This window comes from Hordeum vulgare, chromosome 2H (genome assembly GCF_904849725.1).
Source record: "Hordeum vulgare subsp. vulgare chromosome 2H, MorexV3_pseudomolecules_assembly, whole genome shotgun sequence".
Classification (NCBI taxonomy): domain Eukaryota; kingdom Viridiplantae; phylum Streptophyta; class Magnoliopsida; order Poales; family Poaceae; genus Hordeum; species Hordeum vulgare.
The window spans coordinates 468,799,386-468,871,474 of record NC_058519.1 but is presented as its reverse complement, the minus strand read 5'-3'; positions in this window follow the sequence as shown (position 1 = coordinate 468,871,474).

The window sequence follows — 72,089 nt, the reverse complement described above, 5'->3', positions numbered from 1 at the left end:
CCGCTTGAAGTCCGGCTTCCCCCAGATGCCTCTGCAAGATTCCATCAAGCACTGGCAGAAGGGCTTCTTCTACGTGAAGAGCGCCGACCCGGCCCAGGACGCCCTCAACATGCCCCCGTTCGCCATCGCTCCTCCGACACGGCGAAACTGGGACGTGAAGACTCCCAAGCCGCATCCTGAGGTGGCGCTTATCTGCGCCCACCTCGACATCTTGGGGAAGAGTGGCCTCCTCGGCCGCGACCTTCTCACCACCATGGTGGTCTGCCGGATTCTGCCTCTGTAGAGGCGGCCGCATCTGGTCTGCCAGATGAGCGGTCGGCTTGATCATTGCCGGCTGTCCGCGAAGAGGTTCATCCCGGGCGCTGTAGCGCGAAGGGTGAACCTGATCTCCACCGCCCGCATGGATGAGGGCGGGGGAATGGACATGGGGGATGCCCCTGTTCAACCGGGCTCACCCGCCTCCGATGGTAGCCTTTCTCCGTTCCTCTCTGTTGTTTTGTCTTGGAGCCAGTGGTGCTGCTGAGCCTGGTTGAATTCCTTTTTTGTAGATGTTCAAGACCCTGCACGGGTCCCTTCGTCAGCCTGCTCCTGACGTGGAGGTGTCCGACGCCTCCGAGATGGAGGACGAGGGTGCGATGGAGCCCCGCTCAGACTCCTCCACCGGCTCGGAGGATCCCTTGGAGTCGGAAGGGACCGAGCCGTCTGGTGAGTACCCGCGGCACGCCATAGCAGACTGGACGGACGACGATGAGGAAGCCTCATTCTGTTCTGATGCAGCCTTCGAGGAAGACTCCGACGAGGTGGAGGAGGTCACCAGCTCACTACTGACGCGTGGCCGGCGCCAAGGTGGCGGAGCGATCGCTGCCGACGAGGCAGCCGGGAAGAAGGCAAGGGCCTCCAGCCGGGCAGCGGGCAGACGACGCCAAGAGGCGCCATGGCGGTGGCCAGAGGCAGGTCCCGGTAGTTGCAGGGTATGGTTTCCTCCTTTTTTTTGCTTCCTCACATTGAGATGAGCTTTGTTTCTGAGAAGCTTGGCTTGACAGGGAGGCAGAGGATGCAGATGAAGACACCGCCTCCGCAGCCGAGCGGGCCGGCTGGGCAACAGCTGATGTTGCCGAGAGGGAGCTCGAGATAGAGTCCAAGCGCCGATGGGACACGACTGCGGGGAAGGCCGCCGTGGGTCAGCCTCGCCCCAGCTGGGTCGAGAGCCGGCGGAGAAGCGTGCGAAGGCTAGACAGGACCCCTCCGCACATGCCCGTGTGGAGAAGCTAGCTAGTGAGGCCGCCTCCAGGCCGGACCCAAGGACGGAAGGGGCCCAGCCGCCTGAACCGGCAGCCCCGGAGTAGGTGGACCTGGAGACGATCCCGGTTTCTCCCAGGGCCGAAGCGGCTCCTGACGCGCCGGTGCTGGATCTGACCGCGCCGGACGCAACCCCTGATGCCCCAGGGGTGACCATGGATGCGCCGGACGTGGCTCATCTGCCTCCCGCGGGGGAGGTAGCGCCGGTTGGGACGACGCCCGAGCTGGCCGTCGAGCCGACCCCAGGAGCCGGCGCCATCGTCGTCCCCCAGCAGGGCCCCGTTGCGCCAAGGGCAGGGGGCCGGGCTGGGAGCCGGCCCATGAAGTCATGGCGGGCGGCGAACTTGGCCCGCCTGCGAATGCCCGCCGGCACCGTTCTTTCCGGCGTGCCGGAGCTGGTGACGTTGTTTTCCAGCGGCCGGTCGAAGGTGGAGCAGGCGGCCCGCATGGTATGCGGTGACATGGAGTGCCTGGAAGCCCGCACCCAGGTAGGCCTTGCCTTTTTTGGTTTTTCTTTGCACCTTTTTCTCTTCTCTTGACGTCAGTGGGGGCGCGACAGCGCACCCACTGGGTGTAGCCCTCGAGAATCGGGCGGGTTGATTGCCAACCGGTCCAAATCTCTTGGAGGCCTTTTTCCCTGCACAGTTTTCTTTAGTGGGGGCGCGCAAGCGCACCCACTGGGTGTAGCCCCCGAGAATCGGGCTGGTTAGGCTTTTAACCAGGTCGAATCTTAATCTTGTTCCCTTTCTCTCCCCCTTGGCAGGCACTTTATGATGCTCAGGTACAGGCGTACAACGAGCTTCGTGACCAACACCTGGGGGCTGATAGCCGGATCGCCGAGCTTGAAGCCCGACTGGGCGAGGTTGCTGCGGAGCGTGATGCCCTGCGCGACACCGGCGGCCGGCTCCAAGAACATCTGGAACTTCTTCACGCGGAGAAGAAGGAGCTCGAGGCGGCCGGCCGGGTCGAGTTGGAGCGGCTGTGAGCCACGCTGCACGAGAAGGAGGCCTCCTACTCTGCCGACGTGGACCGCCTCGCGTTGCTTCATCTTGAGGAGGTGAACCTCAAGGACGCCGCCTTGAGGGCGAAGGACGAAGCCCTTACCCAGAAGCAAGCGCAGGTGGCCAAGGCGCTGGAGTCCGCCGTGACCCTCCAGGAGGAAATCGCCCGCCTCACTCATGCGAGTGAGGTGCGGGAGCGCGAGGTCCTCGAGGTCTCTCATGAGATCGACGGCGCCTTCCAGCGTGGGTCTCTTTTCCTTGTTTTGTGTTTAGTCTTTTTGCCATCTCCTCCTCTTGCTGTGTTCTTACATCCTGGCTGCCTTTACCCCAGATATCTTCCCCGAGACCCAGGTCGCAGCCGACACCGCCGTTGAGGTGTGCCGTGAGGAGCGCCGCACGGACGGGCAGGAGGTGGATACTACCTCCGGCTGGAGCGTAGAGGAGATCGGAGTGGGCCTTCGGGCCCGCCTGCACGTCCTGGGCGAGTTTGTGACTCAGCTCCAGGTCGCAGGTTCGTCGTTGGTGGCGGCCCTGTGGCCGGAGGGCGTGGGTCCGACGACCATGAGCCGGCTTGCCCGCTGGATCGCAGCGGGTGGAGAGCGTCTGGACGCCTGGCATGCCTCCACAGCGCGGTCTGGGGCTTATATGGCCCTGCGCTTGGCCAAGTCATGGTATCGTAACGTGAACTTGGGCAAGTTGGTTGCCCAGCGCGACGGCTCAGAGGTGGAGCTGCAAGGCATGGAGGAGGAGCTCCGGGTGAGAGCCAGCACCGTCGCTGAGTACGCAGCCTAGGACAACTTCGTCTTGGAGCGGGGTGAAGATGGCGGCGTGATCGCTGAAGATCTGCATGGCCTTCAACCCTACGACGTCGATGGTAGCTCCGACGAGGCGGCCTGGGCTGCGGAATCTGTAGCTGCCTCCAGCGGTGGGGCGTATGCCGACTCCGGGATCAGCGGAGCCGGGGGCTGCAGCGGGGGAGACGACGCAACCACCTCGGGAGGAGTCGGAGGTGGCGATGCTACCACATCAGGAGCAGCAACTGAGACGACCACTGAGGCTAATGTCCCGTAACTAGTGTCCTTTTGTGTTTTTGGTTCTACCCATGGAGGGATGTAACGAACGTGGGCCGTGGGCCAATGCTTTTTATGAATGTATATATTCAACATTATATTCGTCACCAAGCGTATTGTCTTATGATCCCGTCTTTTGATTCCTGCTTGACTTCTCTTATCTGAAGCCATCAAGACATAAAGAACAGGACATAAGTCAATCAAAGGCCGGCTTGAATGGGCCAACTCGAGCCGGTCGTCCCAAGTATAGCCGGACTGTGCATGTATTCGACCTGACCTGGCGTCACTTCGCGAACCGAGCAACCGGAGCCAGCCCGCAGGCTCGAGCGAAGGATCAGGATTCAGCCGCCACACCATGTGCCCGACTACAAGGGTGTACCGTCCGAGCGGCTGGCGAGCCCCCGAGCTGGTTAAAAGCTAGCAAGGGGCCGCGCTGCGTAGCCTCCGAGCTTGATTAAGCCCGCAAGAGGTGGTACGCGGTGTAGCCCGTACACTGAGTGAAAACTCTTTAGCAAGAAGAGGCATGGAGCATGCTCTTTTCGTCGTAGTTGTTGTTCCCGGCAGTGAGAGGCCATCTTGAGTCTTGAATGAGATCGTATATACGATCGAGCCAGCCCGAGCCGGTCGTCCCAAGTATAGCCGGACTGTGCATGTATTCGACCTGACCTGGCGTCACTTCACGAACCGAGCGACCGGAGCCAGCCCGCAGGCTCGAGCGAAGGACCAGGAATCAGCCGGTACACTATGTGCCCGACTACAAGGGTGGACCGTTCAGGCGGCTGGCGAGCCCCCGAGCTTGTTTAAAGCTAGCAAGGGGCCGCGCTGTGTAGCCTCCGAGCTTGATTAAGCCGGCAAGAGGTGGTACGCTGTGTAGCCCGTACACTGAGTGAAAACTCTTGACAAAAAGAAACATGGAGCATGTTCTTTTTATTGCCTTTGTTGTTCCCTGAAGAGGGAGGAAGATACATGTGCATGCTCTTTCCTTTGCTTGTCTTCTGCCTTTTAGCAATAGAACGGGCGAAGCAACGCCGCGTTCCATGGGCACTCCGTTTCTTGGCCAGAGTCGTCCGTCTTGCGCTTCCTTGGCATCTGGGCGTCAATCAGGTAGTAAGCGTTGTTGTGCAGCGCCCTACTAATGATGAAGGGTCCCTCCCAGGGGGGTGAGAGCTTGTGCTGGCCGGCAGTGCACTGGATTCTTCTGAGGACCAAGTCTCCCTCTCTGAAAGAGAGACGCCTGATCCTTTTGCTGTGGTAGTATCTCATCTTCTATTGGTAGATGGCCGTCCGGCTCAAAGCCAAGTCCCTTGCTTCTTCGAGGAGATCCACACCGTCTTCTTTGGCCTCCTTCACCTCTGTTTCTGTGTATAGGGTGACCCGAGGCGAGTCGAACTCGACATCTGTGGGGATAATAGCCTCGGACCCATATACCAGAAAGAATGGAGTGAAGCCGGTCAACCGGTTGGGTGTGGTGCGGAGGCTCCATAGTACAGCTGGCAGTTCTTCAATCTAGCAGCCGGCTGACCTAACCAGTGGTGCCACCAGTCTTGGCTTGATGCCGGCTAGGATCAGGCCGTTGGCCCTCTCTTCTTGGCCGTTTGACTGAGGGTGTGCCACTGAGGCCAAGTCGAGCCGGATGCCTACCTTGGAATAGTAGAGCGCCAGGGCGCCGTTGGCGAAATTGGTGCCGTTGTCGGTGATGATGCTGTGGGGAACGCCATATCGAACAAAGATGTCTGTGATGAACCTGACAGCAGTGGGGCCGTCAAGTTTCTTGATAGGTGTGGCTTTGATCCACTTGGTGAACTTGTCGACGGCTACCAAAAGATGTGTCATCCCTCCGCGAGCCGTCTTGAAGGGCCCAACCATGTCCAATCCCCAGACGGCGAATGGCCATGATAAGGGAATGGTTTTCAGTGCTGAAGGCGGCATATGGCTTTGTGCACTGAAGCGTTGGCAGCCTTCACATTTGTGCACCAGACCCACAGCCTCCTCGAGGGCCGTGGGCCAGTAGAATCCATGGCGGGATGCTTTGGCCACCAGGGTTCTGGAGGCGGCATGATGCCCACACTCCCCCTGGTGGATGTCTCTGAGGATCTCCTGCCCTTTTTCTGATTCGACGCAGCGTTGGAACACGCCGGTCGTGCTGCGTCGTACCAGTTCGAGATTGATGCTGGCGTAGGCGGCGGACTTGCGCTGGGTCTGTCTTGCCTCCGCCTCGTTCTGAGGAAGTTTGCTGCGAAGAAGGAAGGCCAGAATGGCCTGAGCCCATGATGGAGCCGACACAAGGGTTGCCTCTGCTTCGTCTTGACTGTTGGGGGCTTCTGCAGCCCCCGAGCTTGATGGCGTCTCCGGTGCTATTGTTGGAGCCGGTTCACCGTCTATCTCCATGACGTCCACCCACTGGGAGGATTCGAGCCCGGACAGACCCAGAGTTGTCGTTGTAGCTGGTGCCGCTGTTGGAGTCGGTTGGACCAATGAAGCCGGATTAGGATCCGAAGCCGACGTAGTTGGTGGAGCCGACGGCGCTTGCACCATAGACTCAGTCGGTGCCGCATTTGGAGCCGGTGCCGTTAGTGCAGCTGGCGTGGGGCCCACGGCTGGCATAACTGGCGGAGCCTGCGGCGCTTGTATCGTAGAGTCGGCCGGTACGAAGATTGATACCGACTCAGGAGACGGCTTGATAGACAGTTTTTGGAGTTGCTCGAGGGAGACGCCGGCTGGAATGGCCTGTCTTGTGGAGCCAATCTTCACCAGCATATCAGCCGCCTCATTCTGCGCCCTCGGAACATGGTGGAACTCACAACCCTTGAAGGGGCCGCTGAGCTGCTGGATGAGGAAGCGGTAGCTCGCCATGTTGGCGTCCCTGGCGTCCCATTCGCCAGAGACCTGCTGCACCACCAAGTCTGAATCGCCGAAGCATATGAGCCGCCGGATGCTAATCTCCTTGGCAAGCCGGAGGCCATGAGCCAGTGCTTCGTACTCGGGGACATTGTTGGAGGCGGCGAAATGGATCTGAAGAGCGTACTTGAGCTGGTCTCCTTTTGGAGACGTCAAGATGATGCCGGCTCCTAGTCCTGTTCGCATCTTCGAGCCGTCGAAGTGCACCCGCCGATGCATGGAGTCTGGAGGCGGTGGCTCGAACTGGGTCTCGGCCCAGTCGACTAAGAAGTCGGCCACCACCTGTGATTTGATGGCGGTGCGAGGCTCGTACCGGATATCATGGTCCGCCATGGCGATGGACCATTTGGTGATTCTGCCCATGGCATCACGGTTGCCCATAATCTCTGAGAGCGGAGCAGTGCTCACCACAGTGATGGCATGCTCTTGGAAGTATTGTTTTAATTTCTTTGCAGCAAGGTAAACACCATAACACATTTTCTGATAATGAGGGTAGTTCTTCTTAGAGGCGGACAAGACCTCGCTAAGGTAGTAGACAGGGCGCTGCACTGGCAGGGCCTTGCCTTCCTCTTTACGCTGAACTACCAGCACTACGCTGACCACGCGAGTGGTCGCCGCGATGTATATGAGTATGGGTTCCCTTTCAGATGGGGCTGCCAAGATTGGCAGGCTCGAGATTACCCGCTTGAGGCCACGGAAGGCTTCGTCCGCCTGGTCGTTCCACTCGAACTTCGTCGTCTTCTTCATGAGCTGGTAGAGTGGAAGGGCCTTCTCACCAAGCCGGCTGACGAACCGGCTGAGGGATGCCAAGCAGCCGGCAAACTTCTGGACGTCGAGGATCCGAGCCGGCCGCACCATTCGCTCAATGGTGCTTATCTTCTCAGGGTTCGCTTCGATGCCGCAGGCGGATACGAAGAACCCCAAGAGCTTGCCGCCTGGGACCCCGAAGATGCACTTCTCAGGGTTGAGCCGGATCTTGTATTCGCGTAGATTGGAAAATGTCTCCCGCAGGTCGTCGAGGAGGCTGAAGTGGTGCTTCGTCTTGATGACGATGTCATCCACATAGATGTGGATGTTTCTGCCAATCTGTGGCAGTAGGCACTGCTGCATGCAGCGTTGGAATGTCGCACCTGCGTTCTTCAGACCGAACGTCATGGTGGTGTAGGAGTAGGCCCCGAAGGGTGTGATGAAGGAGGTCTTCAGGCGATCAGCTGGATCCAGCTTGATTTGATGGTAGCCTGAATAAGCATCCAGAAACGACAGCAGTTCGCAGCCTGCTGTGGAGTCGATCACTTGATCTATCCTAGGCAACGCGAAAGGGTCTTTCGGACAGGCCTTATTCAGGCTAGTGTAGTCGATGCACATTCGCCATGTGTTGTTCTTCTTCAGCACCAGGACTGGGTTCGCCAACCAGTCCGGGTGGAAAACCTCCATGATGAAGCCGGCTGCAAGGAGCCGGGTGATATCTTCTCCGATTGTGCGCCGCTTCCCCTCGGCGAAGCGGTGCAAAGGTTGTTTCACCGTCTTTGCATCCGGTCGGACATGAAGTTTGTGCTTGGCGTACTTCCTCGGAACACCCGGCATGTCCTTGGGGGACCATGCAAAGATGTCCCGATTCTCACGGAGGAAGTCGACGAGCTCGCCTTCCTATTTGGGGCTGAGGCCAGCCCCGATGGTGATGCACTGCTTTGGGTTGGCAGGGTTGAGTGGGACCTGCTTGGTCTCTTTAGCCGGCTTGAAAGAGCCCTCGCCGGCCAATTGGGACGGAGGAGAAGGAATCGCCGGCTGCTCGGTAGCCTGGGCCATGAGCCCGTCGATCTGCCGCTTCTCCTCGGCAATCACCAAGGCGTTGGCGAGGCGGCTACTATCTTGGGCGCACTCGAGCGAGTTCTTGTAGTCGCCAACAACAGTGATGATGCCCTTGGGACCCGACATCTTCATCTTCAGGTAGGCGTAGTGCGGGATAGCCATGAACTTGGCCAGAGCCGGCCTTCCCAGCAGCGCGTGATACGGGCTACTGAGGTCCACTACCTCGAACCATATGGACTCTCGGCAAAAGTGGGCCTTGTCACCGAAGAGGACGTCCAGCTGGATCTTGTCGATGGGTGAGCATGACTGACCAGGCACGATGCCATGGAAGACAGTGCTGGTTGGCAGGACGTCCGTTTCCGTGAGCCCGAGCTTGCGGAGAGTGTTGAGGTAGAGGATGTTGATGATGCTGCCGCCATCGACCAGCACCTGGGAGAATCGGCAGGTGAGCCTTTTGGAGGCGAAGGTGGGGTCGAGGATGAGTGCTATGATCTCGGGTTGGGCATCACCGCAGGATGGTCCACCCGGCTCCACGTGATTGGTTTGTCAAACCAATGCATGTACTGGGGAACCGGGGGGATAGTGGCGTTCACCTCGCGCCGTCTTTGGTGCAGGCTGTGTTTGTCGTCGCCCGCTGGCGAAGACGACGAACGCTCCGTCGTGATGAGGATAGTCGTCAGGGTGAGGACCGTCATCGTGAGGCGGTGGCGGCGGAAGCGGAGCGTGATTGGGAGCCGGTGCACGGGGCGCCACCTGCGCACCCGGAGGAGCCGACAGGCCCTCCCCTTGCGACAGCCGGCATGCGCCCCAGAATGTATCTTGCAGGGGGCGTCGAGCAGCTGCTCGAGAGGCTCCTTGGGCAGCCAGTTGGGGTTGCCTTGATTGCGACGCTTTCGTGGGGGGTCGGCTTGAGAAGCCGACGCCTCGCCCTCCACATTGGCCACTAGCTTGTTGTTGGAGCGGGGATCCATCTGATCCGCCTTGCACTTGTAGTTATTCTGGCCGCCTCGGTTGTCCCCAGCTGGCTTGGGAGTAGCCGGCGCAGGCACAACCTTGTCCAAGGCGGTCACCTTGATGCGCATTGCGGAGTCGGCCGTGGCATACTTGTCCGCCTTGTCCATGAGCACCACCAAAGAGGTGGGCTCGGCGCACATTAGCTTGTGCTTGAGGAGGGTGCCGTCTCGGCATCCCTCGATGAAGTACTGGATGGCTTGTACCTCATGCACCCCCTCACAGGAGTTGTAGAGCTCAGTCCATCGGGTAACGTAGTCGCGGAGGGGTTTGTCGGCCTTCTGGACGCACATGGCCAGCTCGCGGGGCCGACCAGGGCGCTTGTAGGTGCCGGTGAAGTTGCGGACGAACGCCTCCTCGAAGTCCACCCAGGAGTTGACACTGCCAGCCGGGAGGCTGTTAAGCCAAGTCCGGGCCGAGCCGGCCAGCATGAGTGGCACGTAGCGAACCGCTACGCGCTTGTTGCCCCTAGCGATGCCTACAGCCGTGGTGTAGTCGATCAGCCAGTCTTCTGGCTTGGCCGTGCCGTTGTATTTCGGCGTATCCCGAGGCAAGGTGAAACCTCGGGGGAACGGATCCCCTCGGATCCGGGGGCCGACGCATGCTGGACCGACGGGTCCATCTTCCTCAAGGAGGGCTGAATTGGCCAGGGCGATGATACGCCGGCGAGCGTCCCGCTCATCCTGGGTGGCGGGGGCGCCAGCCCCGGTGGCGAGAGGGGAGGCGCCTCGGGAGCCGGAGGCATGAGTTCTTCGCGGGGGAAGATCTCCGTACTCCGAATCGCCCTCGTTGCCTCCGCGACGTAAGCCCGAAGTGTGCTCGCTCTGGCGTTGCGAGCGCCGGTCTTGGCTTCCCTCGCCCCTCCAGCCGGAAGGGCGATGCGAGGAAGATCCTTCGGCGTGGTGCTGGCCGTTAGGGTTGCGACGAGCCCTCGAGTTCGGCCCCGGGGACTCTGATTGAGCCTGACCGGGGTCGAACCGAGCGTGCTGCTGGTTAGCAGCGTCAAGGAGATCCTTGACACGCTTCTCCTGGAAGGCGCACTCCTCGCCTTCCAGGCTTGCCATCTCCTCCATGGCCGCCTGTGCTGCCCGCATGTTGGCCGCAGGAGTCTCGTAGGTGCGCAGGTCCCCGCCTAGAACCTCGGCGACGAACCATCCGCGGCTGCGGACCGATCCAAGCCGGTTGGGGGCCTCGGAAATCGGAGTAAGACCGTATGCGGAGTTATACTCACGATGTGTAGCCTCCAACCGACGTTTCGCCGAGGCCACGGCGATGCCCTCCTCCAAGATACGCTTGCGAACCTCCTCCAGCGAGGCCCGAGCGTCTGCAGGGTCGGCGGAAGCGGTGACCGGTGTCTTCAGGCCGGCGATGGCGTCCCGAAGAGTGTCGGCGGCGGCCGCAGTGGGCTCGCTGGCGCCTGTGGAGGCCTTGCCGGGAGCCGTGCTGGTGCCGGCGCTGATAACCATCACCTCCACGGTGTTGGAGACGGCAGCAACGTGGTATGGGGTGAAGAACCCCACCGACGGCGGAGGGACGTCAAAGATGAGGACGTTACTCGGGTAAACGTCGTGGGTAGGCATCTCAGCGATAGAGAGCCTGCTGAAGCTGGCGCAGAGCGCCTCAACGTCGTAGTCCTCGCTGAAGTAGCGCGGGCCGTCGTTTAGACGAAGGTCGCTGAAGAGGACGCTGAGGTTCTCCATGGCGGCAACGACGATGCTAGGGAGCGCCTCGTCATCAGAATCTTCGTCCGAATCCGCATGGCGGACGGGGACGTCGATCATCATGGGCGTCGCCTCGTCAAAAGCGAGCTCCACGGGCATGCAAACTGATCCGGACGCGATGCATCTGGTGGTGTAGGTGCGGGGGCCCGCCCAGCGCGTGAAGCCAGCCGATGCCGCGATCGGCCCCACGGTGGGCGCCAAATGTCGGTGAATACTCACAACATATGCCATGGGTAGGCTAAAGTCGGTGAGAACCGAAGGGACAAAGGTGGGTGCTGGGAACGAGGTTGGTACATGCATGGGACGCACGATGTACCCAGGTCCAGGGCTCTCGGTAGAGATAATACCCATAATCCTGCTGGTGTGTTTGATGTATGGGAGCAGAGTACAATGTCGCTCCTGGAGCTGTGTTGGGAGGAGGAAGAGGGGAGTAGCCGACTCGTCTCTACCTCTCTCTCTGTGTGGGTTGGTGAGTGTGTAGTGTTGACTGACTGGTAAGTGATCGGCCCCTTTGCATGGGGGGCGGCCGGGGGGTTTTATAGACAAACCCGCCGGCCTACAATATGGATAAAGGGTACATGCGTGGGACCCGGCTGGCTGCTTCGCCGGCTGGCCACGGGCCCACAAGGGTCTTGTCTTGTCAATGAGGGGCCCGCCGGCTGCATGGTCTCGATTGCTGGTGGGACCTGCCGACTGGCCAATGGGGCTCCCGCGTAAGGTTGACGCTGAGCACGCGTTGTACGTCGAGCGTCGCCCCGCGAGATTCTTCATGGGCACGCAGTATGACCGCCTCCACTGTTCCCCACGCCGAGTGCAGTAATGGAGTGGGAGTGTGACGGTCCGACATCATGCTAGGTGATGGATCAGAGCCGGGGTAGGTCAGCGGCGTGGCCGCCGACGCTCGTACCTGCCGGGTACCCTGATCATGTACCTTTGCTGACGCGTAGGTACCTTTAATCGTGAGGTCCCTTCCTGACCTACGATCTGATGTGACTTGTGATCCTCGGCCGGCTAGCATGCTTGGTCTGCTGGCTTGAGGGTGGCCTCCTCCTCCTTAGTCCGGCTGGCGGGACCAGGCCGGGTCTGAATGGGAGGCCGCCTGGATTCTAGCCGGCAGGGGTTGCCTGTCTGGCCAGAAAGGTGGCCGCCTCGTCTTCCAGCCGGCAGGTGATGCCTAGCCGGCCAGAAGACTTGGGCCTTGAGAATCTCCGTGTCTTCATGTCCATTGGGCCGAAAATGAAGGAACAGGCTTGATGAGCCTACCCCGGGGTTATCCCCCCGACATATAAATAGAACAACCATTATTGTCTGACTTAAATGAGTAACCGTCTTGCAATAAACAAGATCCAAATATAATGTTCATGCTTAACGCATGCACTAAATAACAATTGTTTAAGTTCATAACTAATCCCGATGGTAACTGAAGTGAGACCGTGTCGACGGCGATTGCACCAACCTTCGAACCATTTCCCACGCGCATCGTCACTTCATCCTTCGCCAGCCTTCGTTTATTTCGCAGTTCCAGCTTCGAGTTGCAAATGTGAGAAACAAAACCGGTATGAAATACCCGGGCACTACTGATACGTCTCCGTCGTATCTACTTTTCCGAAATCTTTTGCCCTTGTTTTGGACTCTAATTTGCATGATTTGAATGGAACTAACCCGGACTAACACTGTTTTCAGCAGAATTGCCATGGTGTTGTTTTTGTGCACAAATAAAAGTTCTCGGAATGACCTAAAAATTTACGGAGATTTTTTCTGGAATTAATGAAGAATACCTGCGCAAAGATCCACCGGAGGGGGTGAGCCAGTGGGCCACAAGCCCAGACGGCGCGGCCACCCCCCAGGCTGCACCAACCAGGGTTGTGGGGCCCACGAGGCTGCACCGCCTTGATACGTCTCCAACGTATCTATAATTTTTGATGGTTCCATGTTATTATCTTGTCAACTTTGGATGTTTTATATGCATGAATATGCTATTTTATATCTTTTTTGGGACTAACCTATTAACTCAGTGCCAAGTGGCAATTTCTGTTTTTTCCGTGTTTTGACCCTTTTTCAGACGGAGTCCAAATGGAATGAAACTTTATGATGATTTCTTTTGGACCAAAAGAGACCCTCGAAGCTTTGGAAGAAGGCCAGAGGAGCCACGAGGGAGTCACAAGCCCATGGGGCGCGGCCTACCCCCCTGGTCGCACCTTGCGGGTTTGTGACCTCCTCGTGGGCCCAACTGACGCAATTCCACCGCCATAAATTCGTATAAATTCAGAAACTCCCAGAAAGAAACCTAGATCAGGAGTTCCGCCGCCGCAAGCATCTGTAGCCACCAAAAACCAATATGGAGCCCGTTCTGGCACCCTGCCGGAGGGGGAATCCATCTCCGGTGGCCATCTTCATCATCCCGGCGATCTCCATGACGAGGAGGGAGTAGTTCACCCGCGGGGCTGAGGGTATGTACGAGTAGCTATGTGTTTGATCTCTCTCTCTCTCGTGTTCTTGAGATGTCTTGATTTCGATGTACCATGGGCTTTGCTACTATAGTTGGATCTTATGATGTTCTTCCCCCTCTCCCTTCTTGTAATGAATTGAGTTTCCCCTTTGAAGTTATCTTATCGGATTGAGTCTTCGAGAACACTTGATGTATGTCTTGCACGTGTCTATCTGCTGTGATCAACTTGCGGGTTTGTGAAATTAGGGAACCTATGCATATGGGTTGGCACACGTGGATTCATGTGAGTACTCGATGTATGTTTTGGTGATCAACTTGCGGGCTCGTGACATTGGGAACCTATGCATAGGGGTTGGCACACGTTTTGACTCTCCGGTAGAAACTTTGGGGCACTCTTTGAAGTTCTATGTGTTGGTTGAATAGATGATTCTGAGATTGAGGTGTTATTCTAGTACGAACTCTTGAATAGATCGATCAGAAAGAATAACTTTATGGTGGTTTCGTACCCGACAATAATCTCTTCGTTTGTTCCCCGCTATTAGTGACTTTGGAGTGACTCTTTGTTGCATGTTGATGGCTAGTTATATGATCCAATTATGTTATCATTGTTGAGAGAACTTCACTAGTGAAAGTATGAACCCTAGGCCTTGTTTCCACGCATTGCAATACCGTTCGTGCTCACTTTTGTTACTAGTTACCTTGCTGTTTTTGTAATTTCAGATTACAAAAACCTATATATACCATCCATATTGCACTTGTTTCACCATCTCTTCGCCGAACTAGTGCACCTATACAACTTACCATTGTATTGGGTGTGTTTGGGACACAAGAGACTCTTTGTTATTTGGTTGCAGGGTTGCTTGAGAGAGACCATCTTCATCCTACGCCTCCTGCGGATTGATAAACCTTAGGTCACCCACTTGAGGGAAAATTGCTACTGTCCTAAAACCCTCTGCATTTGGAGGCCCAACAACGTCTACAAGGAGAAGGTTGCGTAGTAGACATCAAGCATTTTTCTGGCGCCGTTGCCGGGGAGGCTAGGTAAGCGGCACTAACATCCCGTCAACGAAGCATTTCTAGGAGGTTAGCACTTGAAGGTATATCTTTAGATCTTGCAATCAAATCTTTTTGTTTCTTGTTCTTTCGCTAGAAAACTACAAAAAAATGGAATTGAGGATGTCTCATATGCTCCATCTTTTCAATGTCTTTCGTGAGCATGATGGGAAGGAAAATTGTGCTCAAATGCTGAAAGAAGAATTACATAGAATGCTTGGCATAGAATATGTGAATGATGAGCATGATTGCAATGTTCTTAGCATGAATTCTTTGAATACCCATGATGCTAATGATATGCAAAGCCACAAGCTTGGGGATGCTATATCTTATAAAGATGATATTTTTAGTTCTTCCGCTTTGAATGATCAAAATCATTTTTATGAAAGCATGCCCCCTATCTATGATGATTATTCTGAGGATACTTATGCTTTGAAGAAGAGGGATGATAAAACTTGTCATACTTTCGAAAACCCCTTTGCTAAACCTTGCTTTTTCATTATGGACACAATTTGTAGTGCTCAAGTCTTTTACGATACTCCCACTACTATTCTTGAGAATAGATTTCCTTATGTGGAGAGTAGTAAAATTTCTATGCTTGTAGATCATGAAAAGAATGATTTAGGTGTTGGTTATATTGTTGAATTCATTCATGATGCTACTGAAAATTACTATGAGAGAGGATCATATGCTTCTACTTATTGCAATAGTATCAAGCTTCCTCTCCATGTGTTGAAATTTTTGAAGCTATGCTTGTTTTGCCTTCCTATGCTAGTTGACTCTTGCTCCAACAAGTTGTTTGTTCACAAAGTCCCTATGCATAGGAAGTGGGTTAGACTTAAATGTGCTATCCACATGCTCCATGATGCTCTCGTTGTGTTTTAATCCTTACCTTTTATGTGAGCATCATTGAAATCAATGCCTAGCTAAGGGCGTTAAACAATAGCGCTTGTTGGGAGGCAACCCAATGAATTTATTTTTGCTTTTTGCTTTCTGTTTTGCTTTTTTCCACACCATCATAATTCTGTTATGATTGTCGTTTTCGTGTTTTAATTAGCGTTTGTGCCAAGCAAAACCTTTATGACTAGTCTCGGTAATGGTTGTTTGATCCTGCTGGAAAAAGACAGAAACATTTCGCTCACGAGATGATTTTTCATTTTTATTCAGAAAGAGCTTTTGAGTTGATTCTTTTTGCTTCTGATTGATATGCTTTTTTCCCAGGCCGTCGTAAATTTTCAGATTTTTTGAGGTACCATAAGTATACGAAGTATACAGATTTCTACAGACTGGTCTGTTTTTGACAGATTCTGTTTTTGTTGAGTTGGTTGCTTGTTTTGATGAAACTATGGTTAGTATCAGGGGGTACTAGCCATGGAAAAGTGAGAATAAAGTAGCCCGTCATCAATATAGATGGAATTCAAGTTTTCTACAGTACCAAAATAAGTGGTAGTTTGTTTTCTTGTACTAATGTTATCACGAGTTTCTGTTTAAGTTTTGTGTTGTGAAGTTTTCAAGTTTTGGGTGATGTTCTCATGGACGATGAGATAAGGAGTGTAAAGAGCTCAAGCTTGGAGATTACCAAGGCATCCCAAGCCAAATTCAAGGACACCAAAAAGCCTAAGCTTGGGGATGCCCCGGGAAGGCATCCCCTCTTTCGTCTTCAATCCATCAGTAACATTACTTGGAGCTATATTTTTATTCACCACATGATATGTGTTTTGCTTGGAGCGTATTGTATCTTAGGAGTCTTTTCTTTTTTTTTGGTCACAATCATCCTTGCTTCACACCTTTTTGAGAGAGAGACATTCACTGATCGTGATTTTGCTAGAATGCTCATAGTGCTTCACCTATATCTTTTGAGCTTGATACTTTTGCTCTTGTGCTTCACTTATATCTTTAGAGCACGGCAGTGCGTGATTTGGTAGTTGGCTTATGCTATGAAAGTAGTCCCAAATGTGATAGGTACCCAAAGAGGATACAAAAACCTCCATCTTCATGTGCACTGAGTAGAAAGAGAAGTCGTGATTCCTCTCAATTAGTTTTGAGACATGGATTTGGTAATATTAAAAGCTATGTTAGTAGGGTGTTGTGAATCTAGAAATACTTGTGTTGAAGTTAGTGATTCCCGTATCATGCACGTATGGTGAACCACTATCTTAGGAAGTCGGAGCATAATTGATCTATTGATTGTCATCCTTTGTGTTGAGGTCGGGATCGCGCGATGGTTAACACCTACCAACCCTTCCCCTCGGAGTATGCGTTTAGCACTTTGTTTCGATTACTAATAAAAACTTTCGCAACAAGTATATGAGTTCTTCATGACTAATGTTGAGTCCATGGATTATGCGCACTTTCACCTTTCCACCATTGCTAGCATCTCTAGTACCGCACAATTTTCGCCGGTGCACAAACCACCATATGCCTTCCTCAAGACAGCCATCATACCTACCTATTATGGCATCTTCATAGCCATTCCGAGATATATTGCCATGCAACCTTCACTGTTCCGTCTCATGACTTGTGTCATCATTTTCATATTGCTTTGCATGATCGTAAGATAGCTAGCATGATGTTTTCATGGCTTGTCCGTTTTTTGTTGTCATTGCTACGCTAGATCATTGCACGGAGGCATTTCCTCTGGAGTCATCCTTGTTCTAAAGCTTTGAGCTGTGAGTAAATAAAAGTGTGATGATCATCATTATTAGAGCATTGTCCCATGTGAGGAAGTAAAAAAAAGAGGCCAAAGAGCCCAAATAAAAAAAAGAGAAAACAAAAAAAGAGAAAAAAAAGAGGCCCAAGAGCCCCAAAAAAATGAGAAAAAAGAGAGAAGGGACAATGCTACTATCTTTTTCCACACTTGTGCTTCATGATAGCACCATGTTCTTCATGATTGAGAGCTTCTTGCTTTGTCACTACCACATTCTAGCAGGAATCTTCATTATATAACTTGGCTTGTATATTCCAATGATGGGCTTCCTGAAAATTGCCCTAGGTCTTCGTGAGCAAGCAAGTTGGATGCACACCCACTAGTTCTACTTTTGAGCTTTCACATACTTATAGCTCTAGTGCATCTCTTGTATGGAAATCCCTACTCATTCACATTGATATCTATTAATGGGCATCTCCATAGCCTTTTGATACGCCGAGTCAATGTGACCATCTCCTCCTTTTTGTCTCACAACCACCACCACACTCTATTCCACCTATAGTGCTATATCCATGGCTCGCGCTCATGTATTGCGTGATAGTTATAAAAAGTTTGAGAAAGTAAGAGTGCAAAAACAATTACTTGGCCAATCCCAGGGTTGTGCATGATTTACATTAGTTGTGTGAGGATGATGGAGCATAGCCAGATTATATGATTTTGTAGGGATAACTTTCATTGGCCTTATTATTTTGAAAGTTCATGATTACCTTGCTAGTTTGCTTGAAGTATTATTGTTTTCATGTCAATAGCAAACTACTGTTTCGAATCTTACGGATCTGAACATTCATGTCACGTGAAAGAAGTTGCAAAGGATAACTATGCTTGTAACATCCCAAAATTATAAATTTTGGAATGTTAATATAATTATTAGATTGATTGTTTTTTTGTTTGCTGAGTGACTGAAACTTGTGTGAAATTTGAAACTTCTCAAAACTTTTGAATGAGAGGGAATAAAATGACTTTCCCCTTCTCCGGTGAATTCAATTTCAAGATTTTAAAAACAAAGAGAGAAGATGACATGACTTCTTCAACTACAAAGAATTTGAACGGAGATATTTGCATTGAATTCTTTTTGCATTTCCATTCGTTTTCTTCGCGCAAGAAAATGCCGGGAAATACATTCGGTCAAACAGAAAAGAGCGGAGGAACATGACCCTCAAATACCCGGGCATTTTGAATGTTATTTGAACCCTAAAACTGAGAGGGTCATTTGAAAATTATTTGCAAAAGAAAATAAACCTTTTAGGCAATTTGTGAAAATAATTTTTTCTGAAGTTTTTATTTTTGCCGTGGAAAAATGCCCATCATTTATATTATATTTTTCTGATAATTTTAGTATATAAAAACTCTTTATTCCGAATTGATTTGCTTTCCTTTTTAACGTTTTAGTTTCCTAGTTTTGAAAATAGGAAGGAAATCACTTTTATTAGGAATACCTCCTGGCCCATTAAAACCTTTCCCTATTTTGGCCCAACAGGAGATCATCTCCTACCTCCATCTCTTCTCCACGTGACAGAGAACTTACCTTCCATGGAGAGGAGAATCCCCACCTCCGGGATTCGCGAAGCACTTTCCCTCCCAGCACCTCCCGTCACCCCTATAAGAACCCCCACACCCTCCTCTATCCATTTTCCCCAAGAACCTTACCTCTCCTCGCCCCTAGCCGCAGCCCCCGCCTCGCCGGAGTTCATCTTGTACAGGAACTCGCCGGAGGTCGTGCTGCCTCCTCCCGTCGCCCCACGCCCCGCCGACACCACCAACCTTCGGCCGGAGCCCTCCTCCCCCACCTGGACCCCTCCGCTGCCTCGGCCGGCCACCGGAGCCACCTTCCCGTCGTCTTCTCCAACTCCGGCGACTAACTCCGGTGAGATTCACGAAATCCCGTATTGCAGTTTTTTCAGAAAATTGCAATCTTAGAAAATTCATATCTATTAGTCTATAACTCCGAATTAGGTGATTCTTTCTGCATTGGATCACAAATTTATGTAGTTTTTGTAGATATATAATTTTTCTATGTTTGGATTTATAAAAATTGAGTTAGATCAGATTTGAATTGAAGCTTATTTTGCTTATTCCGGGAGTTTAAAAATAGCTTTTAATTTGATTCTTTTTGCTGCTGCTTCCTATTGATCATATCTTTCAGTAGTTTCAGTTTCAGTTTTTTTTACATATTTTTACTTGGTGTTTTTACCAAAACAGATTCTGTTTTAGTTCTTTTAGGATTATGGCTATTTATTTTTTCTATAATTGTTTTTAAATTAATTTCTTTTATATTTCAGAAAGTTTATGTTTAGTTTCTGTTAGTTAAACAGTAGGTTCTCAACAAGTTTTTATTTTTATTTTATTTGTTATCATGACATCAATTCTAGTTCCCTGATAACTTGCAATTGGTTTCTCCACGGTTTCAAATCCCGTTTGGAAATACTTTTAAATAGTTTTGTGAAAAAAATACTTTATTTTATCTTAGTTAAACTTATATCTTAGTTCCTTGTTATTGTTTTCTGTTGGACAAAAACCATTTAGTGTTTGACGTAGTAGAAAACTCCCTAGTCTTATTTGAAGTTTCTTTGGGATTTCTATTCGCTCTCTCTTTTGTTTTGATTGCTAGAATGATTGCTAGTATGAGTGCTTATGTGAATGATATGTTTGTTATATAGATTTCATCGGAGAGTGACGAGTAGTCTATCAAGTTATTTTCTCGAGAAATTCTTCTTCGTCAACATCACCAGGCAAGTCACTTTGATCATACTATCACCTATGTTTTATGAATCGTAGTTCTACCATCCTATGCCCAATTGCATGCTGCCTAGGTACTTGGAAACTTTAGTATAAGTTGTAGTATCATGTGGTAGGAACACAACAACCCCGATACTTGGCCCCGGGACGACAATTTCTTAATGCTATGCTTGAGTAGACGGGTCATCGGTTGAGTGTATACCACGAGTGATGCGAGGTTGATATAATAATCAAGACCGGTTAAGACAAGATTTTCAAGACCTCGGACGCAATGCAACACTGGGTGAAGGACGGTTGACCGGCTCCCTGGAAAACCCAGTGGATGCCCGGGATGCTGGAGAGGCCATGTCATCCTGCGGAAAGCTTCACCCAGGCTCAAAGGGACGGACGGAGACTTCAAGACTCAAGGCTTACCTGCACAGCCACAAGTCATTATGGGCTCTGGCTTGGTTGGACAATGCGGTGACTCTGGACTGGCGGTGCTAGCAGATGTAGACGAACGGTAGGATTGGATGGGCACCGACAGGGATTCAGAGGGACCCGTTGAAAGACCATGTTTTGATCATCCGGTCTTCAAACACCCTGAAGTGCGAGGACAAACCCGGAGGTGATCAAATCTTGTGGGGAACGTGTGCAAAACTCTGCAGAGTACCCAACCTAATCGATTAGCCGTGTCCACGGTCATGGACAACTTGAGCCGAAGGCATTGAATTTCCCCTGAACTCTCGACACAACTTAATAATGATGTGGGTGTTAACAACTATTCGGGTACGAGAACTGGTTGGCGGAACCATCTCGTTAACAACAAACTATGTAGTAATATTTTGCTTTCGACCCCTTTGTTGTAGGATAAAACTAGCTTTATGCAAAACTTAGCTCCACCGGCCAAATATGCATGTAGAGATAGTTGATTATTACTTTACCCCCTCTCTTATGTGACTTGCCGGCATATTCAATATGCTGACCTACACGGCTGCAACGTCTTATGTTGCAGATATTTTTTCTTCGATGAGTAAGAGTACGATTCAGGGTTACGGTCTACACTCAACTTGCCGTTGGTGTTTATTGGGACTCCACTCCCTTGACCGCTTCCGCTGAGATATTTAAGGTATATATCTGTTTTACGCTATTTTACATGTGATTGCACTTTGATATATACATTGATGTACTGTGTGTGCCAGCATACTGATCTAGGGATGGCACAGAAACACAGAGGCTTGACTCCTCTTGAGTCGGGTCGCTACAATGCTAGGTAGCATTCCACATCAAAAATTCGGTCTTTATCACTTCCCTACTCGAGGACGAGCAGGAGTTAAGCTTGGGGATGCTTGATACGTCTCCAACGTATCTATAATTTTTGATGGTTCCATGCTATTATCTTGTCAACTTTGGATGTTTTATATGCATGAATATGCTATTTTATATCTTTTTTGGGACTAACCTATTAACTAAGTGCCAAGTGCCACTTTCTGTTTTTTCCGTGTTTTTGACCCTTTTTCAGACGGAGTCCAAATGGAATGAAACTTTACGATGATTTTTTTGGACCAAAAGAGACCCCCGAAGCTTTGGAAGAAGGCCAGAAAAGCCACGAGGGAGTCACAAGCCCATGGGGCGCGGCCTACCCCCTGGTCGCACCGTGCGCGCTTGTGACCTCCTCGTGGGCCCAACTGACGCAATTCCACCGCCATAAATTCCTATAAATTCAGAAACCCCCAGAAATAAACCTAGGTCAGGAGTTCCGCCGCCGCAAGCCTCCGTAGCCACCAAAAACCAATCTGGAGCCTGTTCCGGCACCCTGTCAGAGGGGGAATCCATCTCCGGTGGCCATCTTCATCATCCCGGCGATCTCCATGACGAGGAGGGAGTAGTTCACCCGCGGGGCTGAGGGTATGTACGAGTAGCTATGTGTTTGATCTCTCTCTCTCTCGTGTTCTTGAGATGTCTTGATTTCGATGTACCATGGGCTTTGCTACTATAGTTGGATCTTATGATGTTCTTCCCCCTCTCCCTTCTTGTAATGAATTGAGTTTCCCCTTTGAAGTTATCTTATCGGATTGAGTCTTCGAGAACACTTGATGTATGTCTTGCACGTGTCTATCTGCTGTGATCAACTTGCGGGTTTGTGAAATTAGGGAACCTATGCATATGGGTTGGCACACGTGGATTCATGTGAGTACTCGATGTATGTTTTGGTGATCAACTTGCGGGCTCGTGACATTGGGAACCTATGCATAGGGGTTGGCACACGTTTTGACTCTCCGGTAGAAACTTTGGGGCACTCTTTGAAGTTCTATGTGTTGGTTGAATAGATGATTCTGAGATTGAGGTGTTATTCTAGTACGAACTCTTGAATAGATCGATCAAAAATAATAACTTTATGGTGGTTTCGTACCCGACAATAATCTCTTCATTTGTTCTCCGCTACTAGTGACTTTGGAGTGACTCTTTGTTGCATGTTGAGGGCTAGTTATATGATCCAATTATGTTATCATTGTTGAGAGAACTTCACTAGTGAAAGTATGAACCCTAGGCCTTGTTTCCACGCATTGCAATACCGTTCGTTCTCACTTTTGTTACTAGTTACCTTGCTGTTTTTGTAATTTCATATTACAAAACCTATATATACCATCCATATTGCATTTGTTTCACCATCTCTTCGCCGAACTAGTGCACCTATACAACTTACCATTGTACTGGGTGTGTTGGGGACACAAGAGACTCTTTGTTATTTGGTTGTAGGGTTGCTTGAGAGAGACCATCTTCATCCTACGCCTCCTGCGGATTGATAAACCTTAGGTCACCCACTTGAGGGAAAATTGCTATTGTCCGACAACCCTCTGCACTTGGAGGCCCAACAACGTCTACAAGGAGAAGGTTGCGTAGTAGACATCACGCCTCCAAACTCAGCTCTATATATTCCATTTCACCCAGAAAAATCAGGGAGAAGGATTCATCGCGTTTTACGATACGGCAAGCTGTGTTTTAGATCCTATCTTGCAAGTTGTAGTCACCTACTATGTGTTATGACCCGGCAACCCCGGAGTGACAATAGCCAGAACCACTCCCGGAGATGACCATAGTATGAGGAGTTCATGTATTCACCAAGTGTTAATGCGTTGGTCCGGTTTTTATTAAAAGGAGAACCTTAATATCCCGTAGTTTCCATTAGGACCCTGCTGCCATGGGAGGGATGGACAATAGATGTCATGCAAGTTCTTTTCCCTAAGCACATATGACTACATACAGAATACATGTCTACATTAGATTGACGAACGGGAGCTAGTTACATATCTCTCTGTGTTATAGCTGTTACATGATGAATCACATCCGGCATAATCATCCATCACTGATCCAATGCCTACGAGTCTTTTACTACTGGTCCTTGCTACATTACTTTGCTGCTACTGCTGTCACTACTGCCGTTCCTTGCTACTGCTGTCACTACTGCTGTTACTTGCTACTTTGTTGTTACGTGTTGCAAGACTTTTCTGGCGCCATTGATACAACAAGTCAGGAATAGTCTGCCGTCAACAGACCTTTTTCTGGCACCATTGCTATCATACCACTTTGCTACTGATATTTGCTTGCAGACACGAATCTTTCAGGTGTGGTTGAATTGACAACTCAGCTGCTAATACTTGAGAATATTCTTTCGCTTCCCCTTGAGTCGAATCAATAAATTTGGGTTGAATACTCTACCCTTGAAAACTTTTGCGATCCCCTACACTTGTAGGTTATCAACTACTACGAGAGTTGGTTAAGTACACATCAATAACATGTATATCACATATACCTTGTTTGGCGTTGGCCGCCTTCTTATCAGCCAAATATTTGGGGGTAGTTGCGCTTCCAGTGACCAGTCCCCTTGCAATAATAGCACTTAGTTTCCGGCTTAGGTCCAGCCTTGGGTTTCTTTGTCGGAGGGGCAGCAGTTTTTCCGCTCTTCTTGGAGTTACCCTTCTTGCCTTTGCCACTTTTCTTGAAACTAGTGGTCTTATTGACCATCAACACTTGATGTTCTTTCTGGATTTCTGACTCAGCGACTTTCAGGATCGCAAATAACTCATCGAGTGACTTATTCATCCCTTGCATATTATAGTTCAACACAAAGCTTTGGTAGCTCAGTGGAAATGATTGAAGAATTCTGTCAGTGATAATCTCTTGCGGGAGATCAATCCCCAAGTCAGATAGTCGGTTTGAGTACCCAAACATTTTGAGCACATGTTCACTGACATACGAATTCTCCTCCATTTTGCAAGCATAGAATTTATCGAAGGTCTCATACCTCTCGATCCGGGCATTCTTCTCAAAGATAAACTTCAACTCCTGGAACATCTCATATGCTCCATGACGTTCAAAGTGTCATTGAAGTCCCGGTTCTAAGCCATATAAGACTGCACATTGAACTACTGAGTAGTCCTCCTTATGCGCTTGCAAAGCGTTCAAAACATCATGTTCCGCCGTAGTGGGTGGTTCATCTCCTAGTGCCACATCAAGGACATAATTCTTTTACCCAGCTTGTAGGATAAGCCTCAAATTATGAGCCCAGTCTACAAAGTTGCTACCATCATCTTTTAGCTTAGCTTTCTCTAGGAACGTATTGAAATTCAGGGTTGCTACTGCACGAGCCATTGATCTACAACATAAAAATATTGCAAATTTTACTTAGACTATGTTCAAGGCAATTAGAGTTCAGATAATCATATCACTAATAAACCCCCACTCAAATAGACATCCCTCTAGTTATTTGAGTGTGGCATGATCCAAATTCACTAACTCAAGTCCGATCATCACGTGAATTGAGTGTAGTTTCAGTGGTAAACATTTCTATGTTAATCATATCAACCATACAATTCATGCTCGACCTTTTGGTCTCTTGTGTTCCGAGGCCATGTGTGTGCATGCTAGCCTCGTCAAGTTTAACCCGAGTGTTCCGCGTGTGCAACTGTTTTGCACCCGTTGTATGTGAACGTTGAGTCTATCACACCCGATCATCACGTGGTGTCTCGAAACAATGAATTGTCGCAACGGTGCATAGTCGGGAAGAACACAATTTTATCTTGAAATTTTAGTGAGGGATCACCCTATAATGCTACCGTCGTTCTAAGCAAGATAAGGTGCATAAAAGGATTAACATCACATGCAGTTCATGAGTCACATGATATGTCCATGATCTTGTGCTTCTTGATCTCCATCACCAAAGCACCGACATGATCTACATCGTCACCGACGCCACACCATGATCTCCATCATCGTGCCGCCATCGAGGTTGTCGTGCTGTCTATGATATTACTACGAAAGCTACAACCTAGCAATATAGTAAACACATCTGCAAGGACAAATGTTAGTTTAAAGACAACCCTATGGCTCCTGACGGTTGCCGTAGAATCGACGTGCAAGTCGATATTTAACTATTACAACATGATCATCTCATACATCCAATATATCACATCATGTCTTTGGCCATATCACATCACATGCATACCCTGCAAAAACAAGTTAGACATCCTCTAATTTGTTGTTGTATGTTTTACGTGGCTGCTATGGGTATCTAGTATGATCGCATCTTACTTACGCAAAGCCACAACAGTGATATGCAAATTGCTATTTAACCTTTCTCTGAGGACCGCCTCGGTCAAATCCGATTCAACTTGAGTTGAAGAAACAGACACCCGCCAATCATCTTTATGCAACAAGTTGCATGTCAGTGGATGAAACCGGTCTCTCGTAAGCGTACGAGTAAGGTTGGTCCGACCCGCTTCAATCCAACAATATCGCCGAATCGAGAATAGACCAAGGAGGGCAGCAAATCGAACATCAACGCCCACAAAAACTTTTGTGTTCTAGTCGAGATTACATCTACGCATGAACCTAGCTCATGATGCCACTGTCGGGGAACGTTGCATGGGAAACAAAAAATTTCCTACGCACACGAAGACCTATCATGGTGATGTTCATCTACGAGAGGAAGATCGAATCCACATACCCTTGTAGATCGCTAAGCGGGAAGCATTAAGAAACACGATTGATGTAGTGGAATTGCTTCGTCATTCAAATCACCATCGTCCCACGATCCGTCCCGATCTAGCACCGAACGGACGACACCTTCATGGTCAGCACACGTACAACTCGATCACGATCTCCGCCTTCTTGATCCAGCAAGAGAGACGGGGAAGTAGATGAGTTCTCCGACAGCGAGACGGTGCGCCGGTGATGGTGATGATCTTATTCATGCAGGGCTTCGCCCGAGCTCCGTAGAAATCCGATCTAGAGGAAGAACTACGAAGTAGAGGTTTAGGTTTGCACGTGGCAAAGTTGTTCTCAAAAAGCCCTAAACCTCTAGTATATATAGGAGGAGCCAAGGGGTAGGGCTTGCCTCCTACTCCAAGTAGGAGGGAGCCGGCCGAGAGAGGGAGGAGGGACTCCTACTCCAATTCGGTTTGGAAGGAGGAGTCCCTTCCTTCCTTCCCACCTCCTCTTTTTTTATTTCTCCTTTGATTTTTCCTCTTGGCCGAGATAGTCCTATTGGGATGGCCTCACCAGCCCACCAAGGGTTGGTGCGTCACCCATGGGCCTCTTAGGTTCTCTCCCGGGTGGGTGGCCCCTCCCGGTAAAAGCCCGGAACCCATTCGTAACTCCCGGTACACTGCGGGTAATGCCCAAAATCTTTCCGGAAGCCAAATGAAACAATACTATATACCTATCTTCGTTTCAGGACCATTCCGGAAACCCTCGTGACATCCGTGATCTCATTCAGGAGACCAAACAAAACTTCGGTCACCAGCACCTATAACTCAAGTATACTGAAACGTCACCGAACCTTAAGTGTGCAGACCCTGCGGGTTCGAGAACTATGCAGACATGACCTGAGACACCGCCCGGTCAATATCCAATAGCGGGACATGGATGTCCATATTGGATCCTACATATTCTATGAAGATCTTATCGGTACAACCTCTGTGCCAAGGACTCATATAATCTCGTATACCATTCCCTTTGTCCTTCGGTATGTTACTTGCCCGAGATTTGATTGTCGGTATCCCTATACCTATTTCAATCTCGTTACCGGCAAGTCTCTTTAATCGTTCCGTAATACAAGATCCCGTGACTAACACTTTAGCCACATTGCTTGCAAGGCTTATATGTGATGTTGTATTACCGAGTGGGCCCCGAGATACCTCTCCATCACACGGAGTGACAAATTCCAGTCTTGATCCATGCTACTCAACGGACACCTTCGGAGATACCTGTAGAGCACCTTTATAGTCACCCAGTAACGTTGGGACGTTTGATACACACAAGGTATTCCTCCGGTGTCAGTGAGTTACATGATCTCATGGTCATAGGAATGAATACTTGACACGTAGAAAATAATAGCAACAAAATGACACGATCACATGCTATGTTTATAGTTTGGGACTTGTCCATCACATCATTCTCCCAATGATGTGATCCAGTCGTCAAGTGACAACACTTGTATATGGTCAGAAAACCTTAACCATCCTTGATCCACTGGCTAGTCAACTAGAGGCTTACTAGGGACATAGTTTTGTCTATATATCCACACATGCATTTATGTTTCCGTTCAATACAATTATAGCATGGATAATAAACAATTATCTTGAAACACGAAATATAATAACAACTATTTTATTATTGCCTCTAGGGCATATTTCCAACACGCAGGACCCTGTGCTAAGACGTGTATGAGAAACCCATCCGCACTGCCCTCTTCGGCGGGATTAGCACGAACCTGCTCTTTGAACCAACACAAGAAAGTGGCGTTGTGCTCTATAGTAACGTCGTCGTCCGTCTTTCGCATCCCCTGATCACGGTACTTCTTTGCGATGATTTCTTTGTGAAGTGTCACATAATCATCTACCACATCTAGGTGTTGTAGCACTACTAAGTTAGCCCTGTCAAAGTCGTCCCATCGATCTGAGTAGTCACATGCAATTCCCTACTGCTGTTGTTGTGACCTTCTCCTCCGAGCCTCCCCTGGATGATGCTCCCCTCGGGACGATACATGTTACGGGCGGATCCTTTGATGACCCCATTCATCCTCTCGAACGACATCATGTTGTGAAGGAATGTCGGCCCGAGGTCGATGATGTCGTCCACGATGTGGACACACAAATGCACCATGACGTCAAAGGAATTTCATTTTTTAATCTTATTTCACATAACTTCTAATATGCAAAAAATAACATATAAAAATAGAAAAAGTCAAAATAGATGCGCACATAGAGGAAATTCAACCTAAGTTCAAAGTGTTAGTTGTACATCATCCGCACAACTAGCACTTTGAATCTTAGGTCGAATTTTCTCTATAAATGCACTTGGAGTTGGCAGCCGTGGAGGAGTTTATAAACCACTACCAGCGCGCTTCGTTTGGCGAGGTGGGACTAAACTTGTCAATGTGCCAGCCACATGTAGCAGTAGCACTTATTATAAAGCAGCGTTACTGTTAAGTGGGTGCAATAGCCGTAGCGCTGGTTCCAGGAAAGCGCTATTGTTATGCTGCTTGGCAGTAGCGCTTTTTATGAGCGCACTACTACTACTACTGTTGGTGTCCTCGTTGGGCCTCCTTTATCAGTAGTGCTTGAAATATATCCAGCGCTACTACTATGGACCCTAGTAGTAGCGTTTTGTATATCCAACGCTACTGCTAAGTAGCAGTAGCGCTCGCTTTTTTCCAGCGCTACTACTAGGCTCCTACCTATAAGGTTTTTCCTACTAGTGAATCCAGGAGCAAGATGTGTGGCTGGGCTGAGAGATTGTTGGCTTGTGCAGGGAGACAAACACTGATTAAATCAGTTATTCAGGTAACCCCAACTTTCAGCATGACTTGTTTTAAGCTAACAAAGAAAGTTTTAAAGAGCCTTACTACAAGTAGGGCGAAGTTTTGGTGGAGCGGTTCCCTTGATCGTCGAGCTATGTATTGGATATCATGGGACAAGCTTGCATCGTCTAAGGCTAGTGGTGGCATGGGGTTTCATGACCTCGAACTCTTTAACCTGCCGCTACTAGGAGAACACAGATGGAGATTTATCACTAATCCGGATTCCTTGTGTGCTAGGGTTATGAAGGGCCATTGTTTCCTTTAGTGCGATTTCATGGCTGCTACTGTCTCGAAGTCCGCTCTGCGATCTGGCGAGCTATCTTCGCAGGTAGGAAGGTGCTCAAGGAAGGCTTGATCAAGCGAGTAGGAGATGGGGGTTCTATCTTCATCTGGGAGGATCGTTGGATCCCTGGACTGACCAACTTGTCGCCCTCGATCATACCGGGTGGGACTACTCTCGGTACAGTCGATCAGCTCATTGAATCTGACAATTGGACTTGGAGGCAAGTAGTTGTTGGACATTTCTTCATTTTACCTAAAACTGAAGCTATTCTGAATATCCCACTGCGTGCTGGTGGTGAGGATGGTTTCCTTGCGTGGGCTTTTGAAAGGAGTGGCTCCTATTCTGTCAAATCTGGGTACCGTGCTCTCGTGACTCGGAAAGAGGTTTTTGCTCTAGAGGTATGGACGGTCACCAACACCTCAATAACTGACGAACAAATGTGGAAGAAGCTCTGGAAGCTTAAGGTTTTACCAAAGGTGCGTGTCTTCTCGTGGAGAGTTGTTCGTGGTGTTCTGATACGTCCATTTTGCATCATGTTTTCATGTTGATATTTATCGCTTCTTTGGCTGTTATTTCACTTCACGGTACTATTCTTATGCCTTTTCTCTATTATTTTGCAAGGTTTACATGAAGAGGGAGAATACCGGCAACTGGAACTCTGGCCTGAAAGTGGAGCAAAGTTGAGATACCTATTCTGCGCAACTCCGAACGCCGTGAAAATCAATGGGGTTTTTCCCAATTTATCAAAAATACTGGGCCGAAGAAGTGCGAGAGGGGCACCAGGGGGTGCCCACAAGCCTGCACGGCGCGGCCACCCCCTCAGGCCGCACCATGGGGGCTTGTGGGCAGCCCACTGGCCCACTTGTTCCCCACTTTTGCTATATGGAGGGTTTCGTCCAGAAAAAATTAGTGAGGAGCTTCTTCGTGGTTTCGCCGCCGCCACGAGGCGGAACTTGAGCAGAACCAATCTAGAGCTCCGGCAGGACGATCCTGCCGGGGAAACTTCCCTCCCGGAGGGGGAAATCATCGCCATCGTCATCACCAACACTCGTCTTATCAGAGGGGACTCATCACCATCAACATCTTCATCAGCACCATCTCATCTCCAAACCCTAGTTCATCACTTGTAACCAATTTCCGTCTCGCGACTCCGATTGGTACTTGTAAGGTTGCTAGTAGTGTTGATTACTCTTTGTAGTTGATGCTAGTTGGATTATTTGGTGGAAGAGTTTATGTTTAGATCCTTGATGCTACTCATTACCTCTCTGATCATGAATATGATTATGCTTTGTGAGTAGTTACTTTTGTTCCCGAGGACATGGGATAAGTCATGATAATAATAGTCATGTGAATTTGGTATTCGTTCGGTATTTTGATATGTTGTATGTTGTTTTTCCTCTAGTGGTGTTATGTGAACATCGACTACATAACACTTCACTATTATTTGGGCCTAGAGGAAGGCATTGGGAAGTAGTAAGTAGATGATGGGTTGCTAGAGTGATAGAAGCTTAAACCCTAGTTTATGCGTTGCTTCGTAAGGGGCTGATTTGGATCCACTAGTTTAATGCTATGGTTAGACTTTGTCTTAATTCTTCTTTCGTAGTCGCGGATGCTTGCGAGAGGGGTTAATCATAAGTGGGATGCTTGTCCAAGTAAGGGCAGTACCCAAGCGCCGGTCCACCCACATATCAAACTATCAAAGTAACGAACGTGAATCATATGAACATGATGAAACTAGCATGACAGAAATTCCCGTGTGTCTTCGGGAGCGTTTTTCCTCCTATAAGACTTTGTCCAGGCTTGTCCCTTGCTACAAAAGGGATTGGGCCACTTTGCTGCACCGTTGCTACTTTTGTTACTTGTTGCTTGCTACGAATCATCTCACCACACAATCACTTGTTACCGACAATTTCAGTGCTTGCAGATATTTCCTTGGTGAAAATCACTTGTCAGATCCTTCTGCTCCTCGTTGGGTTCGACACTCTTACTTATCGAAAGGACTACGATTGATCCCCTATACTTGTGGGTCATCATGTTCTTCCAGATGAATGCACCCTTAGACACCGGCATATAAAAGTCATTAGAAGATGCAATGTTTGCTTGGCGATGGATGAGGACCTGATGAATGCCCTAGTGCATTGGTGTCATGCCACTTTGTTCTAGGAACAGGCACATGCCCTATTCGGTATTCGAAGGCCCCGCCTCCACCAAGATACATGGTCTCGAGATATATTATGTGATGGACAGTTTTCTGATGTTCAGAGGGCTCAGATAATCTCGGTCATGTGGTATATATGGCACTCGAGAAACAGGTTGACGCATGATGATGAGCAGCTCAACTTGTTATCTTCTATCAAGCGGATATGGGAGGATCTGGCATTGTTGGACATTCCACATTCTCATGCTTCCATTCTACCAGGACATGGATGGAATCCACCCGCTGAAGGGGTGATTAAAATCAATACAAACGCGGTTGTAAGTATGGACTCTGGCAAAGTTGGGGCGGGCCGTGTTGCGTGGTCTTGCAATGCTTTGCTAGGAGCTTGGAGTAAACCCCTTTCATTGGTGAGACAATGGTGCTGCGAGATGGTGTGATCTTTGCAAAACTCCGTGGATTCTCACATGTGATCATGGAAACCGATTGCTTGGAGATTGTAAATCTCTTGAAAACTCGTCACTATAGCTTATCTATGGTGGCACCTTTACTATTAGAGTCAAGAGAGCTAGCTTCCTCGTTTTCTTCTTTTCATATTCAACATGTAAAACGGTCATCCAATGTACCGGCCCATCTTTGTGCAAAGTTTCCTTGCACACTGACGGTTACCGAAAGTTGGACTGACACGAGACCTTCTTTCCTGCTCACTAGCCTATTGGTTGATGCTGCGAGGAGTTCTTTTGTTGAATAAAGCTCTTTGATTGGAACGCAAAAAAGCCGGTTTTTATTTCTTTGTTTCTTTGATTTTTTGTTCCTTCTTCAGTTTTTATTTTGTTTTCTTTTTCTTTTTCATTTCTTTTTTCTTCTTTTACTTTCATTCTTTTTCCTTTCTTCTCAGATTTGTTTCATTCATTTTCATTTTGTTTTTTCTCTATTTTTCTATTTAGTTTATTTTCTCCATTTTTTCCTTTTGTGTTTTCTTATGTTTGTTTTCGTTTTCACTCTACATTTTTGTGCATGTCGAAAACAATTTTTGTAACAAGTGAGCAACATTTTTATACACGTTCAATATTTTATAAACACTTTTTCAACATTTTAATAGTTATTTAAAAAAATCAAATACTTGTTTAACATTTTTAATATTTACTAAACATTTTCAAATACTTTTTCAACATTTTTCATATACTCGCTCAATATTTTTTAATACATATTTCAACATTTTTCAAATACTTTTTCAACGTTTTTTAATATTTATTCAACATATTCAAATATTTGTTTCACATTTTTAAAATTCTTGTTGAACATATTTTATTACTTGTTTAACATTTTTCATATACTCGTTCAACATTTTTAGTATCTATTCAACATTTTTCAAATACTTGTTCAACATTTTTAGTACCTATTCAACATTCTCAAATACTTATTCAATATCTTTTAAATTCTTGTTCAACTTTTTTTTAAAACTTATTTCAGCATCTTTTCATATGTAACCTCGAGTTGTAGGTGGTTCCAAGGGTTGGGTTGTTCACCCATTAATACGGTACGTGGGCTAAACCTTATTTGGCCACTACAGGAGCAACTGTTTTGGGCCTTTCCTTGCGCACCTTACGGTGAAAGGCGAAGAAGGCCCCTTTCCGGGGGGTGGGGCCGAGCCATCAGTGAAATAGCACTCTAGAAGAGCAACTCGAAATACCTTGCTTATGTATCATTGGAAAGTGCCTTTTTCTATCAGATAGGAGGGCTCTTGTATAAAATAGACTTTTTTGAAGAATGTTTTTTGTAACATATACATATATATGAAGGATATTTTAAAGTACAAAGAAAATTACAAAAATAATAAAAAATGAGAATAGAAAATAGAAAATAAAACAGGTGTTTGCTCCCGCATGGCTGGGCCGGCCCATCTGGGGCTCGCCTTACGTGAGCGCATCCCCATGTCTCGCTTAAATCCACACATAGGGGCGCCCAAAATTTCTTGCGAAACCGGTGTGATGTGAGCGAATGAGGCCGTTACACGATCTAGCGCATCATGGCACATTGGCATGCCCTGCCCACCGAATCGAACGCTGGGACGAGAGGGTCCTCACGACGCCGAGCAATCATTCTCCTTGAACGCGCTAGATCGTCGGGACGTTGATCAATGATGTGAGGTCTTGTGACACGCTCATGCTACGTCGTTTTGTTTCTCGCCGCATGGTTACTGGACTCTTTTCATGGTATGGCCCTTCCTTGTGGCCTATTTTGCTGGTTTGTCGTGAACATGTTTTATTTTTACCTAAACATATTGTTACGAATCTGCAACACGGCCCCATAAAGAACCGAAATCTATGCGGACCCCTCTAAACCACCTGCATTCGTACGGAGTTGTTTGGACATATTTTGTCATCCAACGTGATAATTGGTCCACGGACCGGTCAAGACTTCCATTTTTCGACAAATTGGAGGCTGATCTGAGGGTTGTGCAGGCGTTTGGGCTGCTGCCACGCACGCGTCCGTCATCTCAATCCCACCCATATCCCTCATGTATGTGGAATCACGTGTGTTGTCATGGCCTCCCTCGTCTGGTTGTCCAGCGGGGTCGTGCTAACGCCGAAGAGCTATTGTTTGGAGGGGCACACCGTGTTATTACCAATACCGGCTCTAAGGTGATAGCTTGTGGGGAGGACTCCTCGTTAGTTGTTGGGGCCAGGGTTGCTTTGTTATCTCTAGTTGCAGTTGTGGAGATGACGCCAGCCTCGTCGTCTTTTGTCTCTGAGATGGAGATGATGCTTGTATCCTTTTGTGAGAAGAAGGACAAGACTAGCGGAGTTGAGACTATGCTATGTGATGTATCCATCCAGGATGCAATCCTTTGGTATGTGGTCGATGAAGCAGTTGCCGCATAGCATAGCGACCGATGTCATGTTAGGGTCGTCGGGTGGTAGTTTGTTGGGTTGGCGTATGATACGTCTCAAACGTATCTATAATTTTTGATGGTTTCATGCTGTTATCTTGTCTTCTTTGGATGTTTTATGTACCTTTTATATCTTTTTTGGGACTAACTTATTAATTCAGTGCCAAGTGCCAATTCCTGTTTTTTGTGTGTTTTTGACTCTTTTCAGATCTGATTTTGGAACGGAGTCCAAACGGAAGAAAAACCCCGAAATGATTTTTTCCCGAACGGAAGAAGACCAGGGGCTTTTGGGCCAAGCCAGGTGGGCTCCAGGGAGCCCACAAGCCCCCACTCCGCCACCAGGGGAGGCGGCGGTGGGCAGGCTTGTGGCCTCCCTGGCCGCCCCCTGACCTAGGTCTTTGGCCTATAAATTCCCAAATATTCCGCAAAAAATCAGGGGAGCCTCGAAAATACTTTTCCGCCGCCGCAAGCTTCCGTTTCCGCGAGATCTCATCTCGAGACCCTTCCCGGTGCCCTGCCGAAGGGGACTTTGGAGTTGCAGGGCTTCTTCATCATCATCATCACCCCTCCAATGACTCGTGAGTAGTTCACTTCAGACCTACGGGTCCGTAGTTAGTAACTAGATGGCTTCTTCTCTCTCTTGGATCTTCAATACAAAGTTCTCCATGATCTTCATGGAGATCTATCCGATGTAATCTTCTTTGGCGGTGTGTTTGTCGAGATCCGGTGAATTGTGGATTTGTGATCAGATTATCTATGATATATATTTGAGTCTTTGCTGATTTCTTATATGCATGATTTGATATCCTTGTAAGTCTCTCCGAGTCTTGGGTTTTGTTTGGCCAACTAGATCTATGATTCTTGCAATGGGAGAAGTGCTTGGTTTTGGGTTCTACCATGTGGTGACCTTTCCCAGTGACAGTAGGGGCAGCAAGGCACAGATCAAGTAGTTGCCATCAATGGTAAAAAGATGGGGTTTTTATCATTGATTTGAGATTATCCCTCTACATCATGTCATCTTGCTTAAGGTGTTACTCTGTTCTTATGGAATTAATACACTAGATGCATGCTGGATAGCGGTCGACGTGTGGAGTAATAGTAGTAGATGCATAAAGTATCGGTCTACTTGTTTTGGACGTGATGCCTATTGATATAATCATTGCATAGATATCGTCACGACTTTGCGCGGTTCTATCAATTGCTCGACAGTAATTTGTTCACCCACCGTCTACTTGCTTTCATGAGAGAAGCCACTAGTAAACACTACGACCCCCGGGTCTATTCACATCCATCGTTTACACCTCCGCTTTTACTTTGCTTTGTTACTTTGTTGCTTTCAGTTCTCACTTGGCAAACAATCTATAAGGGATTGACAACCCCTTCATAGCGTTGGGACCAAGCTTTTGTGTTTGTGAAGGATCTTGAGATACTCCTCCACTGGATTGATACCTTGGTTCTCCAACTAAGGGAAATACTTACCACCGCTACGCTACATCACCCTTTCCGCTTCGAGGGAACAGCAATGCAAGGCTCCAAGGCCACGGGGGAAATCCTTTGCATACTTGCCCAGGAAGTCCCTTAAGGCGTAGCCGCAGCAAGAAGGATCAAGCCAAGTATTCTCCCGTCGACGTGCCTATTTCTGGCGCCATTGGAAGGTATTTTGTTGCAGTAGCAGAAGTATTTTTGGCGCCGTTGCCGGGGAGGAGAAATCAAGATCTATCCAAGTAGGTCTCACAAACTCATCTCTTGCATTTACTTTTGTTGCGAGTTGCCTCTCGTTTTCCTCTCCCCCACTTCACATTTGCCGTTTCCATTTGCCTTTCTCCTTCGCCGTTTTCTTTTGCCTTTGTCGTTTCCCTTTGCCGGTTTTCTAGCTTGCTTGTGTGCTTGTTCGTTTGTTGAAGTCATCATGGCTGAAAACACCAAACTTTGCGACTTCTCGAGCACTAATAATAATGATTTTATTAGTACTCCGATTGCTCCCGCCACTAGTGCGGAATCGTATGAAATCAACGCAGCTTTGCTGAATCTTGTTATGAAAGAGCAATTCTCTGGCCTTCCTAGTGAAGATGCCGCATCCCATCTCAATTCCTTCATTGAGCTTTGTGATATGGAAAAGAAAAGAGATGTGGATAATGACGTAATTAAATTGAAACCTTTTCCTTTCTCGTTGCGAGATCTCGCAAAAACTTGGTTTTCTTCTTTTCCTAAAAATAGTATCGATTCTTGGGATAAGTGCAAAGATGCTTACATATCCAAGTATTTTCCGCCGGCTAAGAACATCTCCTTACGTAACGATATCATGAATTTCAAGCAACTTGATCATGAACACGTTGCACAATCTTGGGAGAGGATGAAGCTTATGATTAGAAATTGTCCCGCTCATGGCTTGAGTTTGTGGATGATTATACAAATCTTTTACGCTGGCTTGAATTTCGCTTCTCGCAATATCTTGGACTCCGCCTCAGGTGGAACGTTCATGGAAATCATGTTAGGAGACGCTACAAAACTCCTAGACAATATCATGACCAACTACTCTTAGTGGCACACTGAAAGGTCGCCTGCTAGCAAAAAGGTGCACGCTATAGAAGAAATTAACTTGCTTAGTGCTAAGATGGACGAGTTGATGAATTTGGTTGCTAGTAGAAATGCTACCGTAGATCCTAATGACATGCCACTATCTTCTTTGATTGAGAGTAGCAACGCTAGTTTGGACGTGAATTTTGTTGGTAGGAACAATTTTGGCAACAATAATGCTTTTAGAGGAAACTATGTTCCTAGGCCTTTTCCTAGTAACTCCTCTAACAATTATGGAAATTCCTATGGCAACACTTATGGAAATCACACCAAATTTCCCTCTGATCTAGAGAGTAATATCAAAGAGTTCATCAACTCTCAAAAGATTTTCAATGCGTCCATAGAGGAAAAACTACTCAAAATAGACGATTTGGCTAAGAGCGTTGATAGGATGTCTTGTGATATTGATGCTTTGAAAGTTAGATGCGCTCCTCCCAAGGTCAACTTGGATGAAACTTTAAATGCTATGCGTGTCTCCATGAATGAGAGCAAAGAAAGAACCACCCAAATTTGCGCTAGACATGAATGGTTTAAAAGGGTGCGTTCTAGTGATGCAAATCACGAAGATCTTAAAGTGCTTGGTGTTTCTCCTCTTGAATCTTTGTTTTCACGTGTCGAACCTTTTGATGGAGGGGCTGGATATGAATCCACTTTGGTTGAAAAACGCCCCAATGATTCGGAGTCCACCAATCTTGATGATAAAGGTGTGGAGAGTGGAGTAGAAGAAGTAATTTTTTTGGGTAGTAATGAAACTCCCACTTTGGATTTCAAGGAATTCAATTATGATAATTGCTCCTTGTTTGAATGAATTTCTTTGATGCAATCCATTGCAAACTCTCCACACGCTTATAGCCAAAGCAAAGCCTTTACCGCGCATATCGTAGATGCTATGATGAAATCTCTTGAAGAGAAGCTCGAACTAGAAGTCTCTATACCTAGAAAACTTCATGATGAGTGGGAACCTACTATAAAAATCAAGATAAAAAACTATGAGTGCAATGCTTTTTGTGATTTGGGTGCTAGTGTTTCCGCGATTCCAAAGTCTTTATGTGATATTCTTGGTTTTCATGAGATTGAAGAGTGTTCTCTTAATTTGCATCTTGCGGATTCTACCGTCAAGAAACCCATGGGAAGGATCGATGATGTTCTTATTGTTGCAAATAAGAACTATGTACCCGTGGATTTCATTGTACTTGACATAGATTGCAATCCTTCATGTCCCATTATTCTTGGTAGACCTTTACTAAGGACTATTGGTGCTATCATCGATATGAAGGAAGGGAATATTAGATTTCAATTTCCTTTAAAGAAGGGCATGGAGCACTTTCCTAGAAAGAAAATAAGATTGCCTTATGAATCTATGACGAGGGCTACTTATGGTTTGAGCACCAAAGATGACTATACGTGAGTCCATCGCCTTTCGCCTAGCTAAGGGCGTTAAACAAAAGCGCTTGTTGGGAGGCAACCCAACATATCTATCCTTTTTCTTTTTGTTTTGTGTTTTCCACACTTTCATAATTCTATTATGATTGTGTTTTTTGTGTTTCTTTTTGCATTTGTGCCAAGCAAAACCGTTATGATTAGTCGTGGGGATGATCGTTTGGTCATGCTTGAAAAGACACAAACTTTCTGCTCACGAAAAGAATTTTCATTTTTTTCTGTAAGAACTTTTGAGTTGATTCTTTTTGCTGCTGATTTCTACGCAAATTATTCAGACTGTCTTAAGTTTTCAGAATTTGTGAAGTACCAGAGGTATACAAAATATACAGATTGCTACAGACTAGTCTGTTGTTAACAGATTCTGTTTTTGTTGTGTTGGTTGCTTATTTTGATGAAACTATGGAGAGTATCGGGGGGTGGGGGGGGGTATTAGCCATGGAAGATTGAAAATACAGTAACCCAACATCAGCACAAGTAGAATTTAAGTTTCGTGTTGTGAAGTTTTCAAGTTTTGGGTGAAGTTCTTATGGACAAAGAGATAAAGAGTGGCAAGAGCTCAAGCTTGGGGATGCCCAAGGCACCCCAAGAGATTCAAGGATGCCGTAAAAGCCTAAGCTTGGGGATGCCCCGGGAAGGCATCCCCTCTCTCGTCTTCAATCCATCGGTAACGTTACTTGGGGCTATATTTTTATTCACCACATGTTATGTGTTTTTTCTTGGAGCATCTTGTATCGTAGGAGTCTTTTATTTTTGTTGTGTCGCAATCATCCTTGCTGCACACCTAGAGAGAGAGACATGCACACACCGTGATTTTGTCGAGCTTCGCTTATATCTTTTGGTAGACAATTCAGCTCACATGTGCGTCACTTATATCTTTTTGAGCTAGATACTTTTGCTCTATGTGCTTCACTTATATCTTTTAGAGCACAACGGTGCGTGGCTTGGTAGTTGATCTATGCTTTGAAATTAGTCTCAAAAGGCGTAGTTATCCAAAGGGATACGAAAACTTCCACCTTCATGTGCCTTGAATAGTTAGAGAAGTTTGATTCCTCTCAATTAGTTATGAGATATGGTTGTGGTAATATTGAAGTTATGCTAGTAAGGTGTTGTGGATCTAGAAATACTTGTGTTGAAGTTAGTGATTCCCGTAGCATGCACGTATGGTGAACCGCTATGTGATGAAATCTGAGCATGATTAGTCTATTGATTGTCATCCTTTGCGTGGCGGTCGGGATCGCGCGATGGTTTATACCTACCAACCCTTCCCCTAGGAGTATGCGTTGAATTCTTTGTTTTGATTACTAATAAAACTTTTGCAACAAGTATATGAGTTCTTCATGACTAATGTTGAGTCCATGGTTTAGATGCACTTTCACCTTTCGCCATCACTATCTTCTTAGTGCCGTGCAACTTTCGCCAGTGCACAAAACCCACCATTAGCCTCCCTCAAAATAGCCACCATACCTACCTACTATGGCTTTTTCAAAGCCATTCTGAGATATATTGCCATGCAACTACCACCATGACACGTGCCACCACAACTATATTGCCATTGCATGATCATAAGATAGCTAGCATGATGTTTCCATTAATGTCCATGCCATGCTAGATCATTGTCACGATACACTACCGAAGGCATTCCATATAGAGTCATCGTTGCTCTAAGTTTTGAGTTGAAAGTGTGATGATCATCATTAATGGAGCATTGTCCCATGTGAGGAAAAAAAGAGACCAAAGATGCCCACAAAAAAAAGAGGCCGAAGAGCCCACCAAAAAAATGAGAGAAAAAGAGAGAAGGGACAATGCTACCACTTTTCCACACGTGTGCATATTAAGCACCATGATCTTCATGATTGAGAGTCTCTCGTTTTGTCACCACCATATATCTAGTGGGAAATTTTCATTATATAACTTGGCTTGTATATTCCAATGATAGGCTTCCTCAAGATGGATGCACACCCACTAGTTTTCTTTAAGAGATTTCACCTACTCTTAGCTCTAGTGCATAATTTGTATGGCAATCCCTACTCATTCACATTGATATCTATTGATGAGCATCTCCACAGCTCATTGATATGCCTAGTTAATGTGACTATCTTCTCCTTTTTTTGTCTTGCAACCTCCACCACACTCCACACCATCTATAGTGCTATAACCATGGCTCACGCTCATGTATTGCGTGAGAGTTGAAAAGGTTTGAGAAAGTAAAGGTGTGAAACAATTACTTGGCCAATACAGGGGTTGTGCATGATTTAAATTCGTTGTGCAATGATGATAGCGCGTAGCCAGACTATATGCTTTTGTAGGGATAACTTTCTTTTGGCCTTGTTATTTTGAGAGTTCATGATTACCTTGCTATTTTGCTTGAATTATTATTGTTTCCACGTCAATAGCAAACTATTGTTTTGAATCTAATGGATCTGAACATTCACGTCACATAAGAGGAGTTACAAAGGACATCTATGCTAGGTAGCATGAAAGCATCAAAAATTCATTCTTTATCACTTCCCTACTCGAGGACGAGCAGGAGTTAAGCTTGGGGATGCTTGATACGTCTGAAACGTATCTATAATTTTTGATGGTTTCATGATGTTATCTTGTCATCTTTGGAAGTTTTATGTACCTTTTATATGTTTTTTGGGACTAACTTATTAATTCAGTGCCAAGTGCCAATTCCTGTTTCTTCTGTGTTTTTGGCTCTTTTCAGATCTGATTTTGGAACGGAGTCCAAACGGAATAAAATCCCCGAAATGATTTTTTCCTGAACGGAAGAAGATCAGGGGGCCTGTGGGCAAAGCCAGGAGGGCTACAGGGAGCCCACAAACCCCCACTCCGCCACCAGGGGGAGGCGGCGGTGGGCAGGCTTGTGGCCTCTGTGGCGCCCCCTGACCTAGATCTTGCGCCTATATATTCCCTAAAAATCAGAAAAAAAATCAGGGGATCCATGAAAATACTTTTCCACCGCCGCAAGCTTCCGTTTCCGCGAGATCTCATCTGGAGACCATTCCCGGTGCCCTGCCGGAGGGGACTTTGGAGTTGGAGGGCTTCTTCATCATCATCATCGCCCCTCCAATGACTTGTGAGTAGTTCACTTCATACCTACGGGTCCGTAGTTAGTAGCTAGATGGCTTCTTCTCTCTCTTGGATCTTCAATACAAAGTTCTCCATGATCTTCATGGAGATCTATCCGATGTAATCTTCTTTGGCGGTGTGTTTGTCGAGATCCGATGAATTGTGGATTTGTGATCAGATTATCTATGATATATATTTGAGCCTTTGCTGATTTCTTATATGCATGATTTGATATGCTTGTAAGTCTCTCCGAGTCTTGGGTTTTGTTTGGACAACTAGATCTATGATTCTTGCAATGGGAGAAGTGCTTGGTTTTGGGTTCTACCATGTGGTGACCTTTCCCAGTGACAGTAGGGGCAGCAAGGCACACATTGAGTAGTTGCCATCAAGGGTAACAAGGTGGGATCTGTCGTTGATATGAGATTGTCCATCTACATCATGTCATCTTGCTTAAGGCGTTACTCTGTTCTTTTGGACTTAATACACTAGATGCATGCTGGATAGCGGTTGACGTGTGGAGTAATAGTAGTAGATGCAGAAAGTATCGGTCTACTTTTTTTGGACGTGATGCCTATAGGTATAATCATTGCCATAGATGACGTCACGACTTTGCGCGGTTCTATCAATTGCTCGACAGTAATTTTTTCACCCACCTCTACTTGCTTTTATGAGAGAAGCCACTAGTAAACACTACGGCCCCCGGGTCTATTCACATATATCGTTTACACCTCCGCTTTTACTTTGCTTTGTTACTTTGTTCCTTTCAGTTCTCACTTTGCGAACAATCTATAAGGGATTGACAACCCCTTCATAGCGTTGGGAGCAGGTTCTTTGTGTTTGTGTAGGCACTTGTGATACTCCTTCACTGGATCGATACCTTGGTTCTCAAAACTGAGGGAAATACTTACCACCGCTGCGCTACATCACCCTTTCCGCTTCGACGGAACACCAACGCAAGGCTCTAAGGCCACGGGGAAATCCTTTGCATATTTTCCTAGGAAGTCCCTAAAGGCGTAGCCGTAGCAGAAGGATTCCTGGCGCCGTTGCTGAGGAGAATCAAGACAAGAACAGTCTTCCGTCAGCACGTGTTTCTGGCGCCGTTGGAAGGTCTTTCTTTGCAGTAGCATTAACCAGCTAGTATGTCGTGTAGAATCACATGCTTCACCTCTTGCCATGTTTAAACAACATTTAATATTGTCGTGTACCTAAACGGGAGTGAACTAAATAATCAGTATGTGGAGTTTCGTCAATATGCAACTCGTTGCATATTGAGCTTCACTTAACGTGTAGGTTTGATTGTTGTGAATTGCCATGCCATGCCTTCCATAATTAATCCGATCATGCATCATTTGTGTTGTGCATCATATCGTGCATGTGCCATGGTGAATGTTGTGTGTTGATTCTTGTTTCCGGTTTGCTTCTTCTCGATAGAGTTCCGATCTGCTTCGGAATGTGAGGATCCGTTCGACTATGTTGGTTCGTCTGCTTCACGGGTTCGTTCTTCTTCCAAGCGAGATCTCAGCTAAGATAACCATTTCCCTAGATACCATTACAATCAATGTCATGCTAGTTGTCTCATTTCTTTCGTTATGTCTCGCTTCCTACCACCTGTGAAATGTCACCCTCTCAACATTGCCATGAAAATATTTAACCTTTCTACAACCTAGCAAACCACTGTTTGGCTATGGTACTGCTTGCTCAGCCTTTTGATAGTGTTGCTAGTTGCAGCTGCAGTTTCTTCCATGTGATAACATGAGTTCCTTGTTATATCATCATATTAATGTTATTTAATTTAATGCACCTATATACTTGGTAAAAGATGGAAGGATTGGCCTTTCTAGCCTTGTGTTTTGTTCCATCTTTGCCCCCCTTTGTGGGGACCCCGACTAGCAAGTCGAGTTCGCCGTGCCCAGTGACCCCAAGGATCAATGTTCACTGAACAAAGATACTGAATAATAGAGTCTTGCATCCAAGTACCGAATCTATTACATCGAACGACCCGAAGGTCGGGTTCAAGAGCAAGGCCTAAAGCCAATTTAAACAGATACATCGAGTAGCGGAAACTCGTAAGGGCTAAGCGGTGCCCATGCCATCAAGCCTACACCGACAGGCATTCTGACTTGGAAGCATCCTAGATCGCAGGTTCGTCTCTGACGGCGTACTCATCGCCAAACTCCGGTCCTTCCATGTCTGGTCAATAACATAACAAGTGGCAAGCCAATGAGTACTTTGAATGTACTCGCAAACAGCCCATGATATGAATATATGTGGTAAGGAATAACAGTAACATGTATCTTTAATGGAATGCAATGTGGTGGCATGATCAGGTATATGCAACAAGTTAAAGAATTACTTTTGAAGAACAGGTTACAGATATTGACATATCTGTCAAGGGTTGAACACACCGGGTTCACCCTGTATGCCAAGTCATCGGACTTGTCATATCCTCAAGGTATTAATGAGGGCTAAACCATCCGGGTTTACCCTATATGTCAAGTCACCGAACTTGATCATACTATTGTGATTATCATAACAACACCTTTTAACACCACCCACACACACTTGGTTTATGCGGAAACACAGGACGTAGTTTAAGAAGCACCACCCAACTGTCCTTGACCGTGGACACGGCTATTCGAGTAGTTTACACTCTGCAGAGGTAGTACGCTGGACCCACGAGAAACGGGAAACTTCCGTGTCATCCACGACTCGCGGTATATCACATATACCCGAGGTAAGTACCCGATCATCATCTTTCCCCTGACGATACTAGACAAAGAGGTCCACTCGATTGGTACCCAACCCACATGTTGTACGTCTTACGAGCACCGACTCTGGACTGTATCAACCATGCAGGGACCAACGGTGTGCGTGGAACTCATAATAATGGCATAGTCGTCCTACCTGGCACGACCCCATCACGAGAGTGACACCGATCACTCCCGCCACTAGTAATGTGGCTCTTTGCTAGTACCCACCAGAGTAATCAACAAAGCCCTGTCCCATAAAGGGGTATCGTGGTCGTACTGGTAAGGTTGGGACGGTCGACACATCATAAATCTAATCGATTTCCGAAACCATACTCACACCAAAATCACCGGTGCATCACTTCACCAAAAGTGATCACCAACTCATCATCACCCTCGGGCATTAGTGGCACCGACAGGGTTTTCATAAACTCTTTATTTAACTCAACATTATGCTTGAGATAATATGCCTTAACATTACTTGTCAACATGGTAATATCATGACCCTCACGGGGTAGGGTCAAGCTCAATGCAGTGATTCTACTTTACTAGTTAACATGACAGTAGCATGATCCTCGTAGATGGTAGGATCAGCTCATCATGTTTGTGCTCCGAGGAGCCATGTGAATGTCACTACTATCAATGCAAGTGCTTCGAAGAAGCCTTCGGTACCATCACATCAATGATGAACCGGCATCGTGATCACATGCAATGGAAAATACTTGCTATTCTAGCATGCATCATTTTATATACTTAAGTCATGGCAAAAGGGCTGCTTGCCTTGGTCAGCTAGGTATCCGGGGTCTTCGAGGTCTTCCGCTCCGGATCCTCCGTCACTCGGTAACTCTACCGTCGAGAAAGGAATAAATAAATACTAGCTCTCACTAAAACAGATCACAAAGTGCTTTTAAAAATGTTGCAAGGCTTGAATAAATTCAGTTTATTATTTTGGAAAATGTTTCCTATAGTTTTATTAGCTAAGCATATTTATTTAAAAGCAAACAGAAGCAAACAAGTGCTTTTTAATATCATTTTATTATATCAAAATAGTTTCTGTTTTTGATGAATGTCAACTAATACAGAATCAAATACTACTCATTTTTAGAAAATTACTAGTGGAAGAATCATATTTTTCTACTGGCTAAATCTTTTTATAAAAATCATTTAGTTTGCTGGATTAAAAATAAAAGGAAAAGGCCAGGGGTTGGACCCAGTCGGCCCAGCCAGCAGGCCTGGCCACCAGGCGCGCGCGGGCCAGGTTCAAACCTGACCTGCGGGCCCCTGGGGTCAGCGTCAGCGGCTGCGCGTGCTGGCTGCCCCAGGACACCGACAGGTGGGCTCCACCTGTCGGGTCCTCCTCCTACCTCCAGCCAGAGAGGTGGAGATGGACGCCGGCGAGGCTGCCGTTGTCCTCAGGCCAATCTAGGAACGGGAACGGGTCCCTCGTGCCTCCGCCTACCTGCTCGTGGTCGGGACGTCACCGGAGGTGGTCTGGGTCACCGGCGACGAGGTGCTTGTGGCGGAAGGGTTTCAGGTTGGTGTTGAACTAGGGGCTAGGGGTATGGATTCGCTCGGGAAAGTTAGGGGAAATGTTCCTGGTGTCAAGGGGAGTGTAATGGGAGGTCGGGCAACGCAGGAGCCGACGTGTTGCCGGAGATCGACCGGAGCTCCGAGGCAGAGGGGCCTCAGTCGATCTCGAGCACCGGGGCCCTGCGAGCTCAATTGGGCGGCTAGGGAGTGACTACTGGTTGTGCTGAAGTTGCTTGGAGGGTGCTGGAGTGCCGAGGGACCTATTTATAGGCCAACGGCGGTGACCCGACTCGGGCACGACGGTGACTCACCGTGGCGCGCGTGCGAGCACAGTGAGGTGCTGGCCGCGAAACCACGGGTTCGGGACGTGGTTTAGGACCTCCTGGTGCAACGACCACAGAGGGAAAGCGAGTGGGGTCGAGCCGCAGCGACCGTGCATGCTCGGCCGCGTCGGGCGCGCACGGGCACGCGTCGCCTGAGCTCTTGCGCGAGGGGGAGAGGGTCCCTGGGGTAGCTTTGCACTGAATGGTTGTCGGGGGAGTGTTTGGACATAACTGGGGAGGTTGGCACCGGCCGGAACGTCGGCCCCTTGCTGGTGTCTCTTTGCAGCGCGCCTTGAGCGTAGTTTTGGCATGCCACGGCATGCTAGCTCGCTCTGGGGCACTTGGGACGTGTCCTCTATGTCCTGAGTGTTGCTGGGAGTGAGCCTAGCCATTGATGTTTAGTGGGAGCTCGAGCTGGTCAACGGAGCAAGGAACACTAGTGTTGCCAGTACTGCCCTGTAGCTCAAATTGGAGTTCTTGTCAGTTGTGCTTGGAGTTGGGGAGGGGCTGATTGACTGGGTGCTCAGGGTGTTCTGGTGCTCTAATCCACCAAGTTTGGGGCTTTGACATTGGGTAAAACAGTGGCTAGGATGGTTTTTACCTTCCTGTCAGTAGGTGTTGGACAGTGACCTGGGGTGCTTCCACTCCACCACTGTAAATGAAACTTAACAAGTTTGGTCTTGGGGTAAAAACACGTGGTTCCACCAAATCCGAGCTCCATTGAACAAGTTTGGCTTTGTAAACTTGAAAATGTCTCAAAATGACCAGTACTGTCCTTTACAAAGGAAGTGTGGCCAAACAGAGTCTCACAAATCTCATCTTTGGTGTGGAGTCCTCATTTGGGGTGTTAAACACCTGTGCAAATTTTAACTCCATTGGAGAAACTTTGCAATGTAGAGTTGCTCCAACTCTACTCTGGACAGAGAGGGTTTTGGGCTCTTTAGGTGCACTTCCCCACCTTGGATCAAGGTGAGATTTTAGGTGAGCACCTAATATGGTTTGGGAGGGCTCCTCTAATTTTATGGGATTTTATTGAGATAATTTCCTTTGGAAATATCTCAAAAAGCTAAAACACGCAGAAATGGTTTTTAGGGTTTTACTCAAATAATGTTAATATAAAGTAGGGTTGAAAATCTTATATATGGAAAATATATGTCCTTCTGAGCTTTCATGAATTTACTCAGAATTTTCTAAGGCAGGAAAGCAATTTTCCTTATGGGAATATCACTACTGGCCTTAGAAACAGACATAGATATAAAATAGGAAAATAATATTTTAAATCACCAATTTATGTTTTTAATGAATGAAAATAATATTTGGATCAGATCACCAACTTTGGTTGGAAGTGCCACTTGGCATCATGAGCTAGTAGTGTATCCCAACATGATGAAGGTGATCTTGATATAAAGGAGAAATGGTTTTTGAAGAGAGCAAAATAATAATTTTTCATAGGTTTGAGTCATCAAACAAACAAGCACACACTCAAACAAGGGTTCATATTGCACTCACAACATTATTTGAAAAAGTTTTAACAAGCTCTGATTTTTGCAACATAGAATACTTGGGGTGAAAAACAGGGTGTGACAGACCTATCCCTCTTACAAGAACCTCGTCCCCGAGATTCCTAAGCTAAGCGTTAAACAACTCGGGATATTCTGATCGGAGATAGTCTTCATGTTCCCACGTGGCTTCTGCTTCGGTATGGTTGCTCCACTGAACCTTGAAAAACTTGATGGAGCGGCTTCTGGTGCAACGCTCGGCTTCATCCAAAATGCGGATCGGTCTCTCGCGGTAGGTAAGATCCGGTTGAAGGTCAATAGCTTGATGATCAATATCCTTGTACAGATCGGGACGGTTCGGCACTTGCAAACACTTCTGGAGGTGTGACACGTGGAACACGTTGTGCACACCCGAAAGCTCAGGAGGTAGCTCCAACTGATAAGCTACTTCCCCGCGCCTTGCCGTGATCTTGAAGGGTCCAATGAACCTTGGAGCTAGCTTCCCTTTGACGTGGAAACACTTGGTCCCCTTGCGAGGCGTGACTCGCAAGTACACCTGGTCTCCGGGAACAAACTCCACGTTTCTGCGGCGAGGGTCCGCATAGCTCTTCTGCCTTGACTTAGCTGCCTCCAAGTTCTCTCTGATAAGCTGAACCTTGTCCCCTGCTTCCTGTAGTGCCTCTGGTCCGAAAACTAGTCCTTCACCGGTTTCGGACCAATTGAGCGGGGTGCGGCACTTCCGCCCATATAATGCCTCGAATGGGGCCATCTGAAGACTGGACTGGTAGTTGTTGTTGTAAGAGAACTCAGCAAAGGGTAGGCAGTCTTCCCACTTGGAACCATGGGCCAAAACACAAGCGCGGAGCATGTCCTCAAGTATCTGGTTTACCCTCTCGGTCTATCCACCCGTTTGCGGGTGGAAAGCCGTACTGACGGAGAGTTTGGTTCCGAGAGCTTCTTGGAACTTCTTCCAGAATCTTGAGGTGAATTGCCTGCCGCGGTCGGACACGATCTCTTTGGGAACTCCATGGAGACTCACCACTCGATGAATGTACAGACTAGCCAGCTGGCTGCCATCGTAAGTGGTGTTAACGGGGATGAAATGAGCCACCTTGGTCAAATGATCAATTATGACCCAAATGGAGTTATGGACCTTATTTGACCGGGGCAACCCGGTTATGAAGTCCATGCCGACTTTATCCCATTTCCATTCCGGCACTTGAAGAGGTTGTAGTAATCCAGCGGGTCGCTGGTGTTCAGCCTTGACTCACTGACATACATCGTATTTAGCGACATAGGAGCCAATTTCCCTCTTCATGCCATGCCACCAGAATCGTTCTCGGATGTCTTGGTACATCTTGGTACCACCTGGATGGATAGAGTACGGTGTGTCATGTGCCTCTTGCAGGATCGAGTCCTTAAGTTCGGCCTTGTTGGGTACGCATAAGCGTTTCCCGTACCACAGTACTGCTTGCTCATCAATCGAGAATCCCGGGGCTTTGCCTTCTCGCACCTTCCTCTTGAGGCCTTCGATACTCTTGTGCCCCTTCTGGGCTTTGTTGATGTCGTCTGCCAGAGTAGGCTTGACATCGAGGTTGGCTAGGTACCCTGGTTCGACTATCTCAAGTCCTAAGCCCTCCATCTCTTCACACAAGACGGGTAACCTTTCCTTGAGCGTGACGTTCAAGGAGCCTGCCTTCCGGCTCAAGGCATCGGCTACCACGTTCGCCTTGCCGGGATGGTACTGAATGCTGAGGTCGTAATCCTTGATTAACTCAAGCCATCTTCGCTGTCTCATATTCAACTCCCTTTGAGTGAAGATATATTTCAGACTTTTTTGGTCTGTATATATCTCACACCGCTTTCCCAGAAGGTAATGTCGCCACGTCTTCAGAGCATGCACTACAGCTGTTAGCTCAAGATCATGGGTGGCGTAGTTCTCCTCATGCGGTCGCAGTTGCCGTGACAAGTACGCCACGACCCTGCCATCTTGCATCAGGACTCCACCGAGCCCGGTTCCAGAGGCATCACAATATATCACGAATTCCTTGTTGATGTCTGGGGTAGCCAATACCGGGGCGGTAGTTAGCCTCTTCTTCAACTCCTGGAAGCTTGCTTCACACGCCGGTGTCCATTCAAACTTCCGGCCTTTCTTCAAGAGCTGAGTCATAGGTCGAGCGATGCTGGAGAATCTTTCGACAAACTTGCGGTAGTATCCCGCGAGCCCGAGGAAACTCCTGACATCCTTCACGTCCTTTGGTGATTCCGAGTTGGTCACTGTAGTAATCTTGGACTGATCTACGGCCAAACCGCGTGCTGTCAGGGTATGACCCAGAAATCCAACTTCGTTCAGCCAGAACTGACACTTGCTGAATTTGGCATAAAGTTGGTGCTCTCGAAGCTTTCCCAGAACTAGCCTCAGGTGTTGCTCATGCTCTTCTTCGGACTTGGAGAAGATTAGTATGTCATCGATGAACACGACGACAAATTTGTCCAAATATTCCATGAAGACCTTGTTCATGAGGTACATGAAGTAGGCTAGGGCATTTGTCAAACCGAAGGGCATGACAGTGCATTCATATAGACCGTACCGGGTCACGAATGCAGTCTTGGGTATATCTTCAGGTCGGATCTTCAACTGGTAGTATCCCGATCGAAGATCGATCTTGGAAAATACCCTGGCCCCGTTTAACTGGTCAAACAGGTCTTCGATCTTGGGGAGCGGGGTACTTGTTCTTAATTGTGACTTCATTAAGGGAACGGTAGTCGACGTAGAGTCGAATGGTACCATCCTTCTTTGAAACAAATAGGACAGGTGATCCCCAAGGTGACGCACTCGGACGGATGAACCCTTTCCTGAGTTGCTCATCCAGCTGCTTCTTCAGCTCTGCCAACTCTTCGGAACCCATCATGTAAGGCTTTTTATAAATAGGCCTCGATCCGGGCATGAGCTCAATGATGAACTCGATGTCTTGGTCAGGAGGCATTCCGGGTAGCTCGTCAGGAAAGACGTCCGGGTATTCACAGACTATAGGCACTCGATCAAGCTCTACCTCAGATCGACTGTTGACTCGAGGTGCGTGAGCCAATACTGGCTCGGAGACGAACTTGACCTTGACCCCTTGGTTGCTTATCATGGTGATGGCCCTGTTGGCACAGTCCAAAAGACTCTGGTGCTTGGCCAACCAATGCATGCCGAGGATTACTTCTACACCTTTTGATTTAAGCACAATGAGGTCTGCCAAGAAACTCGTCCCATTGATAACTATCTCGACCCTTCTACACCCTAGGTTGGTCCTCAATACTGCTCCTGGGGTTTGGATTGCCATCTGCCTACGGAGTAAAGTGGGTTTTAAACCGCACTTTTCCGCAAACCTTGAGTAACAAAAGAATGCGAAGCACCACAATCAAACAACACTATTGCTGGAGTTGAGTTGACGAGGAACGTACCCAGAATGCAGTCCGGGTCTTCCTATGCTTCTTCTGCAGTGATGTGATTGATCTGGCCCCTACCATTGAACTGTTGGTTGCGGGGGGCCTGGTTCCTTCCTGGTGCACCTTGACCGGGGTTGGGTGCATTGGGACGCGGTGCATCGGGCTTCTTGTTGGGGCACTGCCTGGAATAGTGCCTAGTCTGACCACAACCAAAGTAGGTGACTTGCCCCGGAGGGTTGGTCTTGACTCCACCGTGGTTCGGCGGGTTGACTACTGGCTTGGCTAGCTGCTGAGGCTGATTATTTTGGCGGAACACCGGATACTTGTACTGCTGCTGCTGAAAGTTGGGTCTTGCAGGTGCTGACTGCCATGGTCTTGGTCTTGCGTTACCGGGTCCTCCACTGCCTATCAGTTTGCGCTTGAGGGTGTCGTCCAATGCACGACGCTTGTCTTCCAGCATAAGCGCCTTGTTAACCAGCTCGCTGAAAGTTTGGCAGTCGCAAACCACCAGCTGGTATTGCAGGGACTGTTGTAACCCTTCCATGAAGCGTTCCACCTTAGCAGCCTCAGTGTTAACATCTTCAGGCGCGTACCTTGACAAGAGGTTAAACTTTTGCAGGTACTCCTTAACAGTTCCACTGCCCTGCCTCCAGGCTCGAAATTCCCGCTTCTTAATGGTCATCAGTCCAGGTGGAATGTGAGCCGCGCGAAATCCTTCCTTGAACATCTCCCATGTGATGACTTGCCCTGCCCGCATGATCTGGAATCCATCCCACCATGCCCTGGCGGTGCCTCCGAGATAGTGAGAAGCATAAAGGACCTTCTCATGATCATCGGTGCCCTTGACCAGCGCAAGGAGGTTTTGAATGGTGCGAATCCAGTCATCGGCGTCCAGGGGTTCAGTTGACCCCGTGAATATGGGAGGCGTAGTCCGCATGAACTCAGAAAGAGTAGAGCGACCACCACCATTCCCATTCCATGGCGGGTTGTCCACCAGGACTTGAGTCAGCTGCTGGATAGCGGCATTGCTAGCTTGACGTTCCTCCCGAAGAGCTTGAAGGAACTGAGCCATCGTCAAGTTCTCAGGAGGAGGTGGTGGCGGAAGGTCTCTAGGCTACTCGTGGTGACCTCCAGCGTGAGCTTCTCCTTCGGTTCCCTGTGGCGTCCCTGAGGAGCCGGCGCCGGGGTTGCCGAAGGTGCTGTTGCGGGTTGCGTTCACCATCGTGTCATAGAAACAGACAGGTCAAAATGCCACCTTGCTCGGGAATACAAGGATTCACTCCTAGTAAGAGGGGGTCCATTACGTGCATGTGCCAAGTTTTTAAAACCAAAGTTTTTTTTGACAAACTGGAAATTGCATTCATGACAACTAGGTGATGTAGCCACTTACAGGCTGCCTAAGGCAATAGGTGGCTTACATCAAGCACACATACGCAAATAAAAAACGGATACATGGACACCCTATGCTCGGGGTACTACGGATTGCCTACGCTAAAACCTACGCGACGGACTGCTCGGTCTCAAAGGCGGACTCAACAGGATCCTCATCTTCGTCAACATCCTCTTCCTTTATAGGAGTGGAAGAAAGAATCCACACATCACGGCGTCTCTTGGGCGAGGCGGCGAAGATCTCAGTGTACTCTTCCGCTGTCAGGCGGCGACTCTGAAGAGGGACTGTCTGGATAGGTAACACACCACCCCTAGTGGCAACAGCTGCTTCACCTCTTGCCATGTTTAAACAACATTTAATATTGTCGTGTACCTAAACGGGAGTGAACTAAATAATCAGTATGTGGAGTTTCGTCAATATGCAACTCGTTGCATATTGAGCTTCACTTAACGTGTAGGTTTGATTGTTGTGAATTGCCATGCCATGCCTTCCATAATTAATCCGATCATGCATCATTTGTGTTGTGCATCATATCGTGCATGTGCCGTGGTGAATGTTGTGTGTTGATTCTTGTTTCCGGTTTGCTTCTTCTCGATAGAGTTCCGATCTGCTTCAGAATGTGAGGATCCGTTCGACTATGTTGGTTCGTCTGCTTCACGGGTTCGTTCTTCTTCCAAGCGAGATCTCAGCTAAGATGACCATTTCCCTAGATACCATTACAATCAATGTCATGCTAGTTGTCTCATTTCTTTCGTTATGTCTCGCTTCCTACCACCTGTGAAATGTCAGCCTCTAAACATTGCCATGAAAACATTTAACCTTTCTACAACCTAGCAAACCACTGTTTGGCTATGGTACTGCTTGCTCAGCCTTTTGATAGTGTTGCTAGTTGCAGCTGCAGTTTCTTCCATGTGATAACATGAGTTCCTTGTTATATCATCATATTAATGTTATTTAATTTAATGCACCTATATACTTGGTAATAGATGGAAGGATTGGCCTTTCTAGCCTTGTGTTTTGTTCCATCTTTGCCCCCCTTTGTGGGGACCCCGACTAGCAAGTCGAGTTCGCCGTGCCCAGTGACCCTAAGGATCAATGTTCACTGAACACAGATACTGACTAATAGATTCTTACATCCAAGTACCAAATCTATTACATCGAACGACCCGAAGGTCGGGTTCAAGAGCAAGGCCTAAAGCCAATTTAAACGGATACATCGAGTAGCGGAAACTCGTAAGGGCTAAGCGGTGCCCATGCCATCAAGCCTACACCAACAGGCATTCTGACTTGGAAGCGTCCTAGATCGCAGGTTCGTCTCCGACGGCGTACTCATCGCCAAACTCCGGTCCTTCCATGTCTGGTCAATAACATAACCAGTGGCAAGCCAATGAGTACTTCGAATGTACTCGCAAACAGCCCATGATATGAATATATGTGGTAAGGAATAACAGTAACATGTATATTTAATGGAATGCAATGTGGTGGCATGATCAGGTATATGCAACAAGTTAAAGAATTACTTTTGAAGAACAGGTTACAGATATTGACATATCTGTCAAGGGTTGAACACACCGGGTTCACCCTGTATGCCAAGTCATCGGACTTGTCATATCCTCAAGGTATTAATGAGGGCTAAACCATCCGGGTTTACCCTAGTCACCGAACTTGATCATACTATTGTGATTATCATAACAACACATTCTAACACCACGCACACACACTTGGTTTATGCGGAAACACAGGACGTAGTTTAAGCAGCACCACCCAACTATCCTTGACCGTGGACACGGCTATTTGAATAGTTTACACTCTGCAGAGGTAGTACGCTGGACCCACGAGAAACGGGAAACTTCTGTGTCATCCACGACTCGCGGTATATCACATATACCCAAGGTAAGTACCCGATCATCATCTTTCCCCTAACGATACTAGACAAAGAGGTCCACTCGATTGGTACCCAGCCCACATGTTGTACGTCTTACAAGCACCGACTCTGGACTGCATCAACCATGCAGGGACCAACGGTGTGCCTGGAACTCATAATAATGGCATAGTCGTCCTACCTGGCACGACCCCATCACGAGAGTGACACCGATCACTCCCGCCACTAGTAATGTGGCTCTTTGCTAGTACCGACGAGAGTAATCAACAAAGCCCCGTCCCATAAAGGGGTATCGTGGACGTACTGGTAAGGTTGGGAAATACTTGCTAGTACCGACCAGAGTAATCAACAAAGCCCCGTCCCAACGGAAAATACTTGCTATTCTAGCATGCATCATTTTATATACTTAAGTCATGGCAAAAGGGCTGCTTGCCTTGGTCAGCTAGGTATCCGGGGTCTTCGAGGTCTTCCGCTCCGGATCCTCCGTCACTTGGTAACTCTACCGTCGAGAAAGGAATAAATAAATACTAGCTCTCACTAAAATAGATCACAAAGTGCTTTTAAAAATGTTGAAAGGCTTGAATAAATTCAGTTTATTATTTTGGAAAATGTTTCCTATAGTTTTATTAGCTAAGCATATTTATTTAAAAGCAAACAGAAGCAAACAAGTGCTTTTTAATATCATTTTATTATATCAAAATAGTTTCTGTTTTTGATAAATATCAACTCATAAAGAATCAAATACTACTCATTTTTAGAAAATTACTGGTGGAAGAATCATATTTTTCTACTGGCTAAATCTTTTTATAAAAATCATTTAGTTTGCTGGATTAAAAATAAAAGGAAAAGGCCAGGGGTTGGACCTAGTCGGCCCAGCCAGCAGGCCTGGCCACCAGGTGCGCGCGGGCCAGGTTCAAACCTGACCGTCGGGCCCGTGGGGTCAGCGTCAGCGGCTGCGCGTGCTGGCTGCCCCAGGACACCGACAGGTGGGCTCCACCTGTCGGGTCCTTCTCCTACCTCCAGCCAGAGAGGTGGAGATGGACGCCGACGAGGCTGCCGTTGTCCTCAGGCCAATCTAGGAACGGGAACGGGTCCCTCGTGCCTCCGCCTACCTGCTCGTGGTCGGGACGTCAACGGAGGTGGTCTGGGTCGCCGGCGACGAGGTGCTTGTGGCGGAAGGGTTTCGGGTTGGTGTTGAACTAGGGGCTAGGGGTATGGATTCGCTCGGGAAAGTTAGGGGAAATGTTCCTGGTGTCAAGGGGAGTGTAATGGGAGGTCGGGCAGCGCAGGAGCTGACATGTAGCCAGAGATTGACCGGAGCTCCGAGGCGGAGGGGCCTCGGTCGATCTCGAGCACCGGGGCTCTGCAAGCTCGATTGGGCGGCTAGGGAGTGTCTACTGGTTGTGCTGAATTTGTTTGGAGGTTGTTGGAGTGCCGGGGGGACCTATTTATAGGCCAACGGCGGTGACCCGACTCGGGCACGCCGGTGAATCACCGTGGCGCGCGTGCGAGCACAGTGAGGTGCTGGCCGCGAAACCACGGGTTCGGGACGTGGTTTAGGACCTCCTGGTGCAACGGCCGCAGAGAGAAAGCGAGTGGGGTCGAGCCGCAGCGATCGTGCATGCTCGGGCGCGCACGGGCACGCGTCGCCTGAGCTCTTGCACGAGGGGGAGAGGGTCCCTGGGGTAGCTTTGCACTGAATGGTTGTCGGGGGAGTGTTTGGACATAACTGGGGAGGTTGGGTCCGGCCGGAGCGTCGGCCCTTTGCTGGTGGCTCTCTGCAGCGCGCCCAGAGCGCAGTTTTGGCATGCCACGGCATGCTGGCTCGCTCTGGGGCACTTGGGACGTGTCCTCCATGTCCCGAGTGTTGCTGGGAGTGAGCCTAGCCATTGAGGTTTAGTGGGAGCTCGAGCTGGTCAAGGGAGCAAGGAACACTAGTGTTGCCAGTACTGCCCTGTAGCTCAAATTGGAGTTCTTGTCACTTGTGCTTGGAGTTGGGGAGGGACTGATTGACTAGGTGCTTAGGGTGTTCTGGTGCTCTAATCCACCAAGTTTGGGGCTTTGACATTGGGTAAAACAATGGCTAGTAGGGTTTTTACTTTCCTGTCAGTAGGTGTTCGACAGTGACCTGGGGTGCTTCCACTCCACCATTATAAATGAAACTTAACAGGTTTGGTCTTGGGGTAAAAAAATGGGGTTCCACCAAATCTGAGCTCCATTGAATAAGTTTGGCTTTGTAAACTTGAAAATGTCCCAAAATGACCAGTACTGTCCTTTACAAAGGAAGTGTGGCCAAACAGAGTCTCACAAATCTCATCTTTGGTGTGGAGTCCTCATTTGGGGTGTTAAACACCTCTGCAAAGTTTCAGCTCCATTGGAGAAACTTTGCAATGTAGAGTTGCTCCAACTCTACTCTGGACAGAGAGGGTTTTGGGCTCTTTAGGTGCACTTCCCCACCTTGGATCAAGGTGATATTTTAGGTGAGCACCTAATATGGTTTGGGAGGGCTCCTGTAATTTTATGGAATTTATTTAGATAATGTCCTTTGGAAACATCTCAAAAAGCTAAAACAGACAGAAATGGTTTTCAGGGTTTTACTCAAATAATGTTAATATAAAGTAGGGTTGAAATCTTATATATGGAAAATATATGTCCTTCTGAGCTTTCATGAATTTACTCAGAATTTTCTAAGGCAGGAAAGCAATTTTCCTTGTGGGAATATCATTACTGGCCTTAGAAACAGACATGGATATAAAATAGGAAAATAATATTTTAAATCACCAATTTATGTTTTTAATGAATGAAAATAATATTTGGATCATATCACCAACTTTGGTTGGAAGTGCCACTTGGCATCATGAGCTAGTAGTGTATCCCAACATGATGAAGGTGATCTTGATATAAAGGAGAAATGGTTTTTGAAGAGAGCAAAATAATAATTTTTCATAGGTTTGAGTCATCAAACAAACAAGCACACACTCAAACAAGGGTTCACATTGCACTCACAACATTATTTGAAAAAGTTTTAACAAGCTTTGATTTTTGCAACATAGAATACTTGGGGTGAAAAACAGGGTGTGACACCCTTAGTTTGGGCTAGTGGTGTTATATTCCATAATCGAGCACCCCTAACACGATCGGGGTTGTTATGGGGACCCCCTTGATAATTCGTTTTAGATGAAGACTGGTCTAGCAAGACCCAACATAGGTACTACATTTGCCTAACAACCTAATAAAATTGCACGGGGACTTTCTGGACCCCATGGTTAATTAATCAACAACCCGGGCCAGTGCTCCTCATGAGTGTTGGTCCAAAACAGAGCCACTTGCATTGCTCGTCCGGTCGTGTCCTGAGAATGACATACCAGCTCCTATCGGGTTCGTCGACACGTCGGGCGACCTTGTTGGATTAGTTTTACCTTTTACGAAATATCCTGTGCATCAGCATTCCGGTGATGCTTTGGGTTATCTGAGAGTTGAGGTTTTCCACTAAGGAATCCGAGGAGATCACGAGTTTCGTGATCAAGGTTTTGTATGCGGCTTGTGGTAATTTGTGATGGACTAGTTGGAGCACCTCTGGAGGGTTAAATATTTTGGAAAGCCGTGCCCACGGTTATGTGGCAACTTGGAAACTTTTTTTAACATCCGGTTCTAGACAACCTGAAGTAAACTTAATTAAAACTTGCCAATTGTGTGCGTAACCGTGTCTATCTCTTCTCGTGAGTTCTGTATCCGGAAGAGGACACGGTGGGGTTATGTCTCACGCAAGTAGATGTTTAGGATCATTCATTTGATCATTATTAGTTCATGTCTGATGTGCGTAGATCATCCCCCTCTAATTCTTGTACTCCTCAAATAAATGCTTAGTCGCTTGCTGCAGCCTCACCACTTAGCCATATCTCACCCATTAAGCTTTGCTAGTCTTGATACCTTTGGAAATGAGATTGTGAGTCCCTGTGGCTTAGAGATTACTACAACAACAGTTGCAGGTACAGGTAAAGAGTTACTTTGACGTGAGCGCAATAATTGTTCCATTTGTAGTTTCCTTCTTCTTCTTCATCGATCTAGGATGGGTTCCAGGCCGGCAGCCTGGGAAAGCAAGGATGGACATCGTTATTTTATCGTTTGTTTTTTACCATAGTCGGCCCCTGCTCTTCTTCATGTTGATTGTTTATTATTGTATTGATGTGAACTTGATGTAGCTTGTGGAGAGTGTAAGCCAACTCCTTATACTCATCTTTTAAGTACATGTACTTGTAAACATATCCATTCTTGTAAAATGACGAGATGCGCTTCTATCCCTGTCGAGGCCCTCGCGCCAACATAAGGATAGGCTCGCATCTTGGGCGTTACAATGCCATAAACAATATTTAGATGAACAACAAATTAACACCCTATAATTATCAATATCTCTACTAATCAACACCCATGCACTCACGCCGTTTCATATTACCACATCAATATCATTAACCCACAATTTCTCTTTTATGTGCTACATGAAGGTTTTGATTATGCACTCCTTGAATACCTATTATATTCGTACTAGTCTTATAACCCATGAAAATTACCATTATTATTTACTAAACTCTCAAACAAATTCAGTGAAGAACGAGAGTGCAATTATTTCTATAAAATCTACATGCCGACGTGCTCTAAATGATATAAGTGAAGCACCAGAGCAACTTCTTAGCTCAAAAATATAGGTGAAGCACATAGAGTATACTGACAAATCATGGTGAACATGTGTCTCTCTCAAGTAGGTGTGTCCAAAAAACAATGTTTGCAAAAAACTAAAATAAAAGCAAACTATAATACATGACGCTCCAAGCAAAACACATATCATGTGATGAATAAAAATGTAGCTCCAAGTGACATACCGATGGATTGAGACGAAAGAGGGTGTTAGAGTATATTTCTCCATATGTGGTTTTGGTAATTGACGACAATCCCTATAGACTAATGTTTTCCTTGAGTTATATTCAAATGATTTGTCCATGGGCACTTCTTGAAGTCCATCTGTTGGTTTCAAGGAGTTTATATGATGACCAAGGTGTTATTCAAGGTTTTATCTAAAGATTGGTCATAACGACACAAGGTTGATCAAGACTAAGTTAAATAGTGAATCAAGTTGATCAACACACAAAGTGTACAAGATGTACCGAGAGGGATCAAGTGATCCCATGGTATGGTAAGCATTGTCCATTACACTTTGTGTACTAACCCATGGTCTTCATGAGAGTTCTATGTGGGGTTAGGTGTGTTTCCATGGGCTTGCATCAAGAGGAAGATGTCATACAATCCATGGAGGATGACGTCAAGTGGTGATCATCATCAAGATTGCGGTGTGTAAGTTCAAGTGGAGCATCGTGAAGATGTCATGCTTGAAGGTTGTCGTCCATTGTGGTGGCAATGGACTTGTGAAGATGTGGTGAGGAGTGTCTCACCCATAGTGAGTATGGGGGACCAATCAACTAGTATTCATCAAGCCAACACAATCAAGAAAGGCGGTCCATCTTGAGGAATTCAAGATCTTCATCATCTAGATCAAGTGGACTATGTGCAAGGTATAGGTTTGCCCTTGATAGATTTTAGATTTTAGGATAGATTGTCATACTGTTAAGGGGGCTCTTAAGTGAGTAGCTTGATCCTATTGTTTGTTGAGAGATCAAACCATTTGCATCCTTGCATCATATTTCTTGGTTCTTGTTTGGTGTTTGTCTTTGTGAGTTTTAGAGCTTATGGTCATCTTTATGACAAGCTCAAGTTCATCGAAAATGGAGTCCATGTGCATCTTCTATGATGTTTTCTATGTTGGAGTTTTTGTCGGTTCTTCACTCATAGAGGTTTTCACATCTCTATATCATTGACATTTTTATACTTTTGGTTCTTTGCTATTGGATAGCTCTTGTCGTCCTGAATCCAACAAGCTTGAGTTTGCTCAATTCGGAGCTCGTCTGCGAAAGATATGGCAGTTCCGGTATTCATGCTTCTCATCTGTTGCGTGTGGTCTACGTGAAATGATCCAAGCGGTAGTACCGCTCCCTGAAGTAGTACTACCTCTTATGATCGGTAGTATCGCCCTGGCAGCACAAGTACCGCTCTCGGGCACAACTACTCTAGCCAGTTCTGCTGTCTAGTACCGCTGCCCGTGGGTCTAGACTCTTTTCGTGTCAGGCTAAGCAGTTTCTGGAGAGGTAGTACCGCCCAGCAAACGGTAGTACTTCTTGCTACTACCACGCCATAACCTCTTGGTATTTCTGGATAGGTCTGCAGCAGGCCATGAGCGGATATAGGGGTGATACATCTCCAATGTATCTATAATTTTTGATTGTTCCATGCTATTATATTATGTGTTTTGGATGTTTTATATGCATTTATAGGCTATTTTATATTATTTTTCGGACTAACCTAATAATCCAGAGCCTAGTGTCACTTTCTGTTTTTCCATGTTTTTGAGTATTGCAGATAAGGAATATTAAACAAAGTCCAAACGGAATAAAATCTCTGGAAATATTTTTCTTGGACGAGAAGTCACACAACATGCTTGGAGTAGGGGGCAAGGAAGTTGTCGGGAGGCCACAAGCCTGCACGACGCTCCCTGGGGGGTGGCCTCGCGCCCCTGGCTTGTGGCCCCCCCCCCTACAAGTCTCCTAACCCTAATTCTTAGCCTATAAATACCCAAATATTCCCGTATCGCCAAAAAGAGCCATGAAAATACTTTTACGCCACTAGGAGCCTCTGTTCACGAGAGATTCAATCTGGGAGCCTTTTCCGGTAATCTGCCGGAGATGGAATTGATCACAGAGGGCATCTACTTCAACTCCATTGCCCCTCCGATGATGTGTGAGTCATTCACCTCAAACCTACGAGTCCATAGCTAGTAGCTAGATGGCTTCTTCTCTCTCTTTGATCTTCAATACCATGTTCTTCATGATCTTCATGGAGATCTATCCGATGTAATATTCCTTTGCGGTGTGTTTGTCGAGATCCGATGAATTGTGAGTTTATGTTTAGATTATCCATGAATATTATTTGAGTCTCTTCTGAATTGTTATATGCATGATTTCATATCTTTGCAAGTCTCTTCGAATTATTTGTTTGGTTTGACCAACTAGATTGGTAATTTTTGCAATGGGAGAAGTGCTTAGTTTTGGGTTCAATCTTGCGGTGTCCTCACCCAGTAACATAGTAGGGGTAGCAAGCCACGTATTGTATTGTTGACATCAAGGATGAAAAGATGGGGTTTTCATCATATTGCTTAAGTTTATCCCTCTACATCATGTCATCTTACTTAATGCGTTACTCTATTCTTCATGAACTTAATACTCTAGATGCAGGCACGAGTCGGTCGATGTGTGGAGTAATAGTAGTATATGCAGAATCTTTTCGGTCTACTTGATATGGACGTGACGCCTATATGCATAATCATTACCTTGGATATCTTCATAATTATTTGCTTTTCTATTAATTGCTCGACAGTAATTTGTTCACACATCGTATTCTTTTCCTTTATGAGAGAAGCCTCTAGTGAAAACTATGCCCCCCGGGTCTATTTTCCATATTATATGTTCAGATCTATAAACCAACAATACCAAAATTACCTTGCTGCAAATTATTTACTTTTCTTTTACGTTCAGATCTATCACTACTTTATACCTATCTCTATCAGATCTCATCCTTGCAAATAAGTGTGAAGGGATTGACAACCCCTTTATAGCGTTGGGTGTAAGTGTTTGATTATTTGTGTAGGTACTACTATTGGAGCCTTTCTTGTTCCACCTACTCGATTGATACCTTGGTTCTCAACAAACTGCGGGAAATACGTATCTACTTTGATGCATCATCCTTTCCTCTTCAAGGGAAAACCAACGCAAGCGCAAGAGGTAGCAAGAAGGATTTCTGGCACCGTTGCTGGGGAGGATACTTAGCAAGATCACGCTTACCAAGTACCCATCACAAACTCATATCTTGCATTTACTTTATTTGCAATTTGCCTCTCGTTTTCCTCTCCCCCACTTCTAAAATGATTTTCAGAAATACAAAAAGATTTTCTTTTTTATTCGCCCATTTTTGGTTCGTCTTTTTGTTTGCTTGCTTGTGTGCTAGATTGCTCGCTTTGTCACGATGTCTCAAGAGAATACCAAGTTATGTGATTTTTCCACTACTACTAATAATAATTTTATTAGTACTCCGATTGCTCCCACCACTAGTGCGGGATCTTGTGAAATTAATGCCGCTTTGCTCAATCTTGTTATGAAAGAACAATTTTCTGGCCTTCCGAGTGAAGATGTCGCATCCCATCTAAATACTTTCATTGAGTTGTGTGATATGCAAAAGAATAAAGATGTGGATAATGAAATTGTTAAACTAAAGCTATTTCCTTTCTCATTACGAGATCGTGCCAAAACTTGGTTTTCATCTTTACCTAAAAATAGTATTGATTCATGGAATAAGTGTAAAATATGCTTTTATTTCCAAGTACTTTCCACTCGCTAAGATCATCTCCCTTAGGAACGACATAATGAATTTTAAGCAACTTGATCATGAACATGTTGCACAATCTTGGGAGAGGATGAAACTAATGATTAGAAATTGCCCCGTGATGGTTTGAGCTTATGGATGATTATACAATTTTTTATGCGGGATTGAATTTTCCTTCTATAAATATTTTAGATTCAGCCGTAGGTGGTACCTTTATGGAAATCACATTAGGAGAAGCTACTAAACTCCTAGATAATATTATGGCAAATTACTCTCAGTGGCATACCGAAAGATCTCCTACTAGTAAAAAAGTGCATGCTATGGAAGAAATAAATACTTTAAGTGGAAAGATGGATGAGTTAATGAAATTTTTTGCTAGTAAGAGTTCTCCTATTGATCCCAATGATATGCCTTTGTCTTATTTGATTGGAAATAATAATGAATCTATGGATGTGAATTTTGTTGGTAGGAACAATTTTCGCAATAAAGCATATAGAGGTAATTTCAATCCTAGGCCGTTTCCTAGTAATTCCTCTAATAATTATGGTAATTCCTACAACAATTCTTATGGAAATTATAATAAGACGCCCTCTGATCTTGATAATAATATTAAAGAATTCATTAGCTCTCAAAAAGGTTTCAATGCTATGACTAAAGAAAAAATGCTCAAGATTGATGATTTGGCTAGGAAATTGATAGAATTTCTCTTGAGATTGATTCTTGCAAAATTACATCTATTCCACCCAAGCATGATACTAATAAGTCTTTAAAAGCGATGAGAATTTCTATTAATGAGTGCAAAGAAAGAACCGCTAGAATACGTGCTAAGCGCGAATGGCTTGAAAAAGTGTTTTTTCGTGATAATATTGATGAAGATCTAAAATTGATTAGTGTGACACCTATTGAATATTTGTTTTCTAGCATAAATAGTGAAAAGGATGGGACTGGATATGAGTCTAGTTTTGCTAAAAGGTGTCCTAATGATAAGATTGATAAAAGTGGGATGGAAGAGGTCAAAACTTTAAATAGCAATGAGCCCACTCTTTCGGATTTCAAGGATTTTCATTATGATAGTTGCTCTTTAATTGATTTTGTTTCTTTGTTGCAATCCATGTTGAATTCTCCGCATGCTTATAGTCAAAATAAAGGCTTTACTAAACATATTGTGGATGCCATGATGAAATCTTTTGAATAGAAACTTGAGTTGGAAGTCTCTATACCTAGAAAACTTCATGATGAGTGGGAACCTACCATTAAGATTAAAATTAAAGATTATGAGTGCCATGCTTTGTGTGGTTTGGGTGCTAGCGTTTCCACGATTCCAAAAACTTTATGTGATGTATTAGGATTCTGTGAATTTGATGATTGTTCTCTAAATTTGCATCTAGTGGATTCTACAATTAAGAAATCTACGGGAAGGATTAATGATTTTCTTATTGTTGCTAATAGGAATTATGTGCTTGTAGATTTCATTGTTCTTGATGTAGAATGCAATCCTACATGTCCTATTATTCTTGGTAGACCCTTCCTTAGAACAATTGGTGCAATTATTGACATGAAAGAAGGTAATATTAGATTCCAATTTCCACTAAGGAAAGGCATGGAGCACTTTCCTGGAAAGAAAATAAGATGACCTTATGAATCTGTTATGAGAGCTACCTATGGATTGCACACCACAAATGATAATACCTAGATCTATTGCTTTATGCCTAGCTAGGGGCGTTAAACAATAGCGTTTGTTGGGAGGCAACCCAATTCTATTTGTTTTGCTTTTGTTTTTGTTTTTGAGTAATGCACATATTATTATCTCTGTAATAATTGTATTTTCTTGTTTTAATCTGTTTGAGCCAAGTAAGACCTTTGGGATAGTATATGGTGTTTGCAAGTTGATTTTGGTGAAAAACAGAAACTTTCACTCTCGGTCCAGAAATTTTATAAATTCACTGGAACGTTCTTTTGATATGAACTTTTTACACAAGATTAGTTTAGAAATTTTCCAGGTTGTCTTAATTTTTCAGAATTTTTGGAATTACATAAGTATTCTAAGTAAACAGATTTCTACAGAATGTTCTGTTTTTGACAGATTCTGTTTTCTTTGTGTTGTTTGCTTATTTTGATGAATCTATGGGTTGTATCGGGGGGTATGAACCATGGATAAGTTGGAATAAAGTAAATATTACATCAATACAAATAAAGAATGAGTTCAAAACAGTACCTAATATGGTGATTTATTTTTCTTATACTAACGGATCTCATGAGTTTTCTGTTGAGTTTTGTGTTGTGAAGTTTTCAAGTTTTGGGTAAAGATTTGATGGACTATGGGATAAGGAGTGCAAAAGCCTAAGCTTGGAGATTCCCATGGCACCCCAAGTCATATTCAAGGGTACCAAAGATCCTAAGGTTGTGGATGCCCCGGAAGGCATCCCCTCTTTCGTCTTCAATCCATCGGTAAATTAACTTGAGGCTACATTTTTATTCACCACATGATATGTGTTTTGCTTGGAGCGTCTTGTATGATATGAGTATTTATTTTTTTAGTTTGCCACAATCATACTTTCTGCACACATCTTTTGATAGAGAGAGACACACTGAATCGTGAATTTATTAGAATACTCTTTATGCTTCACTTATATCTTTTGAGCTAGGCAATGTTGCTCTAGTACTTCACTTATATCTTTTATAGCACGGCGATGTTGTGGAATTATTAAACTCTAGTACCTCAATTATATTATTTTGAGAGTTATTTAAACAACATGATAATTGGTTTAGGTTATGAATTTAGTCCTAATATAAGAGGCATCCAAGAGGGATATAATAAAAACTGTCATATTAAGTGCATTGAATATGATGAGAAGTTTGATTCCTTGCATATAGTTTTGAGATGTGATGATGGTAATATGAGAGTCATGCTAGTAAGTAATTGTGAATTAGAAAAAATACTTGTGTTGAAGCTTGTGATTCCTGTAGCATGCACGTACGATGAACTATTATGTGATGAAGTCGGAGCATGGCTTGTTTAAAGATTGTCAGCCTTTGGGTGGAGGTCGGGATCGCGCGATGGTTAACTCCTACCAACACTTCCCCTAGGAGCATGCATCTAATACTTTGCTTCGATAACTAATAGGCTTTTGCAACAAGTATGTGAGTTCTTTATGACTAATATTGAGTTCATGGATTATACGCACTCTCACCCTTCCACCTTTGCTAGCCTCTCTAGTACCGCACAACTTTCGCCCGCACATTAAACCCACCTTCCTCAAAACAGCCACCATAGCTACCTATTATGGCATTTTCGTAGCCATCCCGAGATATATTGCCATGCAACACCACCGTCCTGTTTTTATGAAACACACTATCACTTTCATATTGCTTATAGAGTCATACTTTGTTCTAGCTATCGAGTTGTAATCTTTGAGTTGTAAGTACATAAAAGTGTGATGATTTGCATTATTATAGCATTGTCCCATGTGAGAAAAGGATGATGGAAGCTATGATTACCTCACAAGTTGGGATGAGTATCCGGACTTTACAAAAAAAAAGAGGTCAGCGAGGCCCATAAAAATAAAATAAGCCAAAGAAGCCCACAAAAAAAAGAAAAGGAAAAAAGAAAAAATGAGAGAAAGAGAGAAGGGACAATGGTACTATCTTTTTCCAGAGTTGTGCTTCAAAGTAGCACCATGTTCTGCATACAGAGTCTCCTACTTTGTCACTTTCATATAACTAGTGGAATTACATCTTTTGCACGACCACTTAGTTTTCTTTTTGAGCTTTCATACACTTATAGCTCTAGTGTATTTGTTGCATGGCAATCCCTACTCACTCACATTAATATCTATTGATGGGCATCTCTATAGCCTGTTGATATGCCTAGTTGATGTGATACTATCTTCTCCTCTTTCTTTTGCAACCTCCACCACATTCTATTCTGGCTATAGTGCTATATCCATGGCTCACGCTCATGTATTGCGTGAGAGTTGAAAAGGTTTGAGAACATAAAAAGTATGAAACAATTGCTTGATTTTCATCGGGGTTGTGCATGATTTAGATACTTTGTGTGGTGAAGACGGAGCATAGCCAGACCATATGATTTTGTAGGGATAACTTTCTAAGACCATGCTATTTCCAAATGAAGCAATTATCTTATTAGTATGCTTGAAGTATTATTGTTTTTATGTCAATATAGACTTTTGTTTTGAGTCTTATGGATCTGAATATTCATGCCACAATAGAGAACATTACATGGATAAATATGTTAGGTAGCATTCCACATAAAAAATTCTGTTTTTATCATTTACCTACTCGAGGACGAGCAGGAATTAAGCTTTGGGATGCTTGATACGTCTCCAACGTATCTATAATTTTTGATTGTTCCATGCTATTATATTATCTGTTTTGGATGTTTTATATGCATTTATATGTTGTTTTATATTATTTTTGGGAGTAACCTATTAATCCAGAGCCTTGTGTCAGTTTCTGATTTTTTCCATGTTTTTGAGTATTGCAGATAAGGAATATTAAACGGAGTCCAAACGGAATAAAATATCCGGAAATATTTTTTCTTGGACCAGAAGACACGCAACAGGCTTGGAGTAGGGGGCAAGGAAGTTGCCGGGAGGCCACAAGCCTGTAGGGCATGTCCTGGGGGGTGGCCGTGCCCCTAGCTTGTGGGACCCTGCAGGTGTCCTAACCCTAATTCTTGGACTACAAATACCCAAATATTCCCTTATCGCCAAAAAGAGCCACGAAAATTCTTTTACGCCGTCGGGAGCCTCTGTTCCAGAGAGATTCAATCTTGGAGCGTTTTCCGGTAATCTAACGGAGAGGGAATTTATGATGGAGGGCATGTACATCAACTCCATTGCCCCTCCGATGATGTGTGAGTAGTTCACCACAGATCTACAGGTCCATATCTATAGCTAGATGGCTTCTTCTCTCTCTTTGATCTTCAATACTATGTTCTTCATGATCTTCATTGAGATCTATCCGATGTAACACTCTTTTGCGGTGTGTTTGTTGAGATCCGATAAATTGTGAGTTTATGTTCATATTATCCATGAATATTATTTGTGTCTCTTCTGAATTGTTATATGCATGATTTCATATCTTTGCAAGTCTCTTCGAATTATTTGTTTGGTTTCGCCAACTAGATTGGTAATTCTTGCAATGGGAGAAGTGCTTAATTTTGGGTTAAATCTTGCGGTGTCCTCACCCAGTGACATAGTGGGGGTTGAGAGGCACATATTGTATTGTTGCCATCAAGGATAAAAAGATGGGGTTTTCATCATATTGCTTGAGTTTATCCCTCTACATCATGTCATCTTACTTAATGTGTTACTCTGTTCTTCATGAATTTAATACTCTATATGCACGCAGGAGTCGGTCGATATGTGGAGTAATACTAGTAGATGCAGAATCGTTTAGGTCTACTTGATACGGACGTGATGCCTATATGCATAATCATTGCCTTGGAAATCTTCATAATTATTCGCTTTTCTATCAATTGCTCGACAGTAATTTGTTCACCCACCGTATTATTTTCCTTTATGAGAGAAGCCTGTAGTGAAACCTATGGCCACCGGGTCCATTTTCCATATTATATTTTCAGATCTATAAACCAAAAATACCTTGCTGCAATTTATTTACTTTTGTTTTACTTTCATATCTATCACTACTTATACCTATCACGTACTACTATTGGAGCCTTGCTTGTTCCTCCTACTGGATTGATACCTTGGTTCTCAATAAACTGAGGAAAATACTTATCTATTTTGCTGCATCACCCTTTCCTCTTCAAGGGAAAACCAACACAAGCTCAAGAGGTAGCAAGGAGGCAGTACTACCTCTTATGATCGGTAGTACCGCTCCTTGATGTGGTAGTACCGCTCCGGCTGTACTACCGGCCTGTGCCTCCCTCGTTGATTGTTGCCCTCTGCCCCAGCGGTAGTACCGCTCATGTGCGGGCTGAGGGGGTAACAATTGGATTTTCCCCTTCCTATAAAAGGGGTTCTTCTTCCCCATTTAACCCCATCTTTTGAGCTCGTGTTCTCCCCCCATTGTTGACCTTCTTCGAGCTTGCTAACTCTCAATCCCTCCAATGATTCTTGCTAGTTCTTGTGGGATAAGATAGAGGAGATCTAGATCCACATTTCCACCAATCACTTTCTCCTCTATTTGAGGGGAACCCCTTGGATCTATATCTTTGAGTTCTTCATGTCCTTCTTCATTCTTCCTCTCATTTTCTTCCATAGCAATAGTTGTTGTGGAGGGATTTGGGAGAGAAGGACTTGGGCACTCCGTGTGCCCTTGACATTGCATTTGGTGCACAGGTTTGAGTTCTCCATGGTGATATGTGGAACTGAAGTTTGAGAAGCTTATTACTATTGGGTGCTTGGTACCCTAGAGCTTGTTCTTCTTGGGTACTTTGGCATCCTAGAAGCTTGGTGGTGCCTCGGAGCTCAATCATTGTGGTGTAAAGCTCCGGGCAAGCATCGGGGTCTCCAATTAGGTTGTGGAGATTTCCCCGAGCATTTGAGGTCATATTGGAGCCACAATCCATTGCGGTGAAGCTTCATGGTGTTGTTGGGAGCCTCCAATTAAGTTGTGGAGATTGCCCCAACCTTCTTTGTACGGGTTTGGTGATCGCCCTCAAGGTCCCTTAGTGGAATCATGAAATCTTGCATTATGCGACGGCATGAGGAGATTACGGTGGCCTTAGTGGCTTCTTGGGGAGCATTGTGCCTCCACACCGCTCCAAACGTAAATTAGTATCCACAAGGGTGTGAACTTCGGGATACATCATCGTCTTTGTGTGCCTCGGTTATCTCTTACGTGAGCCCTTTACTTATGCACTTTACTTTGTGATAGCCATATTGTTTCTTGTTATATATGTTGTTATCACTTAATTGTTTATCTTGCTTAGCATAAGTTGTTGGTGCACATAGGTGAGCCTAGTTGTTTTAGGTTTTGTGCTTGACCAATTAAACGTTAGTTTTATTCCGCATTTGTTCAAGCCTAAACCGTAATTATTTTAAAGCGCCTATCCAACCCCCTCTATGCGATATCGACGTCCTTTCAGAGGGGATGCATTCCACGGCATCCCCAAGCTTAGAGCTTGAGTCTTCCTAGAATTTATCACTACTAGGAAAAGGGCTATAGATGATATAGACACTAACGGCGCACCAGACAAGTAGTGCGCCACTACTATATAGTAGTGGCGCACCATGTGCAGGTGTGCCATTAGTGTGATGGACACTAATGGCGCACCACACACTCGGTGCACCACTACTATATATATATATTTTTTTGCAAAACTACTAATGGCGCACCAGCAGCTGGTGCGCCATTAGTAACCAGGGTTACTAATGTCGCATCTGTTGGTAGTGCGCCACTACTATAATTTTTTTTTTGCAAAACTACTAATGGCGCACCACAGCTAGTGCGCCATTAGTAACCAGGGTTACTAATGGCGCATCTGCTAGTGGTGCGCCACTACTATTTTGTTTTGCAGAACTACTAATGGCGCACCACAAAAGGTGTGCCATTAGTAACCAGGGTTACTAATGGCGCATAGGTAGGTGGTGCGCCATTAGTAACGTGGGACCAACTAGATATTTTGGACAGCCACCTACCACACTCACTTTCCCCACTTTCATTCTCTCCACCTCGTCCTCCAAGCTTGTCGCAGGTGCCTCCTCCTCCTCACCTCATTTGCATCATAGATTCACCCAAATTAAGTGGTTAAATTACCCTTTTTTGATAGGTAAGTAAGGGGAAAGATTTTATGTTGTAGATCTACTTTTTTCTCCCTCCAACAATGTGCACATGCACTTTTTATGGCCTAGCTAGATCTACGTATGTTTTTGGTGTTGCATATGTTTGTGGTGTTGCATACATGTTTGTGTTTGCAGGTACCGGTATTTGAAATGCGATAGTTGCCAATATTTTCCCGAAATGTTGATTCATTTCCGTTTCGGCGAGAATTTGGCACTATGCATACTTTTTTGTCCTATTTTTAGGCAAAGTCATGCCAAAAAAAAATTTGGTTCTAAAATATCGTTTTGCTCTACCCCGTAGGCGACCATGGTCTGCACGATGACCGAAGGCATCATGAATAGGTTTTTGAGCTCCGCGAAGGCCGGGATGCTTCAAAAGAACGAGACGGAGATAAGATCTCCGTGTCGAAGATGCAAGCTGAAGAGCCTTATGGACCCGGATTCCGTAAAGGTGCGGGACCACCTGCTCTTGCGTGGTTTAATGGATGGCTATCGGTGGCAAGGTGATGAAGATGATTATGAAGTCGTCCATGGGGGCCGGGAAAGAAATGAGGAAGGGCATGAGCAAGACAACCGCAGCGAGGGCGGGCGAGAAGACGAAGAATCTCCAGGACACAATCATCATGTAGAAGATGCCGGACATGATGATGAGGAAGATGCCGGAGCAGACGAAGGGCATGATCATGAAGATGAAGATGCTGGAGCAGACGATGATGGACCATCGATGGCCTGGGTGCAGGACCCTCGTATTCAAGAGCTGCTTCTCAAGCAGACGGATAACGCAAGAGCTGCCGCCCGAGAGAAAGCCAAGCTGGATCAACTGGATATAGACGCGATTACTCCATTGTATGTAGGATGCAGGCCCGAGGATACCCGCCTGAAAGTAACGCTCATGGCTCTGGAGATGAAGGTAAAACACAAAATGACCGACGCATGCTTCGACGAGAACATGTCATTCTGGCACGAACGTCTTCCCAAGGGGAACAAGTGCCCGACCAGTTTCGAGGAGGCGAAGAAAATCGTGTGTCCTCTGGATTTACCGCACGTGAAATACCATGTGTGCATGAACAATTGCATCATTTATCGGGACGAGCACGCGGAGTCTACCATATGTCCGTGTGTGGCGTCAGTCGATACAAGAAGAGGAAGAAAGCTCCTCGAAAAGTGGTGTGGTACTTTCCGATGACTCCTCGTCTGCAGCGGTATTTCGCGGACCCTAAGGTAGCAAATCTCCTGTGTTGGCACGCGGATAGGGAGGAGAAAAAGCGAGAAGATGACGGAAATGATCCGGAGATAAATAAAAAAGAGAAGATGCTGAGTCACCCTAAGGATGCGAGCCAGTGGCAAGCGTTGAACTTCGAATACCCAGAATTTGGGGACGATCCAAGGAACATCATGCTGGGCGCGAGCACCGATGGAGTCAATCCGTTTGGCAGCCAGAGAAGCACACATAGCACCTGGCCTGTGTTTGTGTGGATGTACACCCTTCCCCCTGGTTGTGCATGAAGAGGAAGTACATTCACATGAGTATGCTAATTGAAGGGCCGAAACAACCAGGGAACGACATCAATCTGTATCTGGGGCTGCTGAAAAATGAGCTAGACACACTGTGGAAAACGCCAGCCAATACGTGGGATGCCGCAGAGAAAGAATATTTCCCTATGAGAGCCACACTGCTCACGACGGTGCACGACTATCTCGGTTACGGATATGTCGTGGGGCAGGTGGTCCACGGATTTTCTGGATGCGTCGGGTGCATGGATGACACAATGTATCGCCAGATAGATAGAGATCTCGGGTCTTCAAAAACCGTGTTCATGGGACATCGAAGGTGGCTTCACGACGATGACTCATGGAGAACACGCAAGGATCCGTTCGATGGTGAAACCGAACCCCGAAGATGCCCCCTTATTAGGAGCGGCGAGGAAATATACGAGCTATTGAAAAAATGGAAAGAGTGCCCACCGCCGGGAAGGCGCCAGAGCCGGGAAAGAAGCGAAAGGCGCGAGAGCCG